Raw genomic sequence first — 72,089 nt, 5'->3', positions numbered from 1 at the left:
GCATAACTTTGTGTCATCGGGAAGTTGGTAGAAACATCCCCTTTGGCGGAAAATTCACTAACCCTCTCTGAAAAGTTTCTGATGGTTTAGTAGACGCACATCTCTCCGCATTTAATGCCCCGAACACGCGTCATCCTACGAATTAGCATCACTTTTGCCGGTTATCGAGGTAATTATGGCCAGCGTTTAGCCGCCTACACCTTTACTTATACGCATCAACCTTCTTCATTTACACTTCATAATACTCTAAATTTTTTCAAACTTTCTTTACTCAATTCATACATCGTCTTTAACCTTTCTTTAGCTTTCTTATTTGAGAGAAAACCCTCCTTCTAATAAAAAATGGTCTCTTCTTCCAAAAACCCTAGTTCTTCAAAGAACAAAGGTAAAGCTGATGATGTTGCTCCCCCTACGGTGAGTACTATCATACCAAAGAATCTGATTACTACCAAAGATTTTGAAGAGGAGTATCCTTCTGTTCACCTTCGTACGTGGGCTGTTAGCGTATATCCTTCTTTTATCCGTCTTTCCAGTATCCCTGCTGTGAAGGAAAACTGTCACTGTTAAGATTTGGACATTATCTCTACCGACCTAGCGGAGCGGATAACTTTACCTAAGAAGGGTTCGGAGCATTTTCTTTGAGTGAAGAGCTTGACTCTATCATCATGGAGTTCTGCCTCCGCTATCAGGTGTGCTTGCACAGGTAATTCCTTCCGTGTGGAGGACAATCGCTTGTCTTTGGCACCTTTTCTAGAAGATGGGAGAAGAGATATCCCTAGCTCGAGTGATGAACCTTTATTCCCCTAAGATTTCCCGCGGGGGAATGGTCAATTTCAGAAAGCGTGGCCACCATGCACTGCTATCCAGCATGGATGATGACAATGACAGTGGGTGGATAGAACGGTTCATTTTAGTCGCCACTAGTGACATCATCCCGGCCACGACTCTAGCTTTTCCGGAATTATGGAACCGCACTCGTAAGTCTGTCATTTGTTTCTTCTTCTGTTAAAGATCATTCCACATTATTATTCACCCTTCTTCTTTTACCTATTTCAGCAACTCAGTGGATTCCACCTAAGGTTGAGGCTTGGACCAATGGGTCCAGAAAAGTTTAGATGTTACTACGCCCGAAACCCGCACATGGAAAGAATTGTCCCTGAAATACGGGTGAAAGGCCAAAAATCATGGTAAGTTGAACTCATCTTGTTTTTACCTTTTCACATAAGGAAGTTGTTTGACTTTTCTCTCTTGTTGAATTCAGGTCTACCCTAAGGCTCAGTTGTTGTCCCCGATGAGGACATTTTGTCTAACCCTATTGATGCGGCAAGGTTGCTGCAAGAGGCTTTTACACAGACAGGTGTCTCCGAGCCTGCTTCTGGTGTGAGTGCTTCTTCTCGGAGTCCCCGGCCGGAGAACAAACAACCAAATAGAAAACATTCCTCCGCGGTCGGGGGAAAGAATAAGAGAGCAAATAATGCCGCTCCTGAGTCGTATCCGAAAGTTGTGGTGACGAGCCCCCTGCTCGGGCCGTCCATAGACACCGTGATGATTGAAGATGATGGGGAAGCTAGTGAGGAGGGGGATTCTCTACATAGAAGACAACGACCTTCCTCAACTAAACAGACTGCTCAATCTGTTAGCTTAGTTACACCAACCGAGGACGATGCCTCGGCGCTCTGGGGGGAGGGGGTTGAAATGGTGAAAAATGCCAACTCCCATTTTCGAATCCCAATCGTTGTGCCCGGTACCGTGAGGATGAGTACCGGGCCCCTGCCGTCTACGGTTGATGAGAAATCAACAACCAGCACTACGCTTGCCACATCCACTTATCACCCTTTAACGTCATCATCTCCATATCCTTCTTCACCAACTCTTCCTCTACCTCTAGCAACTGCTACATCATCACCACCGGTTGCATCTGTCCGATAAGAGGATGTTCCTCTCCCTCAGTCCCAGTTCATGAGAACCTGGGGCAAAATTATGCTGTCTCCTCAGAAGATCCACAAAGGAGGAGGAGCATTACTCTCTCGGTCTCTACCGGATGCAATCTGTTGTCCCGGCTGGTGAAACTTGCTAACTATCTAAAGCCTTTGGATTCAGAGAATGATAGGGAAAAGATACAAGCTTTCTCGGGAGAGTGTTTGTTGAACAATGCTATGCACAACGCTGCAACGGTATGCTCTTCGCTTCCTTCATTATCTCTTTTATCTTTGATATAGTAGTATTTTGAGTTTGCCTTTTTTGTTTCGCATGCTAATTTTCTTGCTTCTGAGGGCCTTCAAAGATTAATTCTAGATAAGGAGGAACTTACCTCTGAGAGAGATCAACTTTTGGCCGAGCGGGATCAAACTGCTGCTCGCCTTTCAGAACTGGAAGCTAAAGTTGCTGAGGTTATTGTGTTGGAGGCTCCGTTGCAGCAAAGTGAGCAAGAATTAGAGACCCTTAGCCAAGAGATCGCCCCACTGGGGGTTCAATTTGAAGAGGCTAGGGACAAATGGGTTGAAGTCCATAGTGTCGTTCTTGCTGTATCCGATCGCGAGGCTGCCTCCGCTGAAAGATTAAATAATTTGGAGGCGGTCTAGAACTCCAAAACTAAAGAGTTTGCTGCTGCCAGGGTGAAATATGCCCAATTGGAGGAGAAATATAAGAAGACGATCGAGCATAATAGACTTTTCAGCTCTACTGTCCCTGATCTCGATGTTAGCCTCCATTCTGTTAGATCCGTAAAATCTTTCTGTCGAGGTTGACCAACTTTAAGAAGAACTCAAACGCCGAGCGGGTTCCCTCATTGTTGAAAAAACATATGCTATGTATCATAAATCGCATTTGTCGTGATGGCGCCTATATCAATACTAGGCAAGCCGACAACATCAATAACCCACATCTCTCTTTTAAATACTGAAAACATAATAATTAAGTTTAAGAGAAAATTTCCACAAATACTGAATATAAATACACTATCAAAATTCGGTGTCACTGAGTACATGAGCATCTAAATGATAGCAAAGTATGACTGCTAAAAACACTGTCTAAAAATTTAGAACAATACAAAACTGGAAGGGAAGAGAGTCAGGGTTTGCGGACGTGAAGCAGCTACCTCAATAACCTCCAACAAATAAAACTCCGAGAACTAGCAGTCGCCGTATCCGAAATAACCTGGATCTGCACACAAGGTGCATGGGTGTAGTATGAGTACAACCAACTCAGCAAGTAACGATACTAAATAAAGAACTGAAAGTAGTTACGAGCTTCACCTCTGAGTCCATTTAGAGTAATTTCCAGCATAATAAGGTAGGCATGCTTTCAAGTTCAACATTTAAGGCCAAAACAGTAATTTTTAACATAATAAGGTAGGCATGCTTTCAAGTTCAACATTTAAGGCCAAAACAGTAATTTTTAACATAATAAGATAGGCATGCTTTCAAGTTCAACTGAAACATGAGATAATATCTTTCAAAAATTTCCAACACAGTGATATATGACAATTGTAGAACAGTAAGAATGAAATCAAATGCATCCTCTCAGGACCATAGTCACTCACCAGTTCCATTCACTTAGCACTCGCACGCAATACTTACACTAAGTAGGTACCTGCGCTCACTTGGGGTGTGTACAGACTCTGGAAGGGCTCCTTCAGCCCAAGCACTATAATCTGCACGGACAACTCACGTGCTGCAAGGACAACTCACGTGCTGCACGGAAAACTCATGTGCTAGTATAATATTTGGATCCGCACGGACAACTCACGTGCTGTACAGACAACTCATGTGTTATAGTATAATATTTGATTCCGCACGGACAACTCACGTGCTATAGTATAATATCTGGATCCGCACGGACAACTCACGTGCTATAGTATAATATCTGGATCCGCACGGATAACTCACGTACTGGACGGACAACTCACGTGCCATAGTATCAATATCTCACAATCAAGCCCTCGACGTCACTTAGTCATAAATCTCTCCAGTCTCTCGGGCTCTCAATAATCATGAAAATCAGCCCAAACAATAATGATATGTTGCATCAATAATGAATAATAGAGACTGATACAAAATAATAATTTAGCAGATAGTTCAACTGTGGGTCCCTTTAGTACCAACACATAATCTAAACATGAATTGTGGTTCGATTTCTCTACTACATAGAGAATGTACAGATAACAACAGATTATTCAACTACACAGTTCCATGGAATTTGACCAAGTCACAAATTCTACGGTGCATGCCCACACGCCCGTCACCTAGCATGTGCGTCACCTCAAAACCGATCACATAACACATGATCCGGGGTTTCATGCCCTTAGGACCAAATTTAGAACTCTTACTTACCTCAATCCGAGCAATTCTTTATTCCAATAAGCCTTTGCCTCGCAAATCGACCTCTGAACGCCTCGAATCTAGTCAAAATTAATTCAATTCAATCAATTCAAATTATAGGAATTAATTTCATATGAAAATACTAAATTTTCAACAAAATCCGAAATTGCACTCAAAAATCGCTCGTGGGGCCCACATCTCGGAACCGGACAAAAATTACGAACTATGAACGCCCATCCAACCACGAGTCCAACCATATAATTTTCACAAAATTACGACATCAACTCGATCCTCAAACCTTCAATTAAAGTCTTTGAAGATTTCTGTCATTTTCAACCCAATCTTTACCCATTTGAACTCAATAATCTTTGCACAAATCTTATGGGTACGTGTATGTATAATTAATACTCTTACACTCAAGAATCATACTCCCAATAACCCATCTTTACCCAAACTCGAAATTGAAGACTAGGGTTAGAAATTCTTACCTCTTTGAAGCCCTAGCAAGATCCTTGTGAAATCTTCAAACCTTGAACAAGAATTGATGTATAAATGGCTAGGTCTTCACTTTCTCTCTCTAAGATGCTCTCATCTTTCTCTCTCTAAAAAATTAGATGAAACCCTTCAAAATGACCCCTAATAGTGTTTTATAAGAATGGGGTCGGGTTTATAAAACCAAAAAAAATAAAGCTCCGAAAATCAGATGAAACCCTTCAAAATGACCGCATAATGGGTCGCAAAAAGGCCCTCCAGAACTGGGCATCATTGCTTCAGTCTGCGGTCATTATACAGCTCGCATACCTGTTCTGTGATCGCATAATGTACAGCAGAACTCGTCTGCGATCGCATAATGCGCCGCAAACCTGATCTCCAAACTTGGCCTAACCTGCTTCACTTTGCGGCCATTATGTGGTCCGTAAAGTGATTCTGCGATCGCATAGTGGGCTGCAGAAATATTTTTTTTCTTTACTCACCAGTGCATTGTTCAACCCAAAGCATCCGAGTCACGGCACGTAAGCCTAGTTCGGCATCACAAAACCTTAATTTCTTTAGCAAATATTTTTCGGGGTCGTTACACATAAGTCAACATCCGGTCAACCTCTTTAACTTAAGTTCTAAACCTTGGAACTAAATATTTCAAATTACTCCAAAACCTCACCGGACCCAAACCAATTACCTCGGTATGTCAAATAACAACCGTTAAGCACAATTTGAGCATTAAATGGGGAGATGGGGTTGTAATACTCGAAAAGACCGGCCGGGTCGTTATACTTCACTTGACTTGAGAGCAGGCATTGGGTCCTATAATTGCGATGCCGCATGCTCTCTCTTTTTGCTAATGGAGACCGAAATTGCATTAATATCCCTTGTTGTCGGTTGGTCACCTATTATTTATTTAATTCCCTCGGGAGTTGGGAATTTCAGCAACTGGTGATATGTCGATCGCACAGGTTTCATCTCGTGCAACCATGGTCTTCCCAGGATAATATTGTAGCCCATATCACCATCCACCACTTCAAAAAGGGTCGTCTTTATCACCCATTCAACATTCGTAGACAGCAGGATCTCTCCTCGGGTTGTCACGCTTGCTAGGTTAAACCCGGGGAGGAGTTTTGTGGCCGGAATGATGCTTCCGGTAATCTTGGCCTGCTCCAATACCCTATATTTTATAATATTGGCCGAGCTCCCTAGATCCACCAGAACACGTTTGATTTTAAAATCTAACACATTTAAAGAAATTACTAATGCGTCGTTGTGCGATAACAATAATCCATATGCATCTTCCTCCGTGAAAGTGATGTCGTCTTCAACGACTTCCTAGAGTCTCTTGCTGTGGATTACTGATACCTTCATATTTTTTGCTGTCGAGAAGGTAACCCCGTTAATCTTGTTCCCCCAAAAAATCATGTTGATCGTCATGCGCGGGTGATCTTCTCCTGCTTTTGAGGGCTCCGTGTTTTCATGATTGCTACCGTAATTGTTTTTAGCCTAGTCACTTAAGAATTCCCTGAGATGGCCATTTTTTAGCAGCGTCGCAACCTCTTCACACAGATGCCGGCAGTCCCCAATTCGGTGACTGTTCGTCCCATGGTATTCACACCACAAATTAGGATCCCTCTGGCTGGGATCGGATCTCATTGATTTCGATAATCGTGCTTCCTTAATATTCCTCATAGCCAATACTAACTCTACTATATTTACATTAAAGTTATATTCTGAAAGTCTATGGTAGGAAGAATCTCGAGAACCTGATGTTTCCTTGTCCTGTAATGACCTATTGCTCTGGCCACGATCAGTTCTACTATCGGTAACGAACCTATCTGCCGACCTGAAACCTCTATCGGGTCCTTAGACCCGTTCATAGGGCAAAAACCGGCTTCTCGAAGACCGTCGATCTGTGTCGAAATTGTCTTTTGATTTCTCTTTATTCTTCGCCCGACCCTTAACCGACACCGGGAAACCGAGCTGATCATCCTCAGTCCTTATCTTTGACTCGTACCGGTTGTGAACATCCGCCCAAGTTATCGCTTGGAATTTGAGCAAGCTTTCTTTCAACTTCCGGGAAGCATCGGAACTCCTCAGAATCAAACCTTTGGTGAATGCTTCAGCCTCCAATTTATCTGAAATGGCCGGTAGTAACATCCTTTCCTTCTGAAACCGGGTTACAAATTCCCGTAGCAACTTGGGCTTTCCTTGTGCAATCCTGAAAATATCGGCCTTTCGGGCATGTACCTTTCTGGCCCCAGCATGGGCCTTAATGAAATAATCTGCGAGCATCTCGAAGGAATCTATGGAAAGCTCGGGCAAAAGTGAATACCACGTCAAGGCTCTATTCGTAAGAGTCTCTCCGAATTTCTTCAGCAACACTGATTCAATCTCGTGGGGAGCTAAATCGTTCCCCTTCACCACCATTGTATATGTGGTGATATGTTCCTGAGGATCTGAAGTCCAATCATACTTCGGCACGTCCGGTATTTTAAATCGTTTCGGGATCAACTATGGTGTCGCGCTTGGTTTGTATGGCAATTGAGTATACTTCTTTGAGTCCGGTCCTTTCAGCATCGGTGGCACACCCGTGATTTGGGCCATGTGGGCATTCACTTCCCTCATAAACCGTATGAGTTTGTTTTTGAAGGGATCGCTCTCGTTGTTGTGACCGGATCCACTCCCCCCAACCCCATCGAAGCCAACCTCGCCCATCGGGGTATTATTGTCGACCTTCTGTGTTGTTTGATTTGCGGGAGCACCGGGAGGAACTGGACCTCGTCCATTCGCATTATTTCAGGCACCCGATAATGTCTGCTTCAGTTCTGTTATAACCTTATCCTGCCATGTGAGATGGCCTAGAATGGCCTCTTGTTGCTCTTGCAGGACCCTTACCCCTTCGACAACGTGCTCCTCTTCAGCATCATCAGGAGTCGCCTCTCGAACATGTCACGAGTATCGTCTTCCATGGACCAGTGTGGCCTCGTTCCCCTCACTGCGGGTATCGCTGATTGAATCCTCGTGCTGAGGATGATTTCCTTGGGCCTCAAGGTTGTGTGTGTTGTTAACACCATTATCTGCCATTTTCTATGATTTTTTGCTAAGAACAGATAATCAAACACGTTAGTAAAAGAGGCAAGGACCAACTTAATTACACAACTGTCTAAGCCCCACGGTGGGCGCCAAACTATTTTTCTGTAAAACGGTATAGTTGAATTTATACGTGGTTTATAGACAAGTGAATTAATTTGATCATGAAATAACAGATGAATTAGACGAAAATGTAATACTTAGCCTTGAGATGGAGATAAAATAGCAGAAATAGTAATTATGGGAGCAAGGTTTCCGGACACGACAACAATGATATCAATAAACAAGAAGATAGAATTATATTGAGTTTTGAATAGAGTGTAGCGTATGTTTTTCAGAAAATTTGTGTCTTTTATAACGATAATAGAGCTCACTATTTATAGCTACACCTAGGGAACAAGGTCCTAGGATCAAGCCCCTCTTTAATGTCAATTATGAGGGCCATTGAAGAATGTGTAACGGCAGGCAGTGAATGACATATTCTTTGCAACGGGCTGCGCACTTAATGCTGTAGAATATCCTTATTAAATGCTACCGGGTGACAGGCATTTACTTCATCTTTATGAGTATTATTTTCTCTGATAACAAACGGGATTGTTGTCTTCGGATTCAACTATCTTCTGTCTCTGGCTCCACATGTCACTTTCTCACGCGATCATTTATTATAAACATATTTTACCCTTTACACAAATATGGAGTTTAGTAATTATCTTTATGAGAAAAGTCAGTTCAATATCAAATGACGACTACTTTAATTACTTATTAGATTAGTAAACTTAAAATAAAATCGGGGAAGGACTGTTATAGTCAACCTCTGTCTATATTATCCATACATTATAGTCAAGCTTCTTCCTGTATTATGAGTTGTACATTTTTAAAGTTGGGGTATATTTCACGTGAAGCATTTTCCTCCTTATCATTTTCAATTATACTCAAATTATTTTCTCCATTCCCGATCTCAAACATTCACATAACTTTTCAAACATGCATTTAATCATTTAAAATCTTCCCGACATATTAAATGCATCATTTGCACAAGTTGATACATGAAAGTGAATAATTAAAATGCAGAGTCATAACAATAAGAAGCAGGTTTTTCATGTTAATTTCGTCAAAATCATGAGATTCCGTGGTAAGGTTAAAGCTACAGTCCACTCTAATTACAGTTTTTTCACAAAGAGTCGAGCAGTTTTTTTCTTTTACCAGTAGTACATTTTTCAAGTGTTTTCAAAAATCAAAAGGGAAATTATCTATACTATATCAAAAGCACGAAACCCCTTAGCAAAATATCGTTCACATTTTTTATCCTTTAAAAATAAATTTCGCAGTAGACAAAATAATCATTTAATTATTTTTCTAATATTAGGACTTTAAAATTAACTAAAATTTTGGCTATTAAAACTTTATTTGAAAACTTATAATATTTAATAATCTAAAAAAATACTTGACGTACTAAAGATCTCCCAAATAAAAATATATATTTGCATATATATATATATATATATATATATATATATATATATATATATATATATATATGTGTGTGTGTGTGTGTGTGTGTGTGTGTGTGTGTGTGTGTGTGTGTGTGTGTGTGTGTGTGTGTGTGTGTGTGATGTGTTTGAAAGCTCCTCATCTTTTAGTTGATTTGAATTTAAAATTGCTTTTTTTTCTTTATATATTTAATTTTTGTAGTGCCATAAACAAAAAATTCTGTACAATTGACTAAATAACTTAGCTAATATATTTTAATTCATGCTTCATATCATTAATTACTCACTGTAGTATAATCTCCACTCTATATGCCGTCTGCTGGTATAGTTTTTCTATTGGCATTTTTACAGATTTGTAGTTGAAAGTTATTACCAGCAATTGTACAAGATTTTTGCAATATAAACCCAATTAAATTTTTTTAAAAGATATTATTTTAATATTTGAGAAGGGTTGTTCGCACGTATACAAAGATTAGATATCTATATATAACTTTTTAAAAATTATAGGCATCGGTATTAAGTACACGTGCAATGTGCGTATCCTAAGACTAGTCTATATCTATATCTATATTAAAAGCACGAAACCCCTTAGCGAAATATTGTTCGCTCTTTTTACCCTTTAAAAATAAATTTCACATTGGATAATTTTGTAATTTTAAGCTACTTTCCTAATTTTTAGGACTTTAAAATCAATTACAAGTTTGTTTATTAAATCTTTTCTTAAACTACGTAAAAAAATTTAATATTTAGTACTTTAAAATTATTAAACTTTTTACCTTATATGAATTTCCTTATTTGAAGCTTGTAATATTAAAGCTAGACTAAACTATAAGATTTTCTTGTTATTCAACACTTTAGAAATTATGCGTTAGCAAGATTCTCTATTAGTCAAAATCACAATGATTCCGGAAGCATAACAATTCAAAATTGACGTACTGATAGTTTTTAAACTATTTGAAGTAAATTTTTTGTTGAATAAATTTGTAATTACAGTTAATATTAAAATTATTTGGATGATCTAAAATTAAGAATTTAAATTAGCAAAAATTAAGTTATTTTCTTTAACGTTCAGAATAAATAATTAAGTCTTTAAGTTAACTAATTAGCAAAAGAATTCAATTCAATTATTTTTTAAATTCATCATATAAGTAAATTTATTTATCAAGTTGACAAAACTCTTAAGGTACATAAATTAATTTTATTAAGAAGAGCATTAATGGTGGAAAAAACTATAAAAAAAAAAGGCTATAATATCAAATTAAGAGTCCGTTTGTATTGGCTTATTTTAAGTGCTTTTAAATCATTTTTGTAGTATTTGGATAAAGTAAAAATATAATTTTAAGCACTTATTTTAAAGCTAAAATGACAAAAGTAAGCTAAAAGCCAAAAGTTCGAATTCCTAACTTATGACTTTTGGTTTAAAAGTCACTTACAACAAGAACATCCAAACAGGCTCTAAGAGTCAAATTGATAATAATATGATTTGAAGTAATAAGAATAAAATAGTAAAGGATAAAATATTATAAATGAGTTATCATTTTTTTCCTTGTATTCCCTCCAATAGGTGACAATGTCTCGCTATATTCTTTTTTATATTAAGTTATTTCTTGTAAAATATTATTTAATATTAGTTATTTTTTAAACTTTACATTGTCACTATCAATTTTTAATTTTCAAATTTCGATGTAAGTCCTTTTTAAATCACAATTAAGGCATTTGAAAACTTTTGTGGTATATGATATCTTTATTTATTGAGCTAGGTAAGTGGGAACAACATTTATTATTTTTAGAGATTTTTCTTTAACTTTTATTATATAAGTTTATATAACTCAAACTAATTATCTATTAATATTCACGTAATTTCTTTAAAATTAGGTATTCTTTAATATGGGTACACGCGCAAAGCACGTAGCCTAAAGACTAGTTATATTAAAAGCACAAAGCTCCTTAGAAATATCTTTCACCTTTTTACCCTTTAAAAATAAAGTTCACACAGGAACAAAAATAGTTATTTAATTAATTTTTTAATATTTAGGACCCTAATATTTAGGACTTTGAAATTGAATACAGTTTTTCCTATTAATTTTTTTCTAATTTCAACTTTTATAAAGAACTAGAAATCACGTACAGTGGAATTAGAACTTTTTTGCACACAAGTTTAAATTCTTTTAAAAACGAATCAAACATTATTGCAATCTATTTAAGAGATATTTGTAACTTGATGTAAATCCTACTATAACAGGTCCCGTCTCGCTAGGCTACTATTGCTTCAACTTTTAGAAGGTAAGAATGTACATATTGCTTCATATTTTTCTCTACAAGGATTTAATGATTATTATTATATTTTATCTTCATATATGTTTGTAGTACGTCTATAGTTTAAAGATCCGTTTCATAATTTTGCTCCTCTCCGCAAGAATTTGTATTATTGATGATTATTAAAAAAAATTGTGTATTCTTTTATGGATCTTAATTGTATGTTCTTTAGGACACTCTTTCATTTTGTTATCTATATCTATCTATACTATATTAAAAACATGAACGCGCTTAGCGAAATGTAGTTCGCCATTTTTATCTTTTAAAAATAGAGTTAATATTGGATAAAATTATAATTTGATTATTTTCCTAATATATATTTAAGAATTTAAAATCAATCAAAAATTTTAGTTATAGTATTTTTCCTTATTTGAACTAAGTAGAAAGTCCCTATATTTAGGACTTTAAATTAGTGTACAGTTTTTCTTATATAAATCCTAGTCTATTTTTTGCCGTCAATCTAGAAATTGAGTAATTTGCCTAAAATTTTAGACGGTGACCTTTCTGCACGAAACATGTGTAGACAATAAAATTGCGTCAAGAAAATAATTAAGACCGAAAATATTACAACAATTGTTGTATTTGAATTCAAGTAATATGAGTGTTACAATCTCTATGGATCCTCTAATTCTATTTTTTCAATATAAATTCAAGGGCCTTTGAGCTTGATCTTGAATTTGAATTTGATTTATCCGTCGCGAACACTTTGATTGTTGCTACGAATTGTATCACGAACAAATAGCCTTGATCTTGAACGCCTTGTATTTAATTTGACTTCGTTCTTGATCTTGAATACTTGAAATTTATGTTGAAGTACTTGAATGCTTGAACACTTGCAGTTTGCAGAGAATTGTGGCCTTTGATCCACGAGCTCCCTTGTGTCTTCTTATTATAACTTCTGGTTCCTTTTCTGGGTTATGAAAACTCCTATTTATAGTTATGGGAGGGAAGAGTTATGATAAGAACAAACTCTTTCTGACCAATCAAATTGAAGTATGACAAGGCCGCATTTGATTGGTCCGAAAATGTCATTGGAACACGTGGCGCAGTTTCATTGGCCTTTTAATTTGACTTGGCATGCCTCATCATTTTGACACGTGGCACGATCCTATTGTCTCTTTTATTTGACTTGGCGTGCCATGTCATTTGACACGTGGCACCAAACTGGGCCTATAGGAAGATGATATCTTGGGCTTAATGAAGTGGGTTCATCACTTGCAGGCCAATTAAATGGATTAGCCTAATAGATTTGGACTCATTTATTTAACCCATGTGTATTTGGACTTATATAATTAATCTAATTATATTAGCCCATAATATTTAGTTGGACTAACATATTTAATATATAGTTCAAATTATTTTCTTGAATTTAAATCCAATAAATTTTGTATGTGTAACGACCCGACCGGTCATTTTGCTTTCTAGAACCTCATTCCCCTAAATAAGACTCCTTGTATGTACTTTTACTGTTTTATGACTTACAGGGATGGTTAGTTCGGGATTTGGAAGGGTTTGAGTTGAAATCAGAGCATTTGGTTCCTTAAGATTGGCTAAAAAGGCTAAGTTTGACTTCGGTCAACGTTTTGAGTAAACGACCTCGGAATTGGGATTTGACGGTTCCAATAGGTTCGTATGATAATTTCGGACTTAGACGTATGTTCGGATCGGGTTTTGGATGACCCGCGAGCGTTTCGGCGCCTAATAGTGAAAGATGGTTTCTTGAAGGTTTTTAAGTTCTTTAAATTTGGTTTGGAGTAGGTTTTGGTGTTATCGAGGTCAAATTAAGATTTTGAGATCGGAAATAGTTCCGTATGGTTATTTAAGACTTGCCCGCAAAAATTGATGTCATTCCGAGTAGCCTAAGTATGATTCGGCGCGTTCAGAACGATTTGGAAACTTGAAGTTCATCACTTGATTCGATTTGGTTTTGGGATGTGATTCTTGGTTTTGTTATTGTTTTACGCGTTTCGAGAGTTCGAGCAGGTCCGTATTATGTTTATGGACTTGTTGGTATATTTGGACGGGGCCTCGGGGGGCCCGGACGCCATTCGGACGATGCGCGGATTGAGTTAAGACTCAAAAAGGGTTGTTGGTGCACCAGTTCTGGTGTGCCCGCACCTGCGATTTAACCATTTGAATCTCTATCTCTCCAAACTCTAAACAAATGAGATTTAATTACTTGGAAATTGGTTAAAAGAAGAAATCACGTAGTAAATTCCCCGTAGGCTTGCCTAGCAGCGACGTTAGGCGCCATCACGGCCTATAGGAGAAATTGGGTCGTGACAATATGGTATCAGAGCACTAGGTTCACGTAGGTCTCACAAGTTATGAGCAGGCCTAATAGAGTCTTGCGGATTAGTACAGAGACGCTCGTACAGAGAGGCTATAGGGTGTTAAGAAACTACTCTTTCTTCATTTTCTATCGTGAAGTTGATGTAGTACTAAGAATTTTTTTCTCTCATTCTCTCACATATGGTGAGAACGCGTACAACAGATGTACCAGACCATGGAGGAGCTGCTCCCCCTGTCACTAGAGGCCGGGGGAGAGCTCCAGTTCATGGTAGATGATGAGGGCATCCTAGAGTTGCTCCAGTTACACCACTAGTGGATCAGTAGAGGATCTCATTGTTAATGAGCAGGTTGAGGTGCCTGCACCAGGACCAGCCCCGGTGGATTTCATGTCAGGCCGTATATTGTCAGCCGGCGGCGTTTATGGATTTAATGAACAAGGTATTCAGGCCGTATATTGATTCGTTTGTCATTATATTCATTGATGATATTTTGATCTACTCGCGTAGCATGGAGGAGCATGAGCATCATCTGAGAGTGGTACTCCAGAACTTGCGGGAATAGAAGCTATATGCTAAGTTTTCCAAGGGTGAGTTATGGCTAGATTCTGTGGCATTCTTGGGACATGTTATATCAGGCGAGGGTATTAAGGTTGATCCCAAGAATAACGAGGCAGTTCAGAGTTGGCCTCGTCCTACCACATCGACTGATATCAAAAGATTCTTGGGGTTAGTAGGTTATTATCGTCGGTTTATAGAGGGCTTCTCGTCTATTGCAGCACCTTTGACGAGATTGACCCAGAAAGGTGCTCTGTTCTGATGGTCCAACGATTGTGAGGCGAGCTTTCAGAAGCTCAAGACCGCCTTGACCTCAGCACCGGTGTTAGTGTTGCCTTCTGATTCAGGGATATATACTGTGTATTGTGTCGCTTCACGCGTTGGCTTGGGTTGTGTATTGATACATGAGGGTCGAGTTATTGCATATGCTTCACGTCAGCTGAAGTCCCACGAGAAGAATTACCATGTACATGATTTGGAGTTGGCCGCAATTATTCATGATCTTAAGATCTGAAGGCATTATCTTTATGGGGTGTCCTGTAAGGTTTACACCGATCATCGCGGCCTGCAGCATTTGTTCAAGTAGAGAGATCTCAATTTGAGGCTGCGCATGTGGCTTGAGTTACTGAAGGATTATGATATCACCATTCTTTATCACTCGGGCAAGGCGAATGTAGTTGCAGATGCCTTGAGCAGAAAGGCAGAGAGTATGGGTAGTTTCGCATTCATTTCAGTAGAGGAGAGGCCACTAGCTTTGAACATTCAGTCCTTGGCTAACAGACTTGTGAGGTTGGATATTTCAGAGCCCAACCGAGTTCTTGCATGCGTCGTCCCCCAGTCTTCACTATTCGAGCAGATCAAGACTCGCCAGTTTGATGATCTACACTTGGTGGTTCTCAGAGAGACGATATTACAGGGTGGTGCCAGGGAGGTTACTATCGGTGAGGACGGTGTTCTGCAACTTCAGGGTTGCCTATGTGTTCCTAATGTTGATGGTTTGAGGGAGAAGATCCTAGAGAAAGCACATAAGTTCTCGGTATTCTATTCATCCAGGTGCTATGAAGATGTTTCGCGAACTGAGGCAGCATTATTGGTGGCGTCGGATGAAGAATGACATAGTTGAGTATGTTGCGAGGCGTCTAAATTGCCAATAGGTCAAGTATGAGCATTAGAGGCCATGTGGCCTACTTCAGCGGATAACTATACCTGAGTGGAAATGGAAGCGCATTACTATGGACTTCGTAGTTGAGTTTTCGCGGATCTTGCGAAAGTTTGATGCAGTTTGGGTCATTGTCGACAGGTTGACCAAGTCGGCACACTTCATTCCGGTTGTGACCGCGTATACTTCAGAGAGGCTGGCCTAGATTTGTATTCAGAAAATAGTTCGGTTGCATGGTGTGCCTGTTTCCATCATATCAGATAGAGGCCCTCAGTTTACTTCATATTTCTGGAGAGCAGTACAGACTACAGAGTGAGTTGGGTACCCGGGTAGAGCTTAGCACAATTTTTTATCCGCAGACCACCACCTACCACTACTATCCTCAACCATAACCACCACCGACATCATTATCGACTACCAACACCTACCACCCCACCATTATGGACGATCACCTCCCACCAACTCAATCATTATCAACTACCACAACTAGCATTATCCTCAACCAAAATCACTCACATCTTCTACCACCACCGGCATTATCCTCAACCAAAATCACCTACCTCATCTACCACCACCAAATACCTCCACCACTATTATCAACCATAGCCGTCACTATCCACCATTATAAACTATCATCACCTACCACCATCTTCCTAAACCATAACTATCACTACCAATCACCCTAGCTACTACCCAGAATCACAGCTATCAACCAAAACAACCATTAATAACCACCATCAGTCGGCATCCACAAGCACCATTGCTAGTCATCATCAACATCAATTACCATATTATTTTAAAAATAATATTTTATTGATAGAATATTAAATTAATTAATATTTTTTAGTATTTTATATTTATTAATTTTTAAATAAAGATAAGTTTTATATATTCTGATGTTGAAAAATAAGCATTCTTAATAATTTAGTATTCAAATATTAATACAATCTTAATATTCAGATGTATATTCAAATTTATTTATTTTAATCTTAATGCACATCTCAATATTTAAATATTTTAATCTTTCAAAAATAAATGAGGTCTAAGTTACTCGGTGGCAACCCGAACGGGCTTCTTACGAATTTTTCACTTTTTCTTTTTTTCTTTTTGGGATAAGCAACATTATTGAATACTGAAATTTCCTCCTCCATTTAAAGACACGGATTCCGAGGAGTCAATCAAGCTTCTTGTCTTCAAATAAGACACTCGTCGGTTCTTAGAGAGAGAATATCGCAGAAAGAAAAGGGTTTTTTTAATGGAAGACGCAGCCCCTGAGACATGCATGCTACGTTTTAGACCTAATTTCTAGAGTGAGATTGAAGATTTACTTCCATTGAAGGTACATGTTTAAGCCATTTATCAATTTTTAGGCTACGTGCGTTCTATACATTTTGTTTGATTTGTTGCATTTATGCAGAAATTGAACTAAAAAAAAATGGTCTGATTAACAACACAGTGTCTCGTAGTAGTAAGTACCAAACAAGCTGCTCTTGAAATGTTTGACTACTCTTTACCATTTGTCTATGAAATTCAGTTCAGAACAAGGACTTGAATAGAAGCATATTCATTTGTTGTTGCATGTGCAATATGCAATTGGATATGATTCCTGTATAGTATAGTAAATGCTTATTGAGAATGAAGAAAATTAGTAGTAATTCCTTGTTATGCCTAATGTATTTCAGTAAAGAACCTTGTGTTTGGCATTTTGTGGGGGGAAGCCTTGGGTTTGTCATGAAGCATCACATTTTGACTTTTGGTTCTTTATTTGTTTTCATCCACCATCACAAAAGGATAAGGAAAATGGCATCAGCTTCTACAGAGGAAGTGGTGAATGCATTGATGGAATACTTAGTTGATCCTCACTTGCCTTTGAAATCTTCTGCCATTAAGGAACCTCCCTCTCTTTCTCAGCAGCTCTCTGTTGCCAAACAGGTTAACAATACCTTCTCTCTTTACCTTCTATACTCATTGCCTGCCCTTCTTTTTGACCCTTGACATTTATTTGAAAATGAAGCATGACTGATTTCAATGTTCTTTTTTTTAATTAACTCATTGTTCCTTTCGAAAATTCCTTTTAATTTAAGACTTTTGAGGATGTGTTACCGTAGCATTGTGTTCAAATAATGAGAATGGACTTACTTTTTGTTTCTCAGTTCTTATCTACCTGTTATAAATTTAGAAAAGACCTTGGAATGGAGAAGATTAATTTTGTAAATTGTCCAATAAGATCTTCGGCTGGCTTCTGAATTCTTTTCCTTCTTCCTTTTTTCTTTCTTCAGTTGCATGCTGTTGTGTTACTTTACAACTACTACCAGAGGAAGCAAAATCCACAGGCACAAAATTTAGACTTTGAGTCATTTTGCAAGTTGGCTGTGGCTCTAAAACCGGCTTTGGTTTCATACATGAAGTTCATGAATCAATCTGATCCAACTGGCTCCAAGGACACGGACAATGATCTTTCTGTAGCTGAAAAAGCAATTCAAGATGCTTGCAATATATCTTGCGCTTTAGATGCCTCCAAAAATGTTCCGTCTATAAACAAATGGCTAATTGCCAAAGCTTCTGTCTTATTACTAGACTCTAAGAAAGAAACTTGTTGGCTGCTTTATAGTTCTGTCACAGATGGCGTCTGGTCTCTCCTCGAAAAAAATCGTGAGCTTCCCTCTGCTGAAATTGAAGGTATGGTGGAGGGAAAACATCTAAACAAAAAGAGGCGAACCAGTATGAGACCAGTGAAGGTAGAGCAAAAAGGTGATGACTCTGGCTTTCAGCAGTTTGCATTTTTGGCTGTCAAGGATGCAACAGGTATGTGAATATCAGAATTATATTTGTAATATATTTCTAGATTGGCAAAATAAATTTGTGCTTAGGCTGCTCTAGATCATAAGCTGATTTCCTAAGTTCTTAGAATACCTTTGCTAGCAACGAGTCTCTTAAATAGTGTTCTCTATCTAAAGTGTTGTATAATGCCCTATTTATATACAGTGATTACATAATAATATGTATCTACTTCCCGATGTGGGACACTATACATGACTAACTACTTAACACTCCCCCTCAAGTCGGTGCATATAAACATATGTACCGAGCTTGTTATAGATGTGACTAATACGAGAACCAGTAAGAGACTTAGTGAAAATATCTGCTAGTTGATCATTCGACTTCACAAACTTTGTAACAATATCTCCTGAGAGTATCTTTTCTCTAATAAAGTGACAGTCGATCTCAATGTGTTTAGTCCTCTTATGGAACACCGGATTTGACGCAATGTGAAGAGCAACTTGATTATCACACACCAGTTCCATCTTGCTGATTTCTCCGAACTTCAACTCCTTGAGTAACTGCTTGACCCAAACTAGCTCACACGTTTCCATAGCCATGGCCCGATATTTGGCTTCGGCGCTAGATCGAGCAACTACATTCTGTTTCTTGCTCTTACAAGAGATCAAATTACCTCCTACTAGAACACAATATCCAGACGTAGAACGTCTATCAGAAGGTGATCCTGCCCAATCAGTATCTGTGTACCCAACAATCTGCTCGTGGCCTCGATCCTCGAATAGTAATTCTTTGCCTGGAACTGACTTTATATACCGAAGAATGCGAACAATGAATACATAAACTGACTTACAACACTCACCGGAAAATAAATGTCAGGTCTAGTAACCGTGAGGTAATTCAATTTGCCAACCAACCTCCTATATCTCGTAGGATCTCTAAGAGACTCCCCCTGTCCAGGCAGAAGAAGCTTAGCATTCGGATCCATAGGAGTGTCAACAGGTCTGCAACCCATCATTCCAGTCTTCTCAAGAATGTCTAAGACATACTTCCACTGTGAAATAACAATACCTGAGCTAGACCGAGCGACCTTAATACTTAGAAAATACTTCAATCTTCCCAGATCCTTAGTCTGGAAGTACTGAAAGAGATGCTGCTTCAGATTAGTAACACCATCCTGATCATTGCCAGTAATAACAATATCATCAACATAAATCACTAGATAAATACACAGATTAGGAGCAGAATGCTGATAAAACACAGAGTGATCAGCTTCACTACGAGTCATGTCGAACTCCTGAATAACTGTGCTGAACTTACCAAACCAAGCTCGAGGGGACTGTTTCAAACCATATAGTGACCTGCGCAATCGGCATACAAGACCACTAGACTCCCCCTGAGCAACAAAACCAGGTGGTTGTTCCATATAAACTTCTCCCTCAAGATCACCGTGGAGAAAAACATTCTTAATGTCTTAACTGATAAAGAGTCCAATGACGTACAACAACCATGGACAAAAAGAGACGAACAAATGCTACTTTAGCCATGGGAGAGAAAGTATCACTATAATCAAGCACAAAAATCTGAATGCATCCTTTTGCAACAAGACGAGCCTTAAGCCGATCAACCTGACCATCTGGGCCGACTTTGACTGCATAAACCCAACGACAACCAACAGTAGACTTACCTGAAGGAAGAGGAACAAATTCCCAAGTGCCACTCGCATATAAAGCAGACATCTCGTCAATCATAGCCTGTCGCCATCCTGGATGAGATAGAACCTCACCTGTAGACTTAGGGATAGAAACAGTGGACAAAGATGATATAAAAGCAGAATGAGGTGATGATAGACGATGATAACTTAAACCGACATAATGGGGATTAGGATTAAGTGTGGATCGTACACCTTTGCGGAGTGAAATTGGTTGACTAAGAGGAGACAAGTCCGCAGTAGGTGCAGAATCTGATGCAGGACGTGAATCACCTGGGCCTGATGCTGGACATAGACGACGATGATAAGTCAAGAGTGGTGGAGCTGCAGAAGGTTAAACTGGACTAGGTGGTGGAACTGGAGCTATAGGTGGTGGAGCTAGAGTTGTAGAAGAAGATGAATGGGAGATAGTGACTGAATCTCCAAAAGATGAAACTGGTAGCACCTCAGAAATATCTAAGTGATTACCTGGACCTGTGAAGTATGATTGGGTTTCAAAGAAGGTAACATCAGCAGACATAAGGTACCGCTGGAGGTCAGGAGAATAGCAATGATACCCTTTTTGCGTTCTCGAGTAACTCAGAAATACGCACTTAAGAGCACAAGGAGCTAACTTATCTTTTCCTGGAACAAAACACATGCTTCCAAAGACACGGGGTGGAAGAGAGAACAAAGGTAAGTAGGGAAACAGGACAGAGAATGGAACTTGATTCTGGATAGCACAAGATGACATATGATTAATAAGATAGCAAGATGTAAGAACTGCACCCCCCAAAAAGAGATTGTATGAGTAGGGTACGAGCAGTTTCAATAAGATGTCTATTCTTTCTTTCAGCTACCCCATTTTGTTGAGATGTGTACGGACAAGATGTTTGATGAATAATCCCATGAGAGTTCATAAACTGCTGAAAGGGGAAGACAAATACTCTAGGGCATTATCACTACGAAATGTGCGGATAGAAACCCCAAATTGATTTTGAATTTCAGCGTGGAAGGTCTGGAAAATAGGAAAGAACTCAGATCGATTTTTCATCAAAAATATCCAAGTGCACCTGGAATAATCATCAATGAAATTGACAAAGTACCGGAATCCCAAGGTAGAACTGACACGACTAGGACCCCAAACATCTGAATGGACTAAAGTAAAAGGTGACTCTGCTCGATTATCAAGACGCCGAGGGAAATGGGAGCGGGTATGCTTACCGAGCTGACATGACTCACACTCTAGAGTGGATAAGTGAGATAAATCAGGTATCATTTTCTGAAGTTTTGACAAATTGGGATGTCCTAACCGTTTATGTAATAAATCTGGTGAATCGGTAACAGGACAAGTTGTTGAAGGAAGACAAGATGTGAGTCCATGTGATGTTGCAAGGATAAGGTAATAAAGTCCATCTGATTCACGCCTGGTACCAATGATCCGCCCTGACTGTGTTCCTGTATAAAAACAAGTTCATCAAGAAATAAAACAGAGCATTTAAATGATTTGGCAAAGCGACTAACGACTATGAGATTAAAAGGACTATCGGGAACATAAAGAACTGAATCTGAAGGTAAGGAAGTGGACTTGCTTGACCTATTTCAGTTGCCATGGTTTGAGATCCGTTGGCCATTGTGACTGTTAGAAAAGATTGAGAATATGACATAGTAGTGAAAAGAGATTTGTTACCAGAAATATGATCAGATGCACTTGAATCAATGACCCAAGAATCGGATGATGAAGATTGGGAGACACAAGTCACGCTATTACCTATTTGAACAACGGAAGCTATCTCTGAAGATGTCTGTTTACATACTTTGTACTGAAGGAACTCAATATAATCCGGTAGAGAGACCATCCAACTATTCATAGTATTGGATCCCATTTCGCTACAACCAATTTCTCAAATTCTTGACCAAAAGTTGTATGGTTAATCGTGGAATGCCAAGTCAGAACAAGTTAAGTTAGAGCCTCCTTTTTTTCCTTAGTTAGATGAAGCTGGAAACAAAAGCAAGCTGAAACTTGGAAATAACTGCCGGAACAATAAAAAGTCGTCGGATTTTGGTGTAACCTGGATGGGTAGGCTTGGAAACACCTCGCGACCAAACTGTCCTCAAGAAGGTTTGCCGGAAAGTGGCCGGAAACAACTAGACGCACCGGCAGATCTCTCGCTTCTGACGGCGCGTGTGAGTGCGTGAGGCGTCCTTTGCCGGAGATTCTGGCTGGGGTTTGCTCGCCGGATGATACTTAACCTTATGGTGGTGTTGGTTTTCGCACAACGCCAACAAAAAAGGGACTGACGCCGGGCAGCCACCGGATTTCGCGCAGTGACTGTTTTTTTTTCCTTCCCGGAGTCGCTTGTATTTTTGCACAGCGATGAATCTCTCACGTTAGCTCTGATACCATGTGAGAAAGCAAGAGAGAAAAAATATTATTCAAGTGTTGTACAATGCCCTATTTATATACAATGATTAATAGGTATCTACTTCCCGATGTGGGACACTATACATAACTAACTACTTAACAAATGCCTTTGCTAGCAACAAGTGTCTTAAATAGTGTTTTCTCATGCCTGGGCAGAGAAAGAACTGGTCGACAGTGCTTTGACCTAGGCAGTGCGATCTTTCTGTTCCTGTTTTATAAAAATGAACTTCTTGAGTTACAGGTTTGTTCTGATTTAGAGAGTCATTGTGTCATGATGAGACTTTACTTGATATGGACAGGTATTTCTCGGTCTGACCTTGTGGTTTTGGAGAAGCATGTGGTATATTCACTAACTAAAGAAAAGACAGCATCTTGCTTTTACATCATGCAATGTAAATCAATCAATCAGGACATTCAAATTCCTGTCAAGGAGATTTTTGAGAGGTTAGTTCTTGTTTTTTTAACTGCTTTGGCTTAGAGAATAATTGGGCTTATTTTATCAAGGGTAGTTTAAGAGATGGGCTTTTTCTACAAGAACTCTTGTATCTCTAGTCTTAGATTAGCTCATTTGTTTGATGATACTGATACTTTTTGTGAAGAAATGATGTGATGGTTTCTCAAGTTCATCAATATTTACTTTCTTTGACAGAATCACGTGAATAAGTAGAATGATTCGTTTGTATACTCTTGTCCTTGAAGAGCAATTTAAAGTAGGTTAATGGCATTAACTATGCGGAGTTTGAAGATTATAATATCGTCTTGTGTTGTTATGGGTCGAACATTGATAAACTCACAGTCAGAGAACAATCCTAAACATCCACTAGGTGAAGTCAAAAGGCATAATTGCTTAAATATGTCAGTAGCATTAATTCATATATTCTGGTACCTTTTACTGCTAGAAAAAGAAAAGTGATAACTGTTTATCTCTGTAGTTTACAGGGTCCATTGGTGAAAAAGAGTTCTGGTAGTTGGTCCACTACAGAAGTAGTTGAGTACTTTCATCTGCTTCCCTATGCCAATATCATGTCAGCCTTTCTTTTGAGGTACCTTCAATTTCAGTTGGGCTTTGTTTGTGGTGAGTTGTCAATAGATCTTGCTTTGATAGTCATTCATTGTCTGGCTTAATTGGGTTTTCGTTCTACTTTGATAGCCAGAGTGTAGAGGAACCTGTAGAAAAGATAGAAGCAAAGACGCCTGATGAAAGTTATGAAGCTTTAATTGGAACAAAGTCAGATCGTATAAACCTAGAAATTTCAGAGGCAAAACATGGTGATGGTCGCGAAAAAGTTAGTCGTTCTGCAGTTGGTCAAGAAGCAACTGTTGTAGATGGCCACCAGAGGATAAGGAAAAGTGAAGAAGCTGGGAGAGATAGTTCAATTAAAAATACAGAAATTGTAGATTTCAGTGATGATAAGCTATCTGATGTCAACTTGGAATGTCTAAATGATACAAGTAAAAAGGTACACCACGAAAATAGCAGAGACTATAAAGATTCAACTGCAAAAGAATTGTATGATACCATCAACCGTCCAAGGACACAAGAAGATAAAGCCGAGGAGCTGGTGAAGTCCACTAAAAGCTGTGAAATCAATGATTTTAATGGAATGGAGTTAGCTGGTGCTCATCCTGAACCTTTGGAGGTGCAAGTGAATGATGATTATCACTTTTCTAGGTCTCCTACTAGGCCTCAGAGGATGGACATGGATGCTTGTATTCCCTGCTCCAAAAATGGAAACAGTAAGGATCGTAAGCTTATTACAAAGGTTTACCATCACGAGAAAAAGAGGACGAGGGTGAGTGGTGGAGAAATCATTGGAGGTGGTGTAATTTGCAAGGTAAGACATTTTCAGTTAATGTAGTAAAAGTTTTGAATTTACGATGCATTGGTCTTATTTGTTCTTACTAATCCTCCCTTTCTCTTTTCAAGAGCATTCGTGAAATTACCCACTTGGGATGAACTAGCGATCAATATTTTAAATGAAGGGAATTTCATCAAGAAATAGCACAATTTTTAAATAGAACTCTTTTCTTCTTTTCCTTAAGTTTTTACGGTTGTGCATTCTGTGCTGGTTCCAAAGCAGACATTAATTCCTTTCCCTGATAAATCTGTGATACATTCAATTGCAGTTTTGGATGATATACATTCTTTATTTTAATATGTATCTTCCTCAAGCCTTGTACAGGGGAGGCATCCACTAGTAACATGAGGAAACCCAATATAGTAACATGAGGGAAAACTCTAAGGGCACTTTGTGTTAAAGAGTTTCCTCATGTTACTATATTGAACTTTGTTGAATGATGCTTGAGATAGTGGTTGAAATGGTAGTTTGTAAAAGAGATACTACAAGAAGTTGACAAGGGAAAAATAATGTGGATTTATGCCCTTATCCTAATGTGAGTACCTGGAAATAGCGAACTTTTCCTTTTAGTAAAAAATAAATCAAAAGAATTGGATGGACTATATTGGAGATCTAGACTGAGGCAATGTGTGATGGAGGATATAGTTTTATTCTTCGGGAAGGACATACAGCTGCTGCTGCCTTTTATTAGGCATTATTGTAACTCCTTAGGCATCAAATCAAGTTGATGGAAGTCCTTTGCTTTTTCATTTTTTTTCCTGGAGATGAGAGAATCCCCTTCATTCTTCATTTCATTGTCATATTTGATACCAAGCATTATTTGCAGGCAGAAAGAACTGATGAAGGGAAGGCTGGTAAAGAGTGTGGCCTTTCCACTATCTCACCTAATCGAAATGGGATTTCAGTGGCACATACTGCATTTGTTCCTTATCAGCATGATACTATGGATATAGGCGATTTACAAACTGTTTTGGCTTCAAAAGAGAAGGCTTTAACTCAAAGTGCCCTTAGAGTTCTTCTTGATAAACGAGAGAAACTGGTAATTTTATGTTTGGTATGACGTAGAATATGTGTCAAGAGCCTTCTCATTTGTTTATTTGCTATTAATACTGCTGTTATTCCTTGATCAATTTAAATTTGAAAATCAGTGTTTGGAAAGTTTGGAGATGTCCCTTTTGTTGTGTCAGGTCTTATAGACAACAGAGCAATGGGTTCCAAACTAAAATCCAATTGCTATTGTTTCCAGCTCCAATGCTCTAAATGATTAGCAATATACTTACGGCTTTTTTCTGATCTATGCTGGTGAGCTGATAATTCAATTAATATTACTGATAGGACCACATTTATTTTTTCCTTTTCCCTTGGATCTTCCTAAGTATATTTTAATCAATCTTAATTCATTGTTTTTTCATCTGACTTCTGCTTAATCCAAAATGAGACACTAGGTTCACCTATTAATTCGTCAGTTGGACTTTTTTGTAAGACGAAGACTATGATGTATATTTTCTGAACTGACCACTTAAAATGTCAATGAAATGTTCATCCTTCAAAATATAGTCCGGTAATATATTATGGTCCTTAGCTATGTACTTTTAATGGGCCAAAAGTCTTGTGGAGTTTTCCTTTTTCTGTCTCTTATGCCTTCTGAATTATTTTACTATTATTTTTCTTATTTCCATTTTAAAAATTTTGTGGAGTAGCTTTTTAAATCTGATTAGTGGAGCTTACACTTTATTTGGTTCTCAGTAATATCAAGTTGCATTCATTTCTTGGCAGTGTCATCAACAACATAAAATAGAAGATGAAATAGCATTATGTGATAAAAGTATTCAAAGAATCTTAGATGGTATGATTTCTATCTCAGGCTTTAGTAGCTTTTTTTGTTTCAGTTTCTTTGTGCTAGTATTACTCTTTTTACATGACTTGGTACTGTATGGATCAAAATTATTTTCTTCTGCTTGTTGTTTGTTTTTCCTCCTCACTTGTTTGATCTTTTTTAAGAAATGAATGTCAAATGAACTTACTAGTTGCCTCTGTATCTCCTTTTAGACCCATTTTATTCCAAGCTGACATGGTGAGTGTGTAGTGGGCATGTCGTAATCAATTCAACCTTTAGGAGATTCATCATAGTTAGACTATTCTCATGCTGGTTGTCAAACCTACCCGCAGCCCTCCTTTATACATATGCTTGGGACTGAAGGAAGTCAAAACTAAAGTAATTACTCCATTTTTTGACCTCAACTGATGTATGAATATAAAACCTTGACGCATTATCATGTTAGAAATTATCAAATGCAAAAAATCAGTATTGCGGAGTTGGATAACTGAAGTACTGAACATGGAAGACTCATAGCATTGTATTTCTTCTCTCTTTGTTAAGCAATTAGATACAGTTACTTGTGCATAAAAGCTGCACTCAAAACAACTACAAAAGCTATCAATACTATATCTCACATCGTAAGTGTATTACCAGTTTTATCATGTATGGACAGATGTTGAAGTTGATAACGTAACTGTTATGCATGGAGTACAACAAAGACCCTAGGGTGCTTTGTCCTAAGTTAAGAGGGGACTAAAATGGTTTCCTTTCTCTTGCTTTCTTTTTTGTTCTCTCTGTGCTGGAGGGTGGGTGGGTGGGTGGTGAAGGGGTACAGAGTGTGGTTGAGAACTGTGATTAAATGAGGCTTTGGTGGCCAAGTTTCCTTGTGGAGGTTTTGATTCCTCGTCATGATTTCGTAGTTTCTTGGAGTTGTGAACTACTCAGAACTGCTGTGTCATGAACTTGATCTAAATTACTGAAGGTCAATGTGCTCATGTTATTTTAAAGCCTTGTAGGTGGCAAAGATAATTTGGCTTTAAAACTAGAAACGCTGCTGGGCTTCTGTGATGAAATGTGCTTGAAGGATAGAGCTGCTATCCAAGAAGAAGGCCATCAACCTGACGAAGAGCTTGGCTTGGTTCAACCTATGAGTGGAAGGAAATTGCCCAAAGCTGTACGCACTTCACTACGTGCATCTCAGGCATGTTTTGGCATCCGAACTTGCTTGAATTTTATCTCTCCTCTTTTCTCAGTGTTTGTTCCATGCTTTATAACTTGATCATTTCCATGTAGATTAATGATGTCTTGTGCTCTTGGTATGCTCAAGCATCATGTCTGATAATTTGTTCTTGTGCCCCTTAGTGTGTTGGATGATCCTTAAGAAATGCTTGTGTTGACCATACAATACTATCAGCCTTGCCTGCACGGGACTATATGTCATCTCTTTTATGATTGCTCACATTTTTTCCATTTTCTGAATAGCATCTTATGAAGCATTTACTCTGTTGTCATTTTCCCCAATTAAATGTAACAATTTTTCTTTTGGCAGGACTTGTATCAAATATGTTGTGTGAATAACTGGATGTTTCCATCATATAGTGTGTCAGCAATAGACGGTATATCATTTTTCATATATGCGAATGTTTTTTTTTAAACAGATAGATTACATTGATGTGAATATTAGATGGCTTCTCATGTATTACTGCTACTACAGTGTGCTTATGCATTTTTTTTTAAATTTCTAATAAAGATGGTGTAACAGCTACTCGAAAGGGGGTTAGCTGGAAAACTTGCTTTAGGGAAATTCCACAACGGAATGGGAGGGTAAATTTAGGGGCCATATAAGGGTGAGTTCAGGATTTAACTGTTGAGGCACCTTTTGGGTTAAAGCCTAGGAGGAAAAAAAAAAATCGTGAGGCACAAAAACCTTGAGGTGGCCCAGAGCTACCGGGCCAAAGCGGATTATACCTTGGCAGTTGGGCCTGGGCCGTGATTGATAGTTGAGAACATCTGGTTGCTGATTATAACGATCAAATGTTTCTTGAAACAAAGAGATGGAAGTAGATCTTCCTTTAAGACAACAAAAAAGATGTGAACTTAATTTTCCTTTTGGCCTGTTGGAACCCTGATGCTGTCTTGTCTTATCACCCCTAAAACGACAAGATCACATCATTTCTATTTGCACGAGCAGTTGCAAATGAGTTTATTCTGTTCAATGAACTTGGAGTAAATCAGTGTATGCTTCTCTCACTTTATTCGTCTCCCAGGCATACATGTGCTTGTACTGGTGAATGTCTATGTGTACTTGCTCTCAAACTTTCTCACTGGCACTTCCCCTGTGCAACTTCTGGCGCATCACTCGAACATACTCTTCTACTCCACTGGCCTTGTCTTGGGTTTTCTAATATTCCACCGTACCTAATGAGGGTTTTGACAACATTAACCTCATCTTCAACCATATCATGTGACGATTCTTTCATCTACTGCCCTTACCTACCCAGACCTTGCTTCACAATACGTAGTGATTTTGAAATAAGATGCGATTCCTTTTAGGCATTTTAGTACAATGTGCTTAGACTTTTTATTGTTTATTTCCCGTGAAAGAACTTCATCTTTTAACATGAAACCCACTTTTGACATTTCCTTCCCCGTTATAATTTTCATTTGTTTCTGTGGTGAAATTCCCAAGATTGTGCAACTCTCCAAGATTTTTGTTCTATCTTTCCATTAATGCTGCACTGCTGAACGTACTGCATTGAGGGGGGGTTCATCTGTCGGGCAAGCTAGTAACACCTATTTATTGTCTGAAACACAGTTTCCCTCTGATAAAAAGGAAAACAGAAATTCCCAATATTGGCTGCTCATAGAATCTAATTTTATGACATTTAATGGGTACTCATTCCGTTTAAATTTCCAGATTCAACTAATCTTTTCAGTTCATTTTCTTATAGGTGGATTTCATGCTAGAGTTAGTTTACAGGGGGTTGACTTTCTATATTCTTGTGAGAGTGATCTGCATTCCAGCCCCTCTGAAGCACTGGAGTCAGCTGCATTTCAGATGATTACCAAATTACAGACTATGGCAGATCACATGCATTAGATTGCATGATAGCAAAGAACATCAACACCAACATTTTCAAATCCTATTTCTAATGCTTCAGTTAGATACTGAAGGAACTCTATCCAATTTGCTGCATTCGGTGGTTTTTGTCTGTATTTGAGTTCAGAGGATGGCAATTCAACTACTAAATTCGGCTATCTTGTAGGCAGCTTAGTTCTCTAGTTTCCAGGATAGTAAAACTGTTAATCCTTTGTGGGGTATAACCCATTGTTTAGTCTAATTTGACTCGGCTCATCTTAACTCAGCTAAACTTTAGAACAGAGCGGGTCATGGCCATCTAATGATTCAAATCATTTTGACCCGCACAAATTTAGCTCAACCTCACATATTCTTCGTAAGCAGATCCTATTAGTATGTGTCATAATTAAGGTAACAAATTGTGTCCCATATCTCTGCCTCTTTTTTTCATTTATATTTTGGCAAAAGAGAATCAGTGGCTCAACTTAACTTAGCATTCTTGTTATCGTTAACATGGAGTTTGCATTTTGATTAGAAGTTTAGAACTATATGCTGCCATCGCCCTAAAACAGTAGAACAACAAAAGTAAATAGAAAAAAGGAGGAATTTAGTCTTTGCATTTGATTTGTCTTTGTCGTGAGAGTGAAATCAATAACTAGCCGGTTAAGATGCTATACACGGTGAACAATTAATTCATTATTTAGTTCAAGATTATTCTCACAAATTACTAACAGCATCATTTGAGAAAAAAAAGTTTAAAATCGTAATCTCACAGAGTTATTTCTCCCTCCGTAGTCCGTTCACAGAAAAAAAGAGGGAAAGAAAATGTAGAGAAGCAAGTCAATCTTTTGGGCCCCTTTGGGCATCGAAAGAAACCAATAAATGAAGTCCAAGTGTAGAATATTAGGATAAGGAGAATAGTAATTTGTAGAGGAGGTTTAAACAAGCAGATATCTAGAAGCAATCCACAAAAGAGGTGCCACGTGTAAGATTGTAAATCACAAATTGTAAGTCTTGACTAATATTATTATGAAGGGACCATGCCAGCCTAAAGAAGCACATTTACAAGTATAGAGTCAGAAGAAAAGAGAGCATAGGAAATGGCAAGCACAGTAATGAGCCTCAAACCTGCACCTTTCAGTGTGGAGAAGACAGCAGTGAAAGGACTGCCATCACTTGCTAGGTCTTCTTCTTCCTTCAGAGTTCAAGCCAGTGGTGTCAAGAAGCTTAAGACTGACAAGCCTTACGGTATATATATATATATTTCTTCCTTCGATTCTTTAACTCCGACTTTAACTTAATTATATACACCAATACTATTGCAACTTTTACATTATTGGTTCAATTTTATCTATTGTAAGAGGTTCTTATCATGTTTTACATCTTACTAATCCATGTTTGTTATTAAAGTTAATTACTTTACTTAGATTTTATGGATTTTTACGCAAATAGTCCGCCAGATTCATAGTCTACTTTTTCTAGACGGTATACATAAATTAAACACTTGAGCGGTTTGGTTGACGGCTATTTAGGTTAATTCTTCTAGATTCTTAGGTGACCTAATTGTAAAAAAAAATAAAATAAAAAAATAATAATAATAAAAAAAAATTATGTGTTATAATTTACATATAATATAACTTATTTACACAAGTTATAATTACTTTTAAAAAATTACATTAAATACAATTTATTTTAAAATCTATAACTTATATCCCTAATATCTCCCTTGAGATTCTCTCACCTACAAGTTTTCATATCCCTAATATATCTCTTGAGATTCTCTCACCTAAAATGTATCCTAATCGCCTAAAATATATCTATTCGTATTAATTTTTTACTAATTTCTCTATTAAAAAGTTCGAGTATATCCTCTCCCCGAATACGTAAAAAATAATATGCCACCTCGTCCTCCCTCCACCCTCCTACAAAATGTTTATACCCTTCTTCATATTTCTTTATAGTATATTTTTTAATCACCCAATTTGACTTCTCCCTACAACAATTACTATATATCATAGAGTAACAATATATAGTAATATATGATATATTATATACATAAATATTAATTAAAGGAAGACTGTAATAAACTGTTCACTATTGGATTTTAAGGTGTTAATTAATATTTTGTATATTGTATAATTACATATAATATATGATATATATGTTTTACATATTGTGTATTATATGTTATATAATATATAATTGTTAAACATAATAACTCATCATATTTCTTGAAGATTGATTTTCTCTAATTAAAATGATGCTGCGAAGATGAATTGACTGTAGAAAAATATTCCTACTATAAGTTTACCAAGGTGGACAATGAAATTGAAAGAACCAAAGAATCCCAAGATGGAGAACCTATTTTAATGAAGGATACAATGTATTTTTTTGGGGATCCATTGTGGTTATGAGATAGTGTTATCATGATAAACTAAAGCATTTATAGTAATAATTTATAATTAATAAAATTGAGAATTTTAAGAGACTAATTATGGATACTTTTCACGATCAGACGCCTTTTTACAGGTACTCATCCTTATATTAGGGTACATTTTTATAGATCATTTTTATGTTGTAGAATATATAATTATTTTAATAGTTGTAGATTATGAATTTTTTGTGAATCCGTAAGTAAACATGAAAATTCGTCAATCTCTTGGGAAAAGGTCCAAATCGACCCTAGTACTATACAAAGTATCTTAATATTATTATTTATTGTACTTGGAGCTATTCATATCCTTACCGTTAGTAAATTATTTCGTATTGTTAGTGTTAACAGGGATAATTCCGCATGTTAAAATATTTTTGTAAAAGCTCCAAATTTAACCAGCGGATTTAATTATGGTTTAAAATTATTCTCCGGTAGGGATGTACATGGACCGGGTCAGTTCGGTTTTTATCAAAACCAAATCAAACCAACTATATCGATTTGGGTTGGTTCAGTTTTGTCGGTTTTTCGGATTTTTTTGTTACATAAATATTATTTCAATCTTATTTTGTTAAAGTTATAAATAAAGTTTTGATAAATAAATATATGTTTAGTATTAGTTGAAATAACTGACAAAGATATGAATCATTAAAATATTGTTATGGGAGAATTTTTTAGTGACATATGGATTTTATTTTCTTAGTCGTTTAACAATAATTTTCCATTGATGTACACTTTTAAGGTTAACCGAATTTAATAACTAAACATAAAAATCAATATGAAACCTATGATGATAAGTTCTATTTCATTTTAAAATGATCAAAATGCCATTTGAAATTCGAAAAAGATATAAGAATTTAACAGATCTTGACATATGATTATGGAAAAACAAAGATATTTACGCATTTCAATAACACTTGATAAGAAAATGATGATACACTATTATTTAAACTAAATAAAAATGGATGCACTTCATACTTCTATTAAATACTATTATATTTCATGAGAGGTTCCTACATATTTGTAGATATTTTTATTTAAAAATTCTATACAAAATCTTAAAAGTATATATAAAAATATATTTATATGTCGGGTTGGTTCGAATTTTTTTACTTAATACCAGACCAAATCAAACCAAACTTAATCAGTTTTTTTAACCGGTTTGATTTGACTTCTCGGTTTGGTGTGATTTTCCGATTCGATTTGAACACCCCTGTCCTCCTGTATACTTTAGGTTGGGGGGACTCCATTAGGGTCATAGGTTAATATGAGATGATTACCTAACGACGAAGGTATGAATATATACAAAGTATAACGGAAGATAAAATTAAGATATTTTGCATAGAGTAGGGGTGTTTTTAATCCTTTTCAGTCAGCTCTTTAATGAACCCCAGTTTTGACTGATTTCATTTTTACCTTCTATATCGTGTTTTGGGTTGTATATATTCTCCCATATGTTGTTTCTTCTATCTGTTGATTATAAAGTGCTACCATTTGGTTTTGTCATTAGGAATTAATGGAAGCATGAGCTTGAGAGACGGCGTTGATGCCTCAGGCAGGAAGCAAAAGGTTTGTTTCTACAATTTTGTTTTCAAGTATTATATTGTTAGTTATGAGGGCAAAAAATTTCTGTTCTTTGTTATGATATTTTCAAATATTTTTTAAGATAAAACAAAATACTCCCTACGTAAGTAAAATTTTATCATGAAATTTAGTTGAATGCATTGATTATTGTACTCTGATCATGAAGATTAGTACTCCATATCACAGGCTACATAAACGAAATTAATAGACCCAATAATTTGTCAAATTAATTTTGTGGTGAGACACTTGTAATATATAAGCAAACATGTTGGTTATGTTCAGGGAAAGGGTGTTTACCAATTCGTTGACAAATATGGAGCAAATGTTGATGGATACAGGTTAGTGAAAAACTAACTTCTTTGCTTAACGTAATTCCCACTAATAGAAAAATTAATGTAATTACTTTGTGTTACAGCCCCATCTACAACACAGATGACTGGTCTCCAAGTGGTGATGTCTATGTTGGAGGTATGACAATTTTTTGAAATTGATTGATGATGATTACTTCTACAAAATAGCCAAGAGAAGAATTTAGGGTGGATTCCAAGAAATTTAATATGAAACCCTTGCTTTTAGCTAGAAATATATAGTACATACAATAAGATCATATTCATTTTGAATTTACGAACTCTAGATCTTGATTCGCCTATCCTTTCAGTTCTGCTTTTTCAGCCTCCATTTAATCCCTAACAAGTTACACAGAATAAGTTTCTCTATTTGTTTCTTTCTTCTAAGTTTGAAAAATGGTAAAAATTGCAGGTACCACTGGCTTAGCCATATGGGCAGTCACCTTAGTTGGCATTCTAGCTGGAGGTGCTCTCCTTGTTTTCAACACAAGTGCTTTGGCACAGTAGATCGTTATCCTTGTACTCCTATTTAAGTTGTATTCCAGCTTGCACCATGTATCTTTTCAAGAATACTTTCTACTACAAAATATTTCCTGGCATCTTGTAATTGCTGTGATTTTACTGTGGATATATTAAACATAATGTTGTTTATCTAAGGTCTTGTAATCTAAACCTTTTAAGTTTAATCGTCTAATCGATATTGACTGCCTTCCATGAACTAATGACTTGCCTGCCAATACATACAACAGACTACTCTGATAACAATACCAATGCAACAGTAAGATGTTACATCCAATGCAGATGTCAAGAAACTCCACGATACTAGCAAAAATCTTCAATTGCCACTAGCACACCGTTAAATGTTCAAATATTGTTTTCTACAAGTCCAACAAAATGGTACAATTTTGACCTCTTAAAGTTGATGTACAGAGAAAAGAGCTCGATCACAAATGTTGGCTAACAATACAACCAAACCACAAAGACAAAATATTCAGCTGAGCTAACTACATACTCCTTTTCACTACCTTAACTCTAATTCTTCTGTTTTGGCTCAGGTGACACCTAAGTCACCCAGAAAATTTAGACGTCCAAAATAAAAAAAGCATTCTTGTTTGCACAACAGGCAACCAGTCCGCCAATAAGGACGTATCTATTTCCTTCTCCCCATCAAGATGTACTAGTATACAAGAATATACATCTTTCTTCAACAATGTAGAGTACAGAAATGGTCTCATACTAAGCAATTCCGGTAGCGACTCTTTAAATTTTGTTCATTTCTTCTATAAAATCAGACGGTTGTCAATACTAGTTGTGAAATTTGTTGTCATAATCAATCAAAGCAGAACTCTGATTCATGTTATTGCATCTCTTGAAGTGCATCTTCCTCTTGAAGCTGTGGCAGTGGGTGTTTCGATGAAGAAGAGCCTAAAAACCCAGTTGTGTCTACCACGGATGACCGAACCATCTGCGGGCAGATAGATAATGTCATTTCTACGCCCCTACAATATTGATTTACAGTGTACAAGAAACCTTCCCCCGTTGTGTTAAGCCAATAACTACGACATATAAAAATATATCTTTGCTTATGGGTACTATGACCACAAAATGGTCATAGTTTCCATCTGTCTTCCATCTAAAAAAATAACCTACAGGCTCAAGATACAAGAACAGATCAGCTAATGAACAATGAACATAACTAATATGCAAATAAACTGAGGATGTTTGCTTTATTAGTTCTCTTTTATTATCAGGTTATTTAATCGCTTAAAACCTCCCAGGTTATCCATCTTCAGATATTGAACTTAAGTTACACAATATGAGAAGTAAAACACTTCCAAAATGCACCTAAAAAGTGAGTATAATTACCTTCTCTATTTCTTCAGAGAGAAGAGGATTCTCTCTCAAATACTGCAATGCTTTCTCTCGTCCCTGTCCCAACCTTCATTAAAGCATCAAGAATAAGTGTTGACCAGCATAAGATTAGTAATAAAGTAAAACATCAAAGAAACAGTGCTGAGTCACATAATATTTGTAATGAACCGGTCGCAAGAATCGGCTCACAGATGTAATAAGTAAGACAAATTTTTGATTAATCTTAGCTTCTGCACCAATAATCAGTAAATTGGACAGTTCTGAATCACTTCAATTTTGGGACAGTTCTGAATCACATTGAGAGTCAATTTCTTGCTTATTCCTATCATTACATAAAATTATTTCCTTCAGCAACCATATGAGGTATGAGTAATATAAATTGACCTAAGCTGTTTTCTTTTCAATTGAGCGTAAACTTTGACACTTCTAGTATGGCCTATAGAAAATTTTCAGACTTTTGATTGGTCATGACAAAAATATGCAAATATTTCTGTTGAGATATGGAGTTCCATAATTAATGGTTTTGTAAACTTCTCGGGAGTCCCTATATTTTAGCAATAGCTGCAAAATGTACAAACCTGTGCTCCCCATAATTATACCATGAACCCTTCTTAGACACCACGTCAATCAGTTCAGCACAATCTAATACGCAACCCTGCAAAAGGTCAATTTCAGGAACAGAATTTGAGCCGATCACAAAGGAAAAGAAAGATAATAATGCCACACAGACCAGCTTGCTCACTCCTTCTCCAAAGATAATTTCAAATTCTGCTTGCTTGTATGGCCTAGAAACCTAAGAAGGAAAAGAGTAAGACCAATTAGCATATTGGCACCATAATCAGCAAGAAGATGCAAACAGTAACAGATCAGATGTATACTGGCAATTTCTTGGATGTTCTTGTATTTGCTAAAAGAGATTCAAAAATAAATAGAGGTCTTTGCTAGAAGAGATTTCTGCAAGGATGCATCACTAAAGTAGCTATCTAAAATCTTCGACAATATAAACACCAATTTACAATAATTATACAGTGGAATCAACATGCTTCGCCAGTGCAGGAAATCCAATAACCATGACAACCTTTATCATGCAAATGTCAGCTTTATAGTTTAAGCACTGAACACTTGTATAACTGAACCATTAACACATGTCTTCCATTTCGACAAACATAATACTGATGCCACCACATTGAGTAAATATGATGTGAAGCCGTTTTACCTTGCTCTTTTGAACTCTTACCCGGACCTTAAGGCCCACTTCCTCATCTCCTTTTGCCTGAAAGAATCAGTAACAGCGTTTCAATATAGAAAATTTAAATGTGAAAAATATAAAATAAATTAGCCATCTGAGCAGTTCTGAACTCACAGATTTTATCTTCCCTGTAGAACGGATCTCAAGTCGAACTGAGGCGAAAAACTTCAAGGCAATCCCTCCACTTGTGACCTCAGGATTTCCATAATAAACACCAATCTGATTCCAATCATAGGAATTATTATCATTCAGCAAGTGAGTCCACAAGTAAGGATGAGAATCATGCAGTATATGAAGTTAATCACACTAAGTCAAGAATACCTTGTATCTTATCTGATTGAGGAATATAAGAGTACATCCAGCTTTCGAAGCATTGCCTGACATTTTACGTAAAGCTTGACTCATCAGGCGTGCTTGTAAACCCATTTGCTGCATCCCAATTTCTCCCTACACAAAACAACATACCATGAAATCAGGAACTGGTGGGACTTTCTAAACATTCAGAAAACTAAAATGTTGGCTTACCTCAATTTCAGCCCGTGGAGTAAGGGCTGAGACTGAATCAATACAAATGAGATCTACAGCTCCCGATCTGCACATTCGGTCTGCGACTGGGGCAACCAAAAGTTTGGTTAAAAGTCCAAACTCTAGTAAGACCACCATGATCATTGATAAATTTGCTAGCGCAAAAAACGCAAAGTCATTTCTAATGGTGTAACGAGGGAAAAGTATTACTTTCTAGAGCCATCTCTCCATTATCAGGTTGGCAGACAATCAAATTCTCTACATCTACTCCAAGTGCTTTAGAGTATGCAGGATCAAAAGCATGCTCAGCATCAACAAGCATTGCATTGCCTCCTAGCTTCTGCATAACGAGAATTTAACAATTTATAATGTCTCACTTCATACAAGAACATCTTTAAGTAAGAAGCCTAAGATAAGTGGTTTCAGAGGATAGGCTGCAGCAATAAAGGTCTAATGGACCCTAGAAGGACTCTAAGCTTGCCTTTTACCCTTCTAAATTGTCCATTATTTTCTTTCCAGTTTATCTGTGGATAGAACCATACGACTTCTGTTTTTCATCCAAATTATCAATTGCCCCCTCCTGTCCAAGTGCAGGTCCATGCCCAGTAGAAGTTCCAAATTAATGAGTAGAATAAACCAAACACATATTGCACCTGTACTTCCGCAATAGCATGGAGAGCTAAGGTAGTCTTTCCGCTACTTTCAGGTCCATATATCTGTAAAGACAAATGTGAGTGAAAACTATCAGAAAACAAATTGCACCAATCTTGTTAATATTCCACAAGCTCATATCAATTGAGGAATTCAAGATGTACAGAAAAATCAGAATCTAATACCCCAGCCTATTGATGAAATAGTTTTGTAACAAAATCAACTTTATTAACGCATTACTTTTAATTGTTCTATGTAGCTTCATGTAGGATTACTCCACGAATGTGTAATCAAAACCAACAAGTAGTAATGAGTACCTCTATTTAAGCAGCCATATGCTTTTGAAACCAAGAGAAATCAATTAATCTTAACCAAATAGAAGATTAATAACCAGCAATAACTAATGCATATTGAAAATACAGATGAAAAGTATTCAAGTTAAAACCTCAACAATTCTCCCTTTGGGAAGGCCACCACCTAAAGCAAAGTCAAGCGTCAAGCAGCCACTTGGAAAAGTTTCACTGCAGAAAAAAGCAGATTGTGAGACTGATTTATCTCTACAGAGAGACTATTAAAGCTTCCTACGATAAGTTCCACCTAGAGAACCTATTAAATCATAAACAGATTCACCATTCACTCTTTCCAATTTTTTTTTTCTTTTTTCTTTTATTTGGCATTAAGGAAAAATTACATACACAAGAGCTCCACCAGCACTACCCAATCTAGTGACGCTTCCTTTGCCAAAGGAGCTGTTTATATCATTCATTGCAGCTTCCAATGCCTTTTGCTGAAGCACAAACAGTTAGTCAAGTCAGTCACATGGAAAATCTTCACTGAAGCAAATGATTGTTAACAATTTTCCGTCAAAATAAAAACAAGCAAATATATATTTTTCCCAAAATTTCATTTTAAACACATGCTTTTACACACGTATGTTTTGTGTGTGTGGGTGAGAGAGAGAGAGAGAGAGATACCCGGTCGAGGAAGCGAGCGTCATAATCGGGAGAGAAAGCTCCATTGACTTTGTGGTCAAATTCTGAACGAACCCTAATTCCATGTACTGAAAATTGAGGCCGAGATAGTTTGTGGTAGAGTTTTACTGAAGTAGTGTAGCTAGGGGACTTGTAACAAATTTTGGAGCCAAAAAGCTGAGCTTTCACTGGGAAGCTTAAATCCATCGAACTTGCTCTTTTTCTCTAAGCTCACTTCAAAATTCAAGTTGTAAACATTATAGCTGAAGAAGGAGCACAGCAGCAAAGACTATGGTGTCGCCGGAGTTCAATTGCTCCATAGTAGTTCTAGTTCGACGTTGTTAGATATTTTTCTGTTTTGAAGCCCAAACCATAAACGAGGGCCTATTTTTAAGGCCCGAGTTTTTGAATTGGTATACTACGTAAGCTTACAAGCCCGATACTTGTGGAAGTGGACATCTAAAGTGAAGCCCAGCATAATTGAAGCTTAGGGTGTGTTTGGTATAACGGAAAATATTTTCCGTGAAAAATATTTTCCAAGAAAATATTTTTTTGGAAAATAAGTAGTAATTTTATTTATTTTTCGGTATTTGGTACGCAAATTAAGGAAAATAACTTATCAAGAGTATTTATAAATAATTTAGATACAATAAACATGAAGTCATAAACTTTTGAACCAACAATCTTTCGAATCCACAAATTTCATAAATTTTCGAACCACTAAACTTTCGGAACCGCGAAATTTCGAACCTGTAAAATTTATAATTTCTAAACTCGTAAACTTCCAAACACATAAACCTCCGAACTCATAACTTTGGAACTTGTAAAATTTTGAACCTGTAAACCGAAAGATGAAAAAATTAAAACTGAAAATATATAAATAAAATATTTTTTCCCCGGGGGGGAGGGGGAGGGGTGCAGAAAAATAAAAAAACTGAAATTTGAAATTACAAAAAATAAAATAAAAAAATTGTGCAGGGTGGGGGGTGGGTGATGCAGAAAAAAAACAGAAATTTGAAAATTACAAAAAAAAAGTAAAAAAAATTGTGCGCGGGGTGGAGGGGCAGTGGGGTGGGGGTGCAGAAAAATAAAAAAACAGAAATTTAAAATTACAAAAAAAGTATTTTTTTTTTTGCAGGGAGGGGGATGTAGGGTGGGTGGTGACGGAAAAAAAAATTAAAATTTGAAAAAAAAACCTTTTTGGAGAGAGGGGGTGGGGTTAGGTGGGTGGGTGTGAAGGTGTGGGGTGGGTGGGTGAGGGTGGGGAAGGTTGAGAAGGAGTTTTGAAAAATATTTTCCCTTCTCTTGATAAGGAAAATATTTTCTTCCAATTGGAGGAAGATGAGTTCATAAGGAAAATGTTTTTCAAAATATTTAAGCCAGCAAAACATGAAAAAATTAAAAAATATTTTTCGGAAAATATTTTCCTTCATACCAAACACACCCTTAGTAGCTTTCATTTTTACTTATCCATACTACTTTTAAAACTTATTTACCCTCAATATTGAAGTTTTAACTTACAGCTTGTTTGGATGGTTGTTACCTATTGTATGTATCGTATTGTTACTTGAAATACGATGTTTGTTTTCATTATTACTTAAATTTTATTGTATCGTATCGTTAAATCCGTCGTTACGTAACAACGAAATGTGCCACTTTATTTAACGACCGATTTGGTGTGGTTACGTCGTTACCTTGTCTCTTTCTCTCATCTCTCCCTTTATTATTATTAAATAATTTTATTTTATCATTTACCCTACCTTTTTATATTATAATTTTACCCCGTATCATAATTTTTCTTTATAATATTGTAAGTTTATTCTTCATATTGATGGTGTGTGATATCATGAAACAACGGTAAACGATACAATCTATCCAAATATTGTATTCATCAAACGATACAGTACAATACAGTATGATACGATACATTATGAAACGATATGTAACAACCATCCAAACAAGTTGCTAGTTATAAGTTAATACACAATTTACCACTTATATGCAAAATAATATATTAGAATCTAATCTTCCACATTTTCTCTCCCCCTTTTTTTTCTTCTCATGCCTGATTGTTTATTCAATCAAATGATTCTTTCAAAATTCACTAAATACAATAATCACAATCAAAAGGATGAATTTGGGTACCTTCAAAATCAAAAACCGGGTAGATACAAGAGTAATAGGACTTAATGAAAATATTTTCATGAGGTTCCTTTCTGGATTCCTTTTCGAGGAATAAACTTATGCTATATGTTGTTGGATTATTGTCATTGATCAAATTGTTCAGCTTTTTCGCCTATGGAAGAAAGGTTTGGGAACCAAACTCTGTTAATTCATTAAGAACCCCGTTGAAAGACATTAAGAAGCTTCGAAGCTTTGAATTCGGAAATTAAAATTTACGAAATTATTATTTATTTAGATTGGGTGTTGTTACAAATGATTAGGGATATCTTTAAGAGCACCAAACCAACCTACAAACCTCCAAATCCATATCCGGACATATTCCTAAGCCTAAAATAACCATACGAAGGTATAGGAATCATCAAAACACCATTTCGGGGTCGTCTATATAAAAGTCAAACTCCGGTTAACTCTTACAACTTAAGCCTCCAACATTAGGACTAAGTGCCCCAATTCATTCCAAAACTTCCCCGAAACCAAGACAACTACTCCGGCAAGTCATATAACCACAAATACACATAAGTAAAGCATGAAGTAGGAGAAACGGGTCTAAAATACTCAAAATGACCGGCCGGGTCGTTACATTCTCCCCCTCTTAAACAAATATTCATTATCGAATGAGTCTAGAATTATACATGGAGTCTAAAAAGGTGGGGATATCTACTCCGCATCTCCTTCTCGGTCTCCCAAGTAGCCTCCTCGATGGGTTGACCTCTCCAATGAACCGTTACTGATGCTATATTCTTCGACCTCAACCTCCGAACTTGCCGATCCAAAATGGCCAACGACCCCACATCATAAGTCAAAACCCCATTTAACTGAACCGTACCGATGTCCAAGACATGTGACAGATCACCATAATACTTCCGGAGCATAAAAACATAAAACACCGGGTGAACTCCCAACAGACTAGGTGGCAAGGCAAGTCTGTATACCACCTCGCCGACTCTCTCAAGCACCTCAAAAGGACCAATATACATAGGGCTTAACTTTCCCTTCCTCCCGAACCTTATCACACCCTTCATGGGCGAAACTGTGAGTAAAACCTTCTCACCCACCATTTATTAAACATCACGAGCCTTTTTGTCAGCATAACTATTCTTCCTGGATTGCATTGTTCGAAGCCGCTCCTGAATCAACTTCATATTCTCCAAAGTGTCACAGACCAAATCAGTGCCAAACAACCTAGCATCCCCAAGCTCAAACCAACCAACCGGAGAATGACACTGTCTCTCATATAAGGCCTCAAAAGGAGCCATATGGATACTCAACTGATAGTTGTTGTTATAGGCAAACTCGGCTAGTGGTAGAAACAGATGCCATGATCCTTTGAAATCAATAACATGGGCACGTAACATGTCCTCCAGGATCTAAATAGTGCGCTCAGACTGCTCGTTCGTCTGGGGATAAAATGTCGTACTCAAATCGACCTGTGTGCCCAACTCACACTGCACTTCTCTCCAAAAGTGCATTGTAAATTGAGTGCCTTGATCCGAGAGGATAGACACTGGCACACCATGAAGGCGAACAATCTCCTGAATATAAATCCGATCCAGCTATTCGGAAGAATAGGTAGTCATGACTGGAATAAAGTATGCAAACTTGATCACTCTGTCCATAATGACCCACACTGCACTGAATATCCTCAAGGTCCATGGAAGCCCAACTAAAAAAACCGTAGTGATGCGCTCCCACTTCCACTCCGGAATATCAATCCTCTAAAGCAAACCACCAGGTTTCTGATGCTCGTACTTCACCTGCTGACAGTTCAAACACTGAGCAACATACTCAAAAATATTCTTCTTCATCCTCCGCCACGAATAGTGCTACCTAAAATCATGATACATCTTTGCGGCCCATGGATGAATGGAATACCGTGAACTATGGGCCTCTTCAAGAATCAACTATCGTAACCCATCCACTTTTAGAACACAAATCCGACCTTGTAGCCTTAATACCCCATCATTACCAGTAGTAACCTCCTTAGCATCACTGTGTTGCACTATGTCCCTAGGGATAAGCAAATGGGATTCATCATACTAACGCGCCTTGATGAGCTTAAACAAAGAAGACAGTGAAACCACGCAAGCAAGAACCCGGCTAGGCTCCGAAATATCCAACCTCACGAACTGAATGGCCAAAGCTTGAACATCCAATGCTAACGGTCTCTTCCAGCTGGTATGTAAGCAAGACTCCCCATGCTCTCAACTTTCCTACTCAAAGTATCGGCCACCACATTGGCCTTCCCCGAATGATAAAGAATGGTGATATCATAGTCCTTTAATAGCTCTAACTACCTCAGTTACCTTAAGTTCAAATCCTTTTACTTGAATAAGTGTTGGAGACTTCTGTGATATGTGAACACCTCACAAGACACGTCGTAAAGATAATGCCTCCAAATCTTGAGCGCATGAACAATGGCTGCCAACTCCAAATCATGTACATGGTAGTTCTTCTCATGGGGCTTCAATTGACGTGAAGCATAAGCAATAACTCTACCATCCAACATTAACATATATCCAATGCCAATCCATGAAGCATCACAATAGACTGTATAAGAACCCGATCCCGAAGGCAAAATCAGAGCTGGATCTGTAGTCAAGGGAGTCTTGAGCTTCTAAAATATTTCCTTACACTCATAAGACCACCTGAATAGGACACCCTTCTGCGTCACTCTAGTTAGTATGGTTACTATAGATGAAAACCCCTCCACAAACCGGCGATATACCCAGCCAACCCAAGGAAATTTTGAATCTCAATAGAAGTGGATGGTCTAGGCCGACTCTGAACTGCCTCAATCTTCTTCAGATCCACCTTAATCCCATCGCTGGATAATACATGACCAAAAAATACCACTGAATCAAGCCAAAACTCGCACTTGGAGAATTTAGCATACAACTTATTCTCCCTCAAATTTTGGAGTACAATCCTAAAATGCTTCTCATGATCCTCCCGGCTGCGAGAATACACCAATATATTTGATAGCTTTATCATATTTGATACGAATGCTAGGAATTTGGTTTTTGTCCGAATAAAAAGGGACCTTCACACTTAACGGGAGGTGGTGATCATAATAATAGTAAGAACTCGCATTGCTAGTTGATGTAAGCTTTAGCTAGGTGATCTGCTACTTGATTTGCCTCTCTGAAGCAATGTCTAATCCTGAGATTACCCTGCTTCAGAATTTGTTGAATGTCATCAACTGTCTTGTTCATTCTATAGCCTTCTTATCCGCAATCATCTGAGTAATAGCTAAGACATTCTCCGTGCACCACTTAGTTTCAAATTTTGCCGCAAGAGCTTTAGCAAATGTACTGGTGCTGCACTGGATAGGAAAATAGAAGGCCATAATTAAGTCACCCTTATCATCTCTAAGTATACCTCCCATGATTCCCTACCATGTTCCATCGAGACTACCATCTATGTGGAGCTTGATTGTTCTATTCTCTTGTAGATTCAGGGAACTGGTTTTAATCTGATCATCTTATCACTAAAATAGATCCAGGGCAATGTCAAGTTGTTGTCAGGGAAAGCCTTATTAATAGTAGCTTGTGTCAACAACTAATATCTTGCACCATTCTAAATAAATAGAAGCTCTTCTTGTAACCATATTTGCATGCACTACGTTTCTTCCATAGCTCCAAATAAATGATAACCGGGGTGTTTTGCAACGTTAATTTATGAAAAACATTAACTGACCTCTCTTGATACCATGTATTAGTCGTGCTTCTGATATTACCCTAGTGATACGTAATTCCCAAAGGTCCATCAAACAGTCTTCAGATGAAGTTAGTAGTTTCTCCTTCCACAAAGACATGTGGACAGTTTCTGTGTTTGGACACTTACACATCTCGATATAATCTGCTTCCCAAACCTTGTGATGACTTCGTCAAATGGTAACTTTCCCAGCCAGAGTCTCCAGGTTAAGAATGAAATTTTGAATGGTATTGAACTATGCCAGACTTTATAGAAAAATGGATTATTTGGTTTGCATGCTCTAATATATTTCCAAGCTGATTTATTGTTATACTTCTCATTATCAATAAGGTCCCAGTAGACTTTGTCCTGAAGATTTTGTCTGCCTACATCAATTGTTTCAATGTGTTTCACCAGGTGATTAGGGAGTAATTCCTCAAGTTTTTCTAAATTCCATTCCACATTCTGAGTATAGTACTTGACCAAACTCTTGGTACTTTTAGGGGTATTAGGGATAGTAGCAGCTATAGGACCTTTGCCCGTCCAATTGTCCCACCAAAAGATGCAACTTCCTGAATTCACTTGCCAGATCATATGACTTTCTACTCTCTTTCTTACCCGAGTCAAGCTTTTCCATAGGTATGAGTTTCCTGAAACCCGAACTTTAGAAGTAGGGTGAGCTCTTATACAGTATTTGTGCTTCACAAAAGTAGCCCATAAAGATGGTGTTAATCTAAATCCCTACCATCTTTTAGTTGATAATACTTTACTGAATTACTTCATGCTTTTGACTCTGACTCATCCATCATCGATAGGATAGTATAAGTTCCTCCATGAGCTCTAGTGATGTTTCTTTTGATTCCCATTGGACCTTCAAAAGAAATTAGCAAGATGTTTCTCTAGCAACTTATAGGTGCCAATAGGTGGAGACATAGCACTTAAAGTATAAGTTGGTAAAGCTTGAAGGACATGTTTGATTAGAACCATTTTTCCTTCATGAGATAGCATTCTGCCCTGCTAAGCATTAAGTCTTGTGATAACTTTCTGATTCATGTTGTCAAAGTATTATATCTTTTTCCTCCCCACATAAACTGGACACACAAGATATGTGAATCTAAACTCCTTCTCCATGAAGCCTGTACATTCTCAGAATTGATCCTTAAATCACAAGCACTATAAAACTAATTAGGTTATTATGGCAGTTTTCTAAGCGTATTACGGTGGTTTCAAACCGTCGCTATGTGCATCAATAGCTGTTCAATAGTACGCCGGTGTCACAAGCCAAAATTTACAAGTCGAGATGGCATCTAACCCAACCCGCTAGGTAAGACAACAGTCACACAATAACAATGAAATCAAATAAACATGGTCTAATAACGCAATAGTGGAAGAATATCATAAATTATCTGAGAATAAAACCATAATAATGCTACAACCAACCCCAAAATTTGGTGTCAACGAGTAGACGAGCACTACCGAATAACAAGATACAAGTAAAATCCTCTAATACAATTGTCTGAATAATAGAACAGTAAAGATAGAAATAACTGAAGAGGAACATTAGGGATTGCGGATGACATAGCAGTTGCCTCGTAGGTTCCCAAAGGCTGGCAACAACTCAAGTCTAGAAATCACCTCGACCAGATGTACCTGGATTTACACACGAAGTGCAGAGTATAGTATGAGTACAACCAACTCCATGTACTCAATAAGTAACAACACTAACATTGGGCTGAAAGCAGTGACGAGCTCAGAACAATAGTCAAACGCCAATATCAATAGCTTGTTCACATTTCAGAATATAAAGGAAAACACGTAGAAACAAGTAGCTCAATGATATCATGTTAAGCTTGTTCACATTTCAGATGTTTAGACATGCTTTCAAGTATGACGGTTAAATCCCAATACATATAAAACATTTCATTTAACAGCTAGCATGTGAAAGGTACACCTTTATGCCTACATGTCAAGTATACATGTCAATCAACAATATCATGGTGGATCCATAAATACTCACACTTAGAACTTTACGGGTGCCTGTCATAACTGCCCATCATCAAAGAACATATACAAAACACTGTGTTTTCGCCTATTACTGGCATGTCAAACTCCGAAAGGCAGATCCTACCCAAGCGCTAATCATAATCATCTAGCTTAATAGTGAGACCTGGTGCGTGCGTTGCCCCAAAACAATAACACTTAGCCTAATATGGTTCTGGTGTACGCGGTACCTCAAAATCAATACCAAACCAGCTCTATGCACCAAACTTAGCCATTTACCATCCATGTATCAGATAAACACATCTCCAAATGCTCAGTTTAAAAGTGTTACACATAAGAGGGATCAACAACATGTGAGGAATCAATTAAGAAATACTGAGACAGATATATCATACTCAGATATAGCTTCATGACTAAGAACATGTGTACAAATAAGGCATGTAGCTCTAAGACAGCAAGAATAGCCCTATCATGTTTCAAACAAATAGCACTTAGCCTAGACATGATGTCTAACATGAGTCACTGTTCAAACGATTAAACAAGCAGGGGAAACGCGGGGATCACAACATATGATAGCAAAACAATCCCGGTAATAGCCTAAAGGCCTCCCCAAACCATGAACACACAGGTGCACGCACACGCCCGTCACCTAGCGCGTACGTCACCCCAATATCTTTCATATAATGTAGTTCACATTGTGAAATACCCTCAGATCCAAGTATGATGTGTTACTTACCTCAAAATACGTAAATCAATACTCCAACTAGCCCTTCCCACATGTATCGGCCTCCGAACGATTCGAATCTAGTTACGAACAACTCAATATCAACAAATAATATCGTAGGAAACAACTTCAAATAATAAAGTTTCGATCTATATCAAAGTCAAAAAGTCAAGCCTAAGCCCACACCTTGAAACCCAAATTTTTTTATAAATTCCGAACACCCACTCAATTACGAGTTCAACCATTCCAATTTCATCCAATTCCAACCTCGATTCGACCTTCAAATCCTCAATTTCACTTTAGGAAGTTTTACCAAAAATCTCCCATTTCTTCACTTTAATTCACTAACTAAATGCTAAACCAAAGATGGAATCTGAAATAATAACAAATCCGAGTCCAAAACACTTGCCCCGGTCCAAATCTTGAAAATCCCCTCCAAAATCGCCCAAAAACGAGCTCTCTGCTTCAAAATATGATATAATAACTCTAACCCTCGAAATGGGATTTAAACATTCTGCCCAGGTATTATACATTGCAATTCGCGGGACCTATATCGCGATCGCAAAGAGCAAATAATCACTTCTCTAAAAAATAATCTACCTGAACGCGAAGAAACAGTCGCGAACGCGATGGTTACCAGACTTGACACTTCGCAAACACGTGCACACTTTCGCGATTGCGTAGGCTTAAAGCCTGACGCCCCAGCTGACACCTCCTCTACGCGAACGTGTTACCCTACTCGTGACCACACTGACCTGAGCCTCTTAAAGCTTCGCGAATGCGATGAATAAATGACAACTGCCAGCAAAAACTCTTCGTGATCGCGAAAGAGGACACCAGATGCACAGAAATCAGCAGTCCAACAATGAAGGAAAATGGTCTGACACCCATCCAGAACACACCCGAGGCCTACAGGACCCCCTCCAGTCACACTAGCAGGTCCTAAAACACAATATGAATTTGCTCGAAGCCTCGAATCACATCAAACAATACCAAAATCACGAATCACACATTGATTCAACCCTAATGAACTAATGAACTTCCAACTTCTAAAACTAATGCCAAATCATATCAAATCAATTCCGAATGAGCTCAAATTTTGCACACAAGTCATAAATGACACAACGGGCCTACTCCAACTTCCGGAACAAAAAACCTACCTCGATATCAATAAAGTCAACTCTCGGTCAAACCTCTCAACCTTTCAAACCTTAAACTTTCCAATTTTCGCCAAAAATAATCAAATCAACCTACGGGGCTCCAAATCAACATCCAGACATACTCCTATGTCCAAAATCACCATACGAAGCTATCGGACCCATCAAAACTCCATTCCAGAGTCATCTATATAAAAGTCAAACTCCGATCAACTCTTGCAACTTAAGCTTCCAACCTTGAGTCTAAGTGTTCCAGTTCACTCTAAACCATCCCCGAAATCAAACCAACCACCCCGACAAGTCACATAATCACAAATGAACATAGAAGAAGCAATAAATAGGGGAACAGGGCTACAATACACAAAATGACCGGCCGAGTCATTACATTCTCCCCCTCTTAAGCAAACGTTCATCCTCGAACGGGTCAAGAATAATACCTAGAGTCTCAAATATATGTGGATAACTGATCCACATCTCTCGCTCGTCCTACCAAGTAGCCTCCTCGGCTGGCTAACCTCTCCAATGAACTTTCACTGATGCAATATTCTTCGATCTTAACTTTCGAACCTAACGGTCCAAAATGACCACTAACTCCACATCATAAGTCAAATCCCCATCTAACCGAACCGCTTAACATGTGACGGATCACCATAATACTTATGGATCATAGAAACATGAAATACTAGGTGAACTCCCGATAGACTAGGTGGCAATGCAAGCTTGTAGGCCACCTCTCCAACTCTCTAGCACCTTAAAGGGACCAATATACCGAGGGATCAACTTGCCCTTCTTCCCGAACCTCATCACACCCTTCATGGGCGAAACTCGAAGCAACACCTTCTTACCCACTATGTATGCAACATCACGAACCTTCCAATCAAAGTAACTCTTCTACCTAGACTATGTTGTACGAAGCCAATCCTGAATCAACTTGACTTTCTCCAAAACACCCCAAACCAAATTAGTACCCAACAACCTAGCCTCTTCTAGGTAAAACCAACCAACTGGAGAACGACACCGCCTCCCATATAAGGCCTCATAAGGAGCCATCTGAATACTTGATTAGTAGTTGATGTTATAAGAAAACTCTACAAGCGATAAGAACTGATCCCATGAACCTCGAAATCCATAACACAGGAGCGTAACATATCCTCTAAGATCTAAATAGTGCACTCGGACTGCTCGTCGGGTGAAATATTGTACTCAACTCAACTCGTGTACCTAACTCACGCTGCATAGCTCTCTAGAAATACAATGTGAAATGCGTGCCGATCGGACATAATGGACACTAGCACGCCATGAAGACAAACAATATCACGGATAAAGATCTGAGCCAGATGCTCTGAAGAGTAAGTAGTCACAACCGGAATGAAGTGGGCAGACTTGGTCAGTCTATCCACAATAACCCATACTGTGTCACATTTCTTCAAAGTCTATGGGAGACCAATACCGAAATCAATGCTCCCACTTCCACTCGGGAATCTCAAGTCTCTAAAGCAAACCGCCCGACCTCTGATGCTTGTACTTCACCTGCTAGCAGTTCAAACACTAAGCCACAAACTCTACTATATCTTTCTTTATTCTTCTCCACCAATAGTGTTGCCTCAAATCCTGATACATCTTGGCGTCACCTGGATGAATGGAGTACCGCAAACTGCGTGCCTCCTCAAGAATCAACTCATGCAATCCATCCATATTAGGCACACAAATCCGACCCTGCATCAGCAACACCCCATCATCTCCAATAGAAACCTCCTTGGAATCACCGTGTTGCATCGTGTCCTTAGGGACAAGCAAATTGGGGTCATCATACTAACGTGCTCAGATGAGATCATACAAAGAAGACCGAGAAACCACACGAGCAATAACCCGGATAGGCTCCAAAATATCTAACCTCACAAACTGATTGGCCAAAGCCTAAACATCCAATGCTAGCGGTCTCTCACCAACTGGAATATATGCAAGGCTACCCATACTCACAACCTTTCTACTCAAGGCATCGGCCACCACATTGGCCTTCTGGGGATAATATAAAATAGTGATATCATAGTCTTATAATAGCTCTAACCACCTATCCTGTCTCAAGTCTAGATCCTTTTGCTTAACAAGTGTTGTAGACTCTGATGATCTGTGAAAACCTCACAAGACACGCCATAGAGATAGTGCCTCCAAATCTTCAATGCGTGTACAATGACTACCAACTCTAAATCATAAATCGGGTAGTTCTTCTCATAGGGATTCAGCAGATGCGAAGCATAAGAAATCACCCTGCCCTTCTACATCAAGACGCACCTGATGCTAACCCGCAAAGCATTACAATAAATTGTATATGAACCCAATGCTAACGGCAAAACTAGAACTAGAGTTGTAGTCAAGGTAGTCTTGAGATTCTAAAGCTTTCCTCACACTCATCGGACCAACTGAATGGGGAACCCTTCTAGGTCAATCTAGTCAAAGGTGCAAAAATGGATGAGAAACCCTCCACCTCGAGCTGGAAATGATGGTGGGGCTTGAATCGGACCCCAAGAACTAGAATAACCACTAAAAGTGCCCAGTACCGATGAACCCTGAATTGATAGAGCATGGTACGAGCTCTGAGCAGGAAGTACACTGAAAGATGACTAACCCAAATGAGTAATGTATGAACCATGGCTAACTAATTCACCACGATAAATCGGAAGAGCCATCTGAGCGGGCCTATAAAGATGACCTTTGCTGTGATGTGACTGACCTCGGAATGAGGTGCCACTGAAACCACCTGAACTACGGGGCCTCTTTACCCCCTTCTCTATGCGCTCAAGCCTACGAACCAACTCCAAGCACCTGGCAATCTCGACTACCTGGTCAAACCTAGCATCCGTCTCGGCCTCTCGAGCCAGATTGTAACGTAAATCATAGCTGAGGCCATCAATGAACCTCTTGATCCTCTCCTTCTCAGTGGGAACCAACCATATAGCATGACGAACCAAATCTGCGAATGGCATCTCATAATGAGTCAGAGTCATATCCCCATAGCGTAGCTGCTCAAAATATCTTCGCAGCTCCTCCATGCGAGTCTGTGGGACAAACTTCTCTAAAAAGAGAATGGAGAACTCTTTCCATGTATGTGGCGCTGCGCTAACTGGCCTGCTCAACTCATAGACCTGCCACCATCTATAGGCTTCCCCTATAAACTAAAAAGTGATAAATGCAATTCCACTAGTATCCAAAATACCCGATGTGCGAAGAATTCACTGACAATGGTTTAGAAACTCTTGTGCATCCTCTGACTACTCCCCGCTGAACTCTGGAGGCTTAAGCCTCACAAACCGCTCCAGTATCTTATGCTCCTCATCACTCATAGGTGGACCAACCTCGGCCCGAGCAGCAGTAACCAACTGGGCTAGTAATTCCCCCGGTGTTTAGAGTCCCTAAGATAGTTGCTCTGGAGTACGGGCGGCAGGAGTTTAGGCACATCCTCCCACCTATGAAATGCCTGGAGCAACTGGAACCGCAACCGCCTGAGCCAGGCTCGTGCACACAGTCAAAATGTAGGTTAAGGCCTCCTGAAGGCCAGGAATAATGATGGGTACTGGTGGTGCTTGAGCTGGCCCCGCCTGCTCAACAATATCGTGTACCTGCTCCCAAACTGGATCGACCGGTGGCTCCACATGTGTTTCCTGGATGTAGTAAGAGCCACACCTCGGCCTCTACCGCGGCCCCATCCTCTCGCAGCCCTAATTGGTGGTACTCAAAGAATATCATAAAGTATCTGAGAATAAAACTATAATAATGCTACAACCAACCCCATAATCTGGTGTCAACGAGTACACGAGCACTACCGAATAACAAGATACAAGTAAAATCCTCTAATACAACTGTCTAAACAATATAACATTAAAGATAGAAATATCTGAAACACAATTTCAAGGACTGCAGACGACATAGCAGCTACCTCGTAGTCTCCCAAAGGCTAGCAGCAACTCAAGTCTGGAAATCGCCTCGACCGGATGTACCTGGATCTGCACACGAAGTGTAGAGTGTAGTATGAGTACAACCGACCGCATATACTCAATAAGCAACAACATTAACCTTGGGCTAAAAGCAGTGACGAGCTCAAAACAATAGTCAATGCCAATATCAATAACCAGTAACAGTTCAGAATATGAAGGAAAGATCACAGAAATAAATAGCTCAATGATATCATGTTCAGCTTGTTCACATTTCAGAAGTTTAGACATGCTTTGAAGTATAACGGTTAAAGCCCAACACAGATAAAATATTTTATTTAACAGCTAGCGTGTGGAAGGTACACCTCTATGACTACATGTCAATTATACATGTCAATCAACAATATCACGGTGGATCCATCAATATTCATACTTAGCACTGTACCGGTGCCCGACATAATTTTCCATCATCAAAGCACGTATACAAAACACTATGTATGCGCCCACTGCTAGCATGTGGACTCCGGAGGGCAGATCCTACCCAAGCGCTAATCATAATCATGTAGCCCAATAGTGGGTCCTGGTGCACGCATCACCCCAAAACAATAACACTTAGCTCAATATGGGTCTGGCGTACGCGTCACCTCAAAATCAATACCTAACTGTCTCTATGGCCCAAAATCAGTCATTTACCGTTCATGTCTCAAATAAACACATCGCAGAATGCTCAATTAACAAGATTACACATAAGAAGGATCAATAACATCAGAGGAATCAAATAAGAAATACTGAGACAGAGACTTCATGCATGGATAGAGCTTCATGATTGAGAACATGTGTACAAATAAGGCATGTAGCTCTGAGACAGCAAGAATAGCCCTATCAAGTTTTAAATAAATAGCACTTAGCCTAGACATGATGTCTAAAATGAGTCACAGTTCAAATGATTAAACAAGTAGGGGAAATGCAGGGATAACACGATATGATAGCAAAACAAGCTCGGTAATAGCCTAAAGGCCTCCCCAAATCATGAACACATCGGTGCACGTATACACGCCCGTCACCTAGTGCGTACGTCACCCAATATCTTTCATATAACGTTGTTAACGGGGTTAAATACCCTCAAAGTTTAGATGTATTTCTTACCTCTAAACGTGCAAATAAATACTCCAACAAGCCCATCCCACCCGTATCAACCTCCGAACGACTCGAATCTAGTCAAAAACAACTCAATATCACCAAATAATGACGTAGAAAACAACTTCAAACAATAAAGTTTCGATCTTTGACAAAGTCAAAAAGATAACCCCGGGCCCACACCTCAGAACCCAACAAAATTTCCAAATTCTGAACACCCACTCAATTACGAGTTCAACCATACCAATTTCATTCAATTCTGACCTTGATTCGAACTTCAAATCCTCAATTTTCACTTTAGGAAGTTTTACCAAAAGTCCTCCATTTCTTCACTTTAATTCACTAATTAAATGCTAAAAACAAAGATGAAATATGAAATAATAACAAATCCGAGTCAAAAGTACTTACCCCATTCCAAATCTTGAAAATTCCCTCCAAAATCGCCCAAAACCGAGCTCTCTATGTCAAAATGTGATATAATAACTCTAACCGTAGAAATGGGATTTAAACATTCTGCCCAGGTATTATACATCACGATCGCGAAGAACAAATAATCACTGCCTTCAAAAATAGTCTACGTGAACGCGAAGAAACAGTCGCGAGCGTGATGGTTACCAGACCTTACACTTCGCAAACGCATGCACACCTACGTGATCACGTGGGCTTAAAGCCTGACGCCCCAGCTGACACTTCCTCTACGCGAACATGTTACCCTACTCGCAACCGTGCTGACCCGAGCCTCTCAAAGCTTCACGAACGCGAGCTTAATATCGCGAACGCGATGAATAAATGACCACTGCCAGTTGCAACTCTTCGCGGTCGCGTCCCTTTCTTCGCGATCGCGAAAGAGAAAACCAGATGTAGAGAAATCAACTGTCCAACAATGAAGGAAAATGGTCTCACACCTATTCAGAATACACTCGAGGCCCCCAGGACCCCGTCCAATCACACCAACAAGTCCTAAAATACAATTCGAACTCGCTAGAAGCCTCAAATCACATCAAACAACACCAAAACCATGAATCGCACATCGATTCAAACTTAATGAACTTCCAACTTCTAAAACTAATGTTGAATCATATCAAACCAATTTTGAATGATTTCAAATTTTGCACATAAGTCATAAATGACACAACAGACCTACTCCAACTCTCGAAACTGAAATCTGAACCCGATATCGACAAAGTCAACTCTCGGGCAAGCCTCTCTACCTTCTAAACCTTCAACTTTCCAACTTTCGCCAAAAATAATCAAATCAACCTACGGGCCTCCAAATCAACATTTAGACATACGCCTAAGTCCAAAATCACCATACGAATCTATTTGAGTCATCAAAACTCCATTCTGGAGTTCTTTACACAAAAGTCAAACTTCGGTCAACTCTTCCAACTTAAGCTTCCAACGTTGGATCTAGGTGTCCCAATTCATTCTGAAACATCTCCGAAATCAAACCGACCATCCCGGCAAGTCACATAATCACAAATGAACATAGAAGAAGCAATAAATAGGGGAACAAGGCTACAATACACAAAATGACCGATCGGATCATTACAGCTGGAATTACGTTCGCCACAATATTAAAACAGTAGTTTTTTGAAAACGGTCGTAATCGTGAGTTGCATAAAATAGTGGTTTATATGTTGCACATTACTAGGTTCCTAACCGACATAACTTTATGTAATGCCATCATTCACTCTATTTAATCGTGTGGTTTTGACCCACCATAATTCATATTCAACCGCCAAAATCTTTAAGCTCTCTTTATTCATTTTTTACAATTTTATTCTTTTACATTTTTCACTCTATTATCACACCCATCTATTATATTAAAATCGGTTGTTGCTTTTATACTAGTTTGACACAAACATAAAAGAACTATCAATACAGTAAAAAAAGCTCATCTTATATATGGAAAATATAAGCAATTCAAAATTTACAGAAATGTAATAAAGTAGTGGTACTTTACATCCATCAAACACAACAATAAAAATATATATAATGTATCACAGAAATAATGTCCAATGAGCACTCGTATGATTACTTGATATTTATCCTAAAGTATATATATTTATATGTATATCGCCTCATGTTTTACTCGCATTTCGTGGATTTCGGATGTAAAATATATTGATTTATATAATTCGTGGTGTTTTTATGCGTAGGAATCATTTGGATGCAATTGGGGGTGAAAGGTGCGAGATTAGAGCCAAAACGGAGGAAAATGGGAAATGTTGAATTCCAGCGCCCCACGCCACCTGTGGCGCTGTGGACAAAATGTTTAAATTGCCAGCGCCCCACGCTGCCCTGGACGCTGGTGACAGGAATTTCTTCTACTTTGCCCCACATAATGTTATTTCAGCCCTAGACCTACCCAACGCATATAAAAGCAAGACTAAGCCTATTTTTGGAGGGGAGACGCCACTTTGAAGGGAACATACACACGAAAAACATCGGGGAGCGAGGATATGTCAGTTTTCTTCACCTTTTCTTAGTATTTTCAATTAACCAACACTTATGAAATTGTTTGATACTATCATGAGTGGCTAAAACCCATAGTTTTGGGGTTGTGATTTAGCCATGAATATTGTTGTTTAACGTTGACTTAACCTTAATTATAATTCACCAATATATGGTTATTTTTTCAATTCTGTGATTAATTGTTTAAATGTCTGGCCAACAGTTAGGTTTTAATTACTATTTATGCTATGCTTGGGAAAGCCATGTTTAGATTAGAGAAGAATTAAAGAGAGCACGATCTTAGCTCTGAGGGGGGCGAATTTGTGGTTAGGATAGGAATATACCTAGTCATTGTGCTTAATTAAATATTATAATCTTAATGTGTTCTTAATAGATTGATTTAATAAGAATATAGGCGTTTATCTATTTTGAATAGGCGAGTAGTACTTCGAGAGAAGGCTATGAGTGCAATTATTCGATTAATTAGCAACCATGAGTGAATTGTATGAAAGGGAGAGTTAACTAGAACACAATAGTATTGGTGAATCGATCACAACCCTGAAATATTTGTCTCTACTGAATACACAATAATTATTTTGCTGCTTGATAATTTAGTTACTAGTTAGAATTATTGTTTAGTATAATCACACTTTTGAACTCGAACTGGCTCGACTGAATAACAATCTTGGTGAATTTAGTGGGTAGTTAATACAAGTCTCTATGGGTTCGACACTCGACTTATCATCTTATTACTTGTACGACCACGTATACTTGCGTGTGCGTTTTGGAGCAACAAGTTTTTGGTGCCGTTGTCGGGGACTTGAATATTGACTACTTTCTAGTTTTAGCTATAATTGTTTATTTCGTCAAGTCTAACGTTACTTAATTATTTCTATGCTCTCAGGAACCTTGATTGAATGCGAAGGGTCAGAAGCCAGGATAGACTTTAAGGCTTTGACCCCGAACTTGAGATAACATTTCACAAGAGGTTGAGGGAAGCAAGGGACACAAATAATCTCCAGGCATTTTTTCAATTTCTTGTGAACATGTCAGAGGAGCAACATATGGCGGCTCAGGAGGTGGCGATGCCCAACATTGCTAATGTCACCTCCAGCATTGTGAAGCCCAGAATTAATGGGTACTTTGAGCTGAAACAGAGCATGATCCAACTACTTCATGCGAATGGGCATTTTATGGGTCTTCCACACGAGGATCCACAACATCATATCTTGAACTTCTTGGAGATTAGTGATACTTACATTACTAACGGAGTCACTCCAGACTATGTAAGACTCACACTTTTCCCATTCTCTCTGTTGGGCGAAGCAAAGCGATGGCTGAAGGCAGAACTAGCTAATTCTATTATATCATGGAATAATCTGGCAAGGAAATTTTTGGCAAGGTTCTTCCCTTCAGGCAAAACAGCGAAGATCAGAAGTGAGATAGTTTTCTTCAAACAGAAACCGGGGGAGTCTTTATACTCAGCTTGGGAGAGGTTCAAGGGGCTGCTCCGAGACTATCCTCATCACAATCAGATAAATGAAGTGTTAGCTCATACTTTCATAGAAGGGATATATCTTGAGACAAAGATTGTGGTAGATGCTACAATTGGAGGTCAAGTGTTGGAGAAAAACTTTGATGAGATATATGCGTTATTGAACAAATTCTCCAAAAGCAATCCTGATTGGCAAGGAGAGATGGGCAGACACAGAATGCAAAAATCTGCAAAGGTTCTCGAGTTAGATGTCATCTCTGCATTATCAGCGCAGATTTCCACATTGACCAACCAAGTCAATCAGATGACCTTGGTTATTAACAAGTAACAAGCCCAACCAGTGCAACAGGTTCAATTGTTTTGTGAAGTATGTGGAGAGGGTCACACAAACGACTTATGCCTAGTTAATCCAGAGTCTGTCTATTTTGTTGGTAATGCAAATAGGGGCCAGACGAACCAGTATGGGGACACTTACAATCCTAACTGGAGGAACCACCCAAACTTCTCTTGGGGTGAAAACCAAGGTGCTCAGAATCAGTACAGGCCACAAGCACCTCAACAACAATATAGACCACATCAGGCTTAACAATATGCAAACTCGATGAGTCACCTTGAGGATATTATGAGGAAATTAATGGCTGACCAGCAGGCCCAAGCAGTAGAGATGATGAAGAAATTAATGACTGACCAGCAGGCCCAAGCAGCAGCGATGAAAAATTTAGAGCGACAAATGGGGCAACTTGCTAGTGCTCAAAATACTCGACCAATTGGAGCTCTTCCAAGCGACACCGAGGCTAATCCTAAGGCATATATTAATGCTTTTTCATTGAGGAATGGGAGACAGTTAGAAGAAGTCTAGACAAAAAAGAGAAAACATGTGATCTTTAATGAGAAGTCAGCCACCATAGAGGGAGAATCGGAAAAATCAAAGGAGTCAGAGAAGCCAGCTGAAGATGTGGTGGCTAAGCAACCCCCACTATTCGTTGCGAGGCCACCACCCCCATTCCCTCAAAGATTGCAGAAAGTTAAGGATACTGTCGTGTATAAAAAGCTACTTGATATTTTGAAGCAGGGGCAAATCAAGATTCCACTAGTAGACATCCTGCAAGAAGTGCCCAATTATGCTAAATACATTAAGGATATAGTGGCAAATAAAAGGAGGTTGACCGAGTTCTAGACTGTGGCACTCACTGAGGAATGTAGCTCAAGAATTCAAAGTAAGCTACCTCAGAAATTGAAGGATCTGGGTAGTTTCACTATCCAAATCTCGACTGGTAAACATGTAGTCAGGCGAGATTTATGTGATCTTGGAGCAAACATTAATTTGATGCCGCTATCTATGTTCAGACAATTGGGGTTGGGTGAGCCGTACCCAACAACGGTAATCTTACAGTTGGCTGATCGCTCCCTTGCTCATCCTGAAGGAGTGATTGAAGATGCGTTAGTTCAAGTGGGTTCTTTCATCCCTACTGATTTCATTATCTTGGACTACGAGTCTGATCAGGAAGTCCCATTTATTTTGGGGCGTCCATTCTTAGCCACGGACCGAGCTATTATTGATGTATGCGAAGGAAAGATGACGATGAGAGTGGGTGATCGAGTGGAGATATTCAATGTGTATAAAGCACTCAGATTGCCAGTCCACTATGAAGAGCTATCCATGATTTTTGTGGTGGAAAGCACTGCTACGTCATTGGTGCCTTATATGAGCCCCATAGATCCTCTTGAACAAGCTTTTGATTTGGGATGAAGAAGACAGTGAAGACGAGATGATGGTATAAATTAAGCAAGTACTTGACATGTCTTACAGTTATGTCCATGGGTTTGGGAGATTTAAGGAGTTGGACACGCCTGTCACTCTGACCCCTCCCAAGCCATCTATTGAAGAAGCTCCAAAGCTAGAGCGTAAGGCCCTTCCAACGCATCTGTGCTATGCTTATTTGGGGAACTCTGAGACATTGCCAGTTATTATCTCATCCAAATTGACTAATGTACAAGAAGAAAAATTACTCTGTATACTCCGTGAGCATAAAAAGGCTATAGGGTGGACAATTGCTGACTTCAAGGGAATCAGTCCATCATTTTGCATGCATAAAATATTTCTGGAAGATGGACACCGCCCCAGTGTTGAGCAGAAAAGGAGATTAAATCCCATTATGAAAGAGATCGGGAAGAAAGAAGTAATTAAGTGGCTCGATGCAGGTATCATATTTCCCATCTCTGATAGCAATTGGGTAAGCCCAGTGCAATGTGTGCCTAAAAAGAGGGGGATGATTGTGGTAGAGAATGAGAAAAATGAGCTAATTCCTACTCGCACAGTGACGGGGTGGAGAGTTTGCATTGATTACAGAAGGCTCAACAAAGCAACCTGCAAGGACCACTTTCCACTTCTATTCATTGACCAAATGTTGGACAGATTGGTGGGGAATGAATGTTATTGCTTCCTTGATGCTTATTCGGGGTACAACCAGATTGTCATATGCCCAGAGGATCAGGAGAATATCAATTTTACTTGTCTTTATGGAACTTTCGCCTTTAAGCGAATGCCGTTTGGTCTTTGTAATGCACCAGGCACTTTTCAGAGATGCATGATGGCTATTTTCACCGATATGATGGGAAAATTTGTGGAAGTCTTCATGGATGATTTTTTAGTAGTTGGCTCTTCTTATGATGACTGTTTGAAAAATTTGAGCAAGGTGTTGGCCCGTTGTGAAGAAACAAAACTAGTGTTGAATTGGGAAAAATGCCATTTTATGGTGCAAGAGGGCATCGTATTGGGCCACAGAATGTCAAGGAGCAGCATTGAAGTTGATAAGGTGAAGGTGGAGGCGGTTGAAAAATTACCTCCACCCATTTCTGTGAAGGGTTTTCGGAGTTTCTTGGGACACACGGGATTCTATAGACACTTTATTAAGGATTTTTCAAACATTACTACTCCCTTGTGAAGGTTTCTTGAAAAGGAGGTACAATTTTGATGACGCCTGCCTGAAGGAATTTGAAGAGCTCAAAAAGTAGTTGGTGGTTGCCCCATTATTGCGGCACCGGATTGATCCTTACAATTTGAACTTATGTGTGATACAAGTGACCATGCTATTGGAGCAGTGCTAGGCCAGAGGAAGGACAAGATATTTTATTCCATGTACTATGCGAGTAAGACTCTTGATGATGCACAACTGAATTACACCACCACTGAAAAGGAGTTGTTGGCTGTTGTGTGAGCCTTTGAGAAATTTCGGGCATACTTGGTGGGAACAAAAGTCATAATCCATACCGATCATGCAGCAAGCAGGTATCTATTTACAAAAAAAGAATCCAAGGCTATATTGATGCGTTGGGTTCTGTTGTTGTAGGAATTTGATGTAGAAATACGAGATAGAAAGGGCACAGAGAACCAAGTAGTTGACCATCTATCAAGGCTGGAATAGCATGACCACGTGGAGGAGGGTGGACGAATTAAAAAGGCATTTCCTAATGAGCAACGTTTTTCTACTACCCAAGACTCTCCCCCATGGTACGCGGACTATCTGAATTATCTTGTGAGTGTGGTACTTCCTCTTGATATTTAATCGGAAGCTAGAAAGAGTTTTCTACATTATGTGAACTTCTACTACTGGGATGAGCCATACTTGTACAAGCAGTGTGTTGATCAGTTGATGAGGAGATGCATTCTAGAAAAGGAGCTGGAATTAGTGTTGTATGATTTTCATGCATCACCTTATGTAGGCCATCATGGAGGCGATAGAACAACTGCAAAGGTATTATAATCCGGGTTCTTTTGGCCGACATTATTCAAGGATGCCCATGCATTTGTTAAGAAGTGTGACCAATGTCAAAGAACAGGAACAATCACAAAGAGAAATGAGATGCCTTTGAACAACTTCCTGGAGGTCGAGATTTTTGATGTGTGGGGGATAGATTTTATGGGACCATTCCCATTGTCCAGAGGAAATAAATACATCTTCCTAGCAGTTGACTACGTGTCAAAATGGGTAGAGGCAATTGCATTGCCAACAAATGATGCTATGGTGGTAGTTGCATTTGTGAAAAAGAACATATTTTTGAGGTTTGGGACTCCACGTGCCTTGATTAGTGATGAAGGGACACATTTTTGCAATCGGTTGTTGAATAATCTTCTAGCTAAATATGGAGTCTGCCATAGAGTTGTTATCATCCTCAAACAAGTGGACAAGCTGAGATGTCTAACAGATAAATAAAGTAAATATTAGAGAATAAGGTGAGTGTGAATAGGAAGGATTGGGCTGCAAAGTTAGATGATGCCTTGTGGGCATATAAAACTGCATACAAAACACCAATTGGGGCGTCTCTGTATAAGCTTGTCTATGGGAAGGCATGTCACTTGCCTGTTGAACTTGAACACAAGGCGTACTGGGCCATTAAAAAGTTGAATATGGACCTTGAAGTCACGGGCGAGAAGAGACTATTGCAGTTGAATGAGTTAGATGAGTTCAGGCTGCACTCTTACGAAAATGCTAAGCTTTACAAAGAGAAAATAAAAAGATGGCATGACAAGTGTATCAAACCACTTCACTTCGAACCAGGCCAACAAGTATTATTGTTCAATTTTAGGCTCAAGTTGTTTCCTGGGAAGTTAAAATCGAGATGGTCAGGACCATTTGAGGTGGTAAGAGTCACTCCTTATGGTGCAATTAAGATACGCGCTTTAAATGGTGAAAGAAATTTTTAGTGAATGGATACAGAGTCAAGCACTATTGGGGAGGAATAATTGGTCGTGAGAAGACCAAAGTAGTACTCGCTGATGAGTAAGCGAGATCCTGCGTTATGCCGTGACATTAAATCAGGCGCTTGTTGGGAGGCAACCCAATTGTTATTGCTTTCATAGCTTAGTTTTTTTAAAAAAAATTTAGTTAGAGTAGACTAGAGTTTGCATTTTTTGTAGACATAGAATTTATAGGTAGAATGATGTGGGGCATAGGGATTTCGTGACATATGGGCGGTACGTCTCTGAGATGGGGATTAATTTGAAAGCTTTAGAAAAGAACTTCCCTGACGTGTTGATAACAACATGATAGGGGTCCAAGAAGTACTAAAGAAGGTCAAGAAACGTGCAGAAGCTAAAAGAAAATAAAGAAACGAAAAATAAGACAGACATTAAAGATAGATTGAATTCAAGAGAGAGTTTCTTGAATTCAAGAATTTTATTCTTGAAGTTGAATCCTAACAACAACAATTAGCTAATGAAGAACTAATCGCCTTTGGTAGAGACTTAAAAATAAGAGATAGATTGTGAAACCCGATCCTTTAGAATAACAAGAACAACAATAAATCTAAACTTAAGGTGGTAAGATTAAACTCTTTTGAAATCTTAGATCACTTCTAGGCATTCAATAAAGGTGATAAGTTTAGGCTTATTGTTGTTCTTGTTATTCTAAAGGGTCGGATTTCACAATCTATCTCTTATTTTTAATTCTCTACTAAAGGCGATTAGTTCTTTGTTAGCTAATTTTTATTGTTAGGATTCAACTTTAAGAATAGACTTCTTGAATTAAAGAAACTCTTTCTTGAATTTAATCTATCTTTAAATTTTGTCTTCTTTTTGTTTCTTTATTTTCTTTAAGCTTCTGCACATTTCTTGACTTCCTTTAGTACTTCTTGGACCCCTATCGTGTTGTTATCAAGTGGAATCAGAGTATAGACTAATCAAGATTTCAATCTTGATAATCTTGGGAGGTTCTTGAGGCAAAAAAACCAAAAACAAAATCCAAAAACATTAAAAATGAAAATCAGCCCTAAAAAGTGTTATTGCTCATTATTATTTTCAGAATTCAAGTATTATTCGGTTTTCAAGTCAAAAAAGAAAACAAGAAGAGGGGATCCTAGTTCTTGAAGATTAAGGTACTTCTTTCCTATTTCCTAAATTCGTTTTTTTTTCTACTAACTAGTTTCTATTCTTCCTAATTTTGGTCCTTCACTTTCGTTTTCCTTTTCTAACTCCATATTCTTGTCATTAAGGGTTGTGATTAGTAAGGTTTATTAATAAATCTAAATATTAACGACCATAAATTGCTTTGAATAAAAAAAGGAAGGAGAGGTGAGAGCATTATAGGGAAAAAAGCCAAATTTGAGAGATACATATTTTTTCTAATCTTTGTTCAAGATGTTTCAAACATGTAATTATGAATAAAGGAGGTGAACCATGACTCAACAACTTGAAAAGTCAAACTTGCAGTATGCCGAATGGAAGGAAGATAATGGCAAAATTATTTTTCAAACTAGAGCTAAAGTGCTATCTAAGATTTGTGCCCTAAAAATTGACAAGGAGTTTGGCTATAACTCAATTAGCACTTATAAGGTTGAGAAATTGAACTTGCCTTGTGTTGAGCATATTGAACCCTACATGTTGGGAGGAATAAAGGTAGATAAAAGAGTGTTATTACTATTCTCTATTGGAAGGTATGAGGATGAGATCTGGTGTGATGTGGTTCCCATGAATAATTATCATATCTTGTTGAAAAAGACCTGCTATGTCTACAGAAGAGCTTCATATAATATGGAAAAAAAATAGATATTCTTTTGAGGTTAACGGGAAGAAGCTCATTCTTGGACCTTTGACTCCCTCACAAATTTATGAAGATTATAGACTATTATCAAAAAGAATTGTGAGATTTTCCTTGCACTCTTGTGTGTGGCTACTCTTGGATTTATTCTTTAACCTTCAAGACTCAACTTAAGGTGGTAAGATTAAACTCTTTCGAAAGCTTAGATCACTTCTAGGTATTCAAAAAAGGTGATAAGTTTAGGCTTATTGTTGTTCTTGTGATTCTAAAGGGTCGGGTTTCACAATCTATATCTTGTTTTTAATTCTCTACGAAAGGCGATTAGTTCTTCGTTAGCTAATTATTGTTGTAAGGATTCAACTTCAAGAATAGACTTCTTGAATTCAAGAAATTCTTTCTTGAATTCAATATATATTTATATTTTGTCTTCTTTTTGTTTCTTTATTTTCTTTTAGCTTCTGCACGTTTTTTGACTTTCTATAGTACTTCATGGACCCCTATCGTGTTGTTATCACGTGCTTGGCTGGTTGCAAGAATTACACATGGACAAACTCATAGAATGCCCCGGTCATGAAAATTTGAGCATGGTGCGGGAACTGGAATGAGGACTTGTTCCATTCACATGTCCGTGGAATAGACGTGCTACTAAATAGGCGGCGTTATGTGAATTTTTGGGGGTTGAGAACTCTAACCCGAGGAGGCTAAAGAAATTTGTCAAATGCCCAAGCTACATGGCGATACGTCACACTCTTTGTGGCATCAATTCAAATGCCAAATGGACCAGAAAGCAAGGCGATATCCATCTTCAGATGGTTCGATCTTATTTCAACAAAACCGCCAAAGTGTGACAGAATTTCGTGTAAGCCCGACTCATGCCAGTTGAACACAACATCGAATGCACTCGAGCTCGAGTGTGTGTGATATTCTTTTTGATAACTGGGATACCCATTAATGTGGGTGAGATCATGCTGGGGGAGATGGCTCGCATACAGTTTGAGCGGCAGATTAAGAGGTTTTTCTTTGGCAACATGCTCACGCAGTATATGCTCTCCCGGGAGGTGCCGGAATACTCCGGGTATGACGAGGTGGTGGAAGATCCTAAAGAGCTATTGGACATCACATCCTTGTTGGAGACTACGTCTAAGATCACTCAGGCAGCACAAAACGAAAGAGACGAGAACTTCAACAGGTATCTTTATAACTCCTTGAATGTATTCATGAGCAGGATGGGTGTATCTGATGAGGAGTGTATGCATTTATGAAATGATTTGTCGAGTTCCTCCAAAGAGATGTTAGGGATTGCATCTGGCAGCCCCATTCACTCATCGGAGGATGCAAACATTTGCAAAGGCTCCGACACGGAGGATGAGATTGGTGATGATGTCACAGGGCCGATGGCTTTGGTGCCCCTGGGACCTGATGATGATGCGCCCGGAGCTGCGGATGGAGGGCATGCTGAGGAGGAGGACTCAGATTGACAGGGAGTTGTTTTTTCACCCTACTTTGGTTTACATTTTTACATGTATCGGGGACTATGCATATGCTAAGTGTGGGGCGGGAGAACTAATACTTGTGATGTACTTTGTATAAATTGTATCAATTTGTTTCTGTTATTAGTTTTTATTTAGTCTAGTTTGTTTTTAAAAAAGAAAAAAAGAAAAAAAAAATACAAAAATGCAAAAAGAAAAAAAATTAGAAAAACTTGGACTTTTCCCGACGATGGATCTGTTGGACAATTTTCTTGAGGGATAAAGTCCGATTAAAAACACCAAAAAGATTTTTTTTTTTAGGATAGTTAGGTAGTATCCCTTGATTTTTCTTTGGGCGCCGGTTCTTTTCCAAGGGTATAGCTCAAACCGGGTACTTTATTTTTATTAGGAGTAGATTAGGAAGAAACTGAGTTGCTCTGAGATACCTAGGCTATGACATGCGATCTATCTTCCCGTACATTTGGTTTGAATTATGATGTCTAAGTAAAGTAAATAGCCTATTTTATGACGTCTTTTCTCAGTTGTTAGACTTGTATGTCACATAGTGCATTATTGCTTAAATTTCTCAATTATATGTGCTTGCTTGACTTGAGAGTTGAATAGAACCGTCTTCATTGAGTCATGTGCAATGTATGTGTGGGGAATTGTGATTCTCTGTGCTATCATGTGTAGTCTAGAACTTTCCACATGTGTTAATCGAAGCGAATTTGTTAAGTTGTGCTAATCTAGGAGATGACATAGGCGTTTCTTGCTTGAGCATAGATATGCTTGTCACTTGAAGATAAAATTTTCCGTTGCTAGCCCCTTTGAGCCTATAGACCTTTTCTTTAGCACCCACATTACAAGCCGTTTTGTTCTTAATTTGAGATTTTTGAACCTGTACCTCCTAAGGCACTTAGTTGCTAAAAGAAGTAAGGTGAGAGATTAGGGAGTAGCTTTCGAGTGGAACCATGGAAGGGACCTTTGGTGCAATAAAGTTGAAAAAAGGTCACTATCCGATGAACTTTAATGTATGGAGTGTGTGTAAAAAAAAATAAAGAGAAAAAGAAAAATTTCAAGAAAAGAAATAAAAGAATGATAGTCAAATAATGTAGAAAAATACACACCTCCTAATCTTACAAATTTGTGCTAGTGGGAGTATAGAAGTGCTTAATGAAAATAAGGGTTGTGTTGTATATGGTTTGTGGCGAGTGAATTGGTTAAGAAGAATATGTGCTCGATTTATGAGTGTAGTGTATTAAAGTGCTTAGGGGGGTTAGTCACTATTCTTAAATATATCCTACACGTCCCTTAGCCTACATTACAATCTTAAAGTCCTAATTGGTCCAAGATTTGGCTATCTTAGATTAGTAGAGATTTACACTATGGGCAAGATTATGGTACGACCACGGGATGCACATGAATTCTTGGTGAGAGTAAGCGAATTTTGTTCAATTGTGTGATGTCCTTAATTTATATTCAAAAGCATACTTGAATGTGTGGACTATTCTATGTTCACTGTTTTGTTTGTTGGTGAGGGCACATGATCTCATGAAGGATTGGTAATGTTGTAAACGTCTCTTGTTGGGTGAATGCGTGAGTTGAGGGTGCTTAGGGGTAACAAGTCGGCTTTTGATGTAGAGTGGTTACAGATAGGTTGTTTGAATTGATTGAATTGAAATGAATATATTTGGGCATGTTTAAAACGAGAAGAATGTGAATTTTATATGTTCATGTTTTATTGTCGGTATCGATCATAGTCAAAGGTAGAGTGTATGGTTAAAAAAATTAAAGTGCTCCTCTATAGTTGTGATTTGTACGTAGTTGGGGTATAGTTGATAGTCCCGTTGCTCGAGGACGAGCAAGAGTCTAAGTATGGGGTATTGATATTTAGCTTAAAGTATATATATATCATATATATATATATATATATATATATATATATATATATATATATATATATATATATATATATATATATATATATATATGTATATCGCCTCATGTTTTACTCGTGTTTCGTGGATTTCGGATGTAAAATGTATTGATTTATATTAATTCGTGGTGTTTTTATGTGTAGGAATCATCCAGAAGCAATTAGGGGCGAAAGGTGCGAGATTAGAGCCAAAACGAAGGAAAAATAGGAAATGTGGTATTCCAACACCACAGGCAGCGCCTCACGCCACATGTAGCGCTGTGGGCAGAATGTTTAAATTGCCAGCACCAGCGCCCCACGCTGCCCTGGACGCTGGTGACGGGAATTTCTCTCACTTTGCCCGGGACAAGGTTATTTCGGTCCTAGACCTACCCAACGTGTATAAAAGCAAGACTAAGCCTATTTTTGGAGGAGAGATGCCACTTTGAACGGAACATACACACGAGAAACATCGGGGAGCGAGGATATCTCAGTTTTCTTCATCTTTTCTTAGTATTTTCAATTATCCAACACTTATGAAATTGTTTGATTCTATCATGAGTGGCTAAAACACATAGTTCTGGGGTTGTGATTTAGCCATGAATATTGTTGTTTAACATTGACTTAACCTTAATTATAATTCACCAATATATGGTTGTTTCTTCAATTCTATGATTAATTGCTTAATTGTCTGTCCAGCAGTTAGGTTTTATTTACTATCTATGCTATGCTTGAGAAAGCCATGTTTAGATTAGAGGAGAAGAATTAAAGAGAGCACGATCTTAACTCTAGGGGGGAGCGGATTTGTAGTTAGGATAAGAATATACCTAGTCATCGTGCTTAATTAAATATCATAATCTTAATGTGTTGTTAATAGATTGATTTCATAGGAATATAGGCGTTAATCTATTTTGAACAGGCGAGTAGTACTTCGGGAGAAGGCTACAAGAGCAATTATTCGATTAATTAGCAACCATAAGTGAATTGTATGAAAGGGAGAGTTAACTAGAACACAATAGGAATGGTGAATCGATCACAACCCTGGAATATTTGTCTCTACTGAATACACAACAATCATTTTGCTGCTTGATAATTTAGTTACTAGTTAGAATTATTGTTTAGTATAATTACACTTTTGAACTCGGATTGGCTCAACTGAATAATAATCTTGGTGAATTTAGTGGGTAGTTAATACAAGTCTTTGTGGGTTCGACACTCAACTTATCATCTTATTACTTGTACGACCACGAATATTTGCGTGTGCGTTTTAGAGCAACATTACTTCCGTCTAACAATTTTATTGGATTGTGAGGTGATGGAGCTCCAATTCAATACATGCCTGCAAAATGAATTAGACAATAACGAATACGTAATCAGAACTCAATCATGATGTATACCAAAGAAAACATTCTTTCTATTCCAATTTGCAAGGAATTCAGATGGAGCGCATGCACTATTACCTGAGTCATAAGGCATAACTAGAGTCGTTGATACATAACTCTATCCTAAAAGAATCAGTTTTATCAGTACAAATGATGATAAAATCACGATATACCAAATCTAATAAAAAGACAAATCTTTAAGAAACAACTCTTCTTCTCAAAAGATCCTAACTGATATCAGTAAAACAAGAATCACACGATAAGGACATGAAATCGTAATAACAAGTTAAGCAAAGAAATCTTAAACTCAAAAAAGCAATGCATAAGATCCATTTGATTTCAAATTGAGCACACTCCATGCACATTTGCCAACTTTTAAAAATTGCAACTTACACCAGAGGGAGTATGCAACTTCTTGAAAGTTGGTTATGCAGTCATTCATAGATATAGATGGAGCATTTCATGACATTCAAAAATAGAACACCTCTAGTAAATCAAGAGATTTCAATACATAAAAGACAACATTAGACCGATATATAATAAGAAACAAATAATTCAAAAGGAGGAACATCACCAGCTAATTTGAATTGAACATATTTGTAGGGGTAATAACTTGAAGAAATAGCAATTATTTGTCATAGACCAGCAACTCCATAACTTGATAAGCTGATAGAATATGATGCTAATGGCATCCAAGCACCTTAAGTTTCCTCTTCGGATTGTCATACTCTTCATCAGTCATCATTGGCTTTGAATATACATAAATCATAGAAGTTTACAAAAGCCTAGATTTCTCATGGCATGCATTATGAAGAATTGCTAGCTGTTTAATTAATATATCTATTGTGAAGGACCAAAGAGAGAATCATGCAGAGATCATATCCTCAAAGTTTTGGATATTGTCTAATAGACAAAAATTATACAATACTTAAGCATGACAACACTGTTCCCCTCCCATATTTATTTTTCCTTAAGCTTATCATATTCCCCAATTGACAAGATGGCTTTTCCTTCATAATAAAATGCTTACAGTGCAACGAATGTAGTTTAAAGTTGTAGTGCTCATTCTCCTTAAGGTTATCAAATTCCTCATTTTGTACTTGTTGGGCTCGAAGTGACCCTTACTAATTATTATTAAGCAAGCCCTGTGTCATATTCACAACAAAAATAAAAATATAACAAAAATCAGTTTAAAGTGAAAAAATAAAAGGAAGAACATATTTACCCTTTGAGCGAAACGGATCTTAGGGCGGATTTTGTAATTACATAGCATATATTTCTTTAAAAATGTATTTACCCTAGGAGTGCGACACAATGAACTCATCAAGCCACAACCCCGAACGTAGCAGCGAAGCAACAAACCAAAACAAATAGCCACCTAACTGGAGCAGCGGTGCCGGCGGAGAAACGAGATGTCACGATCCGAAATCCTAAATGTGGGGCAGTGATGGTGCCTAACACCGAATGCCAGGAAAACCAACATAAACAGATAATATAAATAAAAAAAGCAATAGATATATGATAACTGATCAAAGGCATAACATAAATCATCCCAAGATTTTGGTGTCACAAGTACATGATCGTCTAGATCTAGCTAAATACAAGGTTTGAAAGAAATACATCATTGTCCGAAGCAAAATGGAAACAGTACAAGAAATAGGAAAGTGACTCCAAGGTCTACGAATGGAATGCATCTCTACCTCGAATCAAAGACTGGTATCTACTAAGACAACATTAAATGCCTCTGGGACCAATACCAGTATCTGCACAAGAAGTGTAGAAGTGTATTATGAGTACAAGAGACACAATGTACTCCATAAGTGTCGAGCCTAACCCCGATGAGGTAGTGACGGGGCTATGACAAGACATCTACGTAAATCCTATACGAGTATATATATAAAACAACAAAATAACAAGTAGAACCATTAAAGTATTAACTGGGAGGGGACATGTAGAAAGGGGAGTACCAAACGAAATAATAAGTACATAATCACCAAGTAAGTCTCTTTCCGAAATAAGCAACGAAACAACCAATTAAATTCACATTCCAAGTATCATGTAGAAGCAATGAAATCATCAAATTGCACGGTATCACCCTTCGTGCTTTTACTCTCATCCTCACCATATAATATAAATGCAATTGCACGGCATCATCCTTCGTGCTTTTACTCTCATCCTCACCATGTAATATATAAATAAAGCATGTGCAGGGTATCACCCTTCGTGTTTTTATTCCCATCCTCATGTGATAATGATAATATAGCAATCAAGTGCACGACATCACCCTTCATTTTTCAATCCTCACATTCACTCAATCAATGATAATAATATGCAAATATGGCATGGCAACACCCTTCGTACTTTTCACTCTTCCTCACCAAGCAACATTAATAACCCAAAGTATCAAGCAAGGTGGGAAGAAAATTTTAACTTCAACCATGGTGCTAGAATAAGTAAATTCAACTTTCAACATCACAACAACCTCAACATGAGCAATAAACACAAAATCGAACAGTTAAAGATTAAACAATCAAGCTAAGGCATGGAAGGCATAATAAATGAAACAACATGGTACAAATAAGATAAATTTTACTCGCATGTTTTAACCCATGACAACATATATATATTCGTCACCTTACATATACGTAGTCCCCATACACAATTCACGTAGCAAATAGACCCAACAAGTCCTAATTCCCTCAAGTCAAAGTTAACCACGACACTTACCTCTTTTCGCAACCAAATCAACAATCAATCATGGCCTTGCCTTTCGAACAAGCCTCCAAACCAACCAAATCTAGCCAATTATTGTTCAAACAATTCAAAATAAGCTTTAGAAACAACCTGCGAATGAAAAATGTTCAATTTTTGATCAATTTTGAAAAAGTTAACAAAAGTCAGCCCCGGGCTCGCTTGGTCAAAATCCGATATTCGGACCAAAATCCGATTACCCATTCACTCCCGAACTCGGTTATGTGATTTGTTTCAAAATTCGACCTCAATTTGAGGTCTAAATCCTAATTT

General features: G+C 38.1%; 4 protein-coding genes across 7 annotated transcripts; 2 read left to right on the top strand and 2 right to left on the bottom strand.

Annotated features, from left to right (window-relative positions):
- Window positions 1-6,668: 6,668 nt before the first annotated feature.
- LOC107797992 (uncharacterized) lies at window positions 6,669-7,232 on the bottom strand. Its single transcript, XM_016620914.2, has one exon. It carries the CDS (start codon window positions 7,230-7,232, stop codon window positions 6,669-6,671), a length of 564 nt encoding a protein of 187 aa, XP_016476400.2.
- Window positions 7,233-16,782: 9,550 nt separating this feature from the next.
- Window positions 16,783-29,785, top strand: LOC107816976 (uncharacterized). Of its 3 annotated transcripts, none has more exons than XM_075222304.1 (11): window positions 16,783-17,045; window positions 17,497-17,638; window positions 17,986-18,511; window positions 22,899-23,043; window positions 23,532-23,642; window positions 23,750-24,434; window positions 25,285-25,497; window positions 26,235-26,304; window positions 27,294-27,478; window positions 27,827-27,893; window positions 29,229-29,785. In XM_075222304.1, exons 2-11 carry the CDS (start codon window positions 17,507-17,509, stop codon window positions 29,375-29,377), a joined length of 2,283 nt encoding a protein of 760 aa, XP_075078405.1. In that variant the 5' UTR covers window positions 16,783-17,045; window positions 17,497-17,506; the 3' UTR covers window positions 29,378-29,785. The 3 variants fall into 3 exon arrangements, 1 of the variants encoding a protein (XP_075078405.1); XR_012695115.1 differs by having other exon boundaries at window positions 16,784-17,045; window positions 27,286-27,478; XR_012695116.1 differs by lacking the exon at window positions 26,235-26,304 and having other exon boundaries at window positions 16,784-17,045.
- Window positions 29,786-30,390: 605 nt separating this feature from the next.
- Window positions 30,391-34,401, top strand: LOC107816978 (photosystem II 10 kDa polypeptide, chloroplastic). 2 transcript variants are annotated; one of them, NM_001425941.1, is made up of 5 exons: window positions 30,407-30,604; window positions 33,298-33,356; window positions 33,654-33,709; window positions 33,787-33,839; window positions 34,131-34,401. In NM_001425941.1, exons 1-5 carry the CDS (start codon window positions 30,457-30,459, stop codon window positions 34,223-34,225), a joined length of 411 nt encoding a protein of 136 aa, NP_001412870.1. In that variant the 5' UTR covers window positions 30,407-30,456; the 3' UTR covers window positions 34,226-34,401. The 2 variants fall into 2 exon arrangements, with proteins under 2 accessions (XP_075077003.1, NP_001412870.1); XM_075220902.1 differs by lacking the exon at window positions 33,654-33,709 and having other exon boundaries at window positions 30,391-30,604; window positions 33,298-33,382; window positions 33,757-33,839; window positions 34,131-34,374.
- Window positions 34,402-34,603: 202 nt separating this feature from the next.
- LOC107816977 (DNA repair protein recA homolog 1, chloroplastic) lies at window positions 34,604-39,347 on the bottom strand. Its single transcript, XM_016642733.2, has 13 exons — window positions 38,990-39,347; window positions 38,711-38,802; window positions 38,461-38,536; window positions 38,018-38,080; window positions 37,575-37,704; window positions 37,365-37,450; window positions 37,161-37,286; window positions 36,954-37,058; window positions 36,807-36,863; window positions 36,321-36,383; window positions 36,169-36,245; window positions 35,585-35,657; window positions 34,604-35,183 (listed from the first exon to the last, which is right to left on the bottom strand). Exons 1-13 carry the CDS (start codon window positions 39,191-39,193, stop codon window positions 35,076-35,078), a joined length of 1,260 nt encoding a protein of 419 aa, XP_016498219.1. The 5' UTR covers window positions 39,194-39,347; the 3' UTR covers window positions 34,604-35,075.
- Window positions 39,348-72,089: the final 32,742 nt, after the last annotated feature.

The sequence above is a fragment of the Nicotiana tabacum genome, chromosome 9, assembly GCF_000715075.1.
Source record: "Nicotiana tabacum cultivar K326 chromosome 9, ASM71507v2, whole genome shotgun sequence".
In the NCBI taxonomy this organism is placed as follows: domain Eukaryota; kingdom Viridiplantae; phylum Streptophyta; class Magnoliopsida; order Solanales; family Solanaceae; genus Nicotiana; species Nicotiana tabacum.
The sequence above is the reverse complement of the archived record's forward strand: the minus strand, read 5'-3'. Positions and strand labels throughout refer to the sequence as shown.

Bases quoted from the DNA above. Each gene is read 5' to 3' on its own strand.
- LOC107797992 (XM_016620914.2), bottom strand. From the start codon at position 7,232: ATGGTGGTGAAGGGGAACGATTTAGCTCCCCACGAGATTGAATCAGTG.
- LOC107816976 (XM_075222304.1), top strand. From the start codon at position 17,507: ATGGCATCAGCTTCTACAGAGGAAGTGGTGAATGCATTGATGGAATAC. The intron at 23,044-23,531 runs GTTAGTTCTTGT...TTATCTCTGTAG, and splicing joins GTCAAGGAGATTTTTGAGAG to TTTACAGGGTCCATTGGTGA. The intron at 26,305-27,293 runs GTATGATTTCTA...AAAGCCTTGTAG, and splicing joins TATTCAAAGAATCTTAGATG to GTGGCAAAGATAATTTGGCT.
- LOC107816978 (NM_001425941.1), top strand. From the start codon at position 30,457: ATGGCAAGCACAGTAATGAGCCTCAAACCTGCACCTTTCAGTGTGGAG. The intron at 33,710-33,786 runs GTTAGTGAAAAA...TTTGTGTTACAG, and splicing joins GCAAATGTTGATGGATACAG to CCCCATCTACAACACAGATG. The intron at 33,840-34,130 runs GTATGACAATTT...TAAAAATTGCAG, and splicing joins TGGTGATGTCTATGTTGGAG to GTACCACTGGCTTAGCCATA.
- LOC107816977 (XM_016642733.2), bottom strand. From the start codon at position 39,193: ATGGATTTAAGCTTCCCAGTGAAAGCTCAGCTTTTTGGCTCCAAAATT. The intron at 38,803-38,989 runs GTATCTCTCTCT...TTTGTGCTTCAG, and splicing joins ACGCTCGCTTCCTCGACCGG to CAAAAGGCATTGGAAGCTGC. The intron at 36,384-36,806 runs GTAAAACGGCTT...TTTCCTTCTTAG, and splicing joins TAAGAGTTCAAAAGAGCAAG to GTTTCTAGGCCATACAAGCA.